The following is a 71,228-nucleotide window of genomic DNA, read 5'->3' as shown; positions in this document are numbered from 1 at the left end:
TTTATCCAAAGGTCTATCTTATTGCCCCTCAGTTGGTATAGACTGGTTTCAACTTGAAGTTGACCTACAGAAGTTTTTTAGAAACATCAAATTGAAGGTGTGGTTTTCTGAAGCTAATAAACAGCTGACTAATAGTGATAATATGCAGTGTTGTGAACTCTCTCTTCACAGTGTTGGTCTACATGTGAAGAGCGACTTCACGCCACAGATAAAAAGTCCAGCTATTGACACGTATATCAATGCAGTGAGGACTGACATTGAAGGGTTAAAAGGTTCTTTGCAAACTAATGGTCTTAGACATCCAAATATGACGTCTGCAGAAATACAGGCCTTGGGTGAACTATGCAACAACGGGTCCCTCACAGTGAAACCAGCTGATAAGGGGGGAGCCGTTGTTGTAATGGACACCAAATGGTACATCTCTGAGATTCAGAGACAACTGGGGGACGTCCTAGTATATAGACGGCTGAACCATGACCCCAAGTTTGAGGTGATTAAAATCATCACCAGGGTATTAGACAGAGCTAAGATGGGAGGTCTGATTAATGAGTCTCTGTATAACTTTCTATTGGTTGCACACCCTAAGACACCATTGATGTACGTGTTACCGAAAATCCATAAGAGCATATAGAACCCCCCGGGGAGACCCATTGTCTCTGGGAGGGAGTCTGTGTTCTCTAATTTAGCGATTTTTTTAGATAAGATCCTCCGGCAGTTTGCTATTTCAGCTAAATCATACATACGGGACACAGGCGATTTTCTGGACAGAATCGCATGTATGGAAGTGACATCGAGCACTATACTGGCATCCTTTGATGTAGTCAGCCTCTACAGCTCTATCAATCACGATAGGGGTGTGGAGGCAGTCAGAAAGTGTCTGGTTTCAACGCAGTACACTAACGAATGTAAAGAGTTCATAATTGACCTGCTCGGTGTAGTGCTCAGATACAACTATTTTGCTTTTCAAAATGGCTACTACCTTCAATTGCGAGGAACCGCAATGGGGTCGAATATGGCGCCAACTTACGCCAACATTTTCATGTCGGGCCTGGAGGCTGAGCACGTCTATGTGTCCCACCACTTCAGCCATGTGCTGGGGTGGTGGAGATACATAGATGATGTTTTCGTCATCTGGGACAGCACTGAGAATGAGTTGGCTAAGTTCCATGAATTTTTGAATACAATGGACCCTGAGATCCAATTTACTCTGACGCACTCCACCGAGCAGGTTCAATTTTTGGACATGATGGTTAAGAAGCAGGATGCCGGACTGGTGACTGACATGTTCACTAAGCCGACAGACTGCAATAAACTATTGAGGTTTGAGAGCTGCCACCCACGGTCCATGGTGAAATCACTGCCACGGAGTCAGTTTCTCCGAGTACAACGGATTGTGAAAGATCCACAATTACGTAGTAAGAGATTAACAGAGATGGCTGAAAAATTCACTAATAGAGGGTACCCCAAAAAATTAGTCTTGAGACATTTGGATGATCTGGAACCTAAGGGCCCCAAGAGAGTTAACAATCAAGTTAGAGTACCGTTTATCTCTACCTACACAGAGGGTAGCTACCAGATAGCAGGTGTCATCAATAAATATTGGCCTATATTGAATAGTAACTATGGCAATGTGAAAGAATTTGTACCTCCCCTAATGTCATATAGGAGAACTGACAGCCTGAGAGACAAATTGGTCAGAGCAGAGGTAGCTGGAGACAGGACCTCTGTCCAGACCTATATAGGTCGCAGGAAGTATGGATGTTATCCATGCTTAAACTGCGTGAATTGTAGTTATATGCTGAAAGGAGAGAAAATTACGCACCCAGTATCAAACACATTGAAATACGACACTTCCTAACATGTGATAGTTCTTTTGTAGTCTATCTTTTATCTTGTCCCTGCAACCTCTTATACGTTGGGGAAACTACCTGTGACGTGAAGACGAGAATGAACTACCATAGATACTCCATCCGCCAAAAAACGAAGGGACCTCCCTGTGCCTAAGCATTTTGTTGAAGCTGGGCACAGAGAAAAGGACCTTAAGTTCAGGGTGATAGATCACATCCCTCCACTTAAAAGGGGAGGTAACAGGGAGAGATTATTGAAGCAGCGTGAGATTATGTGGATACACAAGTTACGTTCACTTAAGCCCGATGGCCTTAATGCAGAATGTAGATGGGAATTATGTGGATAGAGAATGTGTTATTTGCTCGCCAAGCATGGAGGGTGTGAATCGTCCTGTCTGGTGGGGAGGATATACAACAGTGCTATTTGGAACCTATTGTATGTTCAATAATTTTGACACCTTTTTCTGCTTGTTTCAGAGATCTTTTGGACAAGCTTAATGATCCTTTGTCTAAATTCTGGATGGTGCCGCGTGTGGACCCCCTGAGTACGCTAGCAAAGCAGTGACCATCGTATGAAGAACTGGCTGATGCGGCGGGTGTACTTTTGGACGAGTCACATGGTGCATATTATGTTATTTTGACCTGATTTATACTGACATGAAGGTGGTATTAGATGCCATGGTATTGGCCTCGAACCTGGATGCCAGATGGCACTTTTTGGCATACCACATGTTAAGTGCATGTAGATGGGAAGGGTTTGTCCCATTGGAGCAGCACTTGTTTTTCTCTTGGTGCGGTGGGTGGCTTAAGGGGGCGCCACTGGTATGTCTGGTTAATGAACCGGGTGCTGGATGTCGCCGTCCCTTGGCCCCCTCACACACCAAGAAGAAGGTTGACATGACTACTGTGCACGGTGTGGTCGTCTATATGCGCCCCCCCCCCCGTAAGCCGCACTGGGTTATTCACCCTATGTTACCATGGCAACTGACACGCCCCCTTGACGCGGTGCTAGTGCGGCCGTGTCACATGTCCTTTCCCTCCTCCCACCGCCGCTGCGCCTGCGGTGCGCTCCACTGGGTGACGGTGCGTTCCAGGGAGCGTGCGTGGTGACGCGGCCGCGCAGGGAGGTGGGTGAGAGACGCCTGGCCCGGCGCATGCGCATAGCAGATGGGGGGACGCCAGTGCTGGCTGACTCGGCGGGTCCATGGGCGGTAAGTTCCATCAGTTTTTAATGTCTAATATGATGCAGCTGCATCATGAACAAGGAATTTTTAACTCCTAAGGTACAGAGCACGTCTGCACTTTACTTATAAGATGGGATGTTGCACTTAAGGGACACTGTTTGTGCATAGTAAATTGTAATGTACAAATGAATTATATATAGATTGTACGATGTGCACTGATGATTTGTTTTATAGATCATGTATATGGTAAATTGTTTTGACACTAACATGTAGTATACACAGAATGTCATGTGATGATGCGGTTTTGGATGATCATGTGACCCTATTGTTAACATGTGTTTTCACTGATTGCACTGAGTTTGTAATGAATTGTGGGTATATATACCCAATAGTAAGCACTGTTGTATAGCTTGACAAAGGCCTCATTGAGTAGACCTAAACGTTGCTGGGAATAAAGTTTTGGGGTCGTCACCCTGTCACCAAAAGCTGGAAGTGCTGCCTCGTTATTTGTTGAGTACGTATCGTGGAGGAGAAGCCGACCTCTGTGGTCTGACTGTGCTGCTGCAGTATTTGTGATTTTATATATATATATATATATATATATATACAGTACAGACCAAAAGTTTGGACACACCTTCTCATTCAAAGAGTTTTCTCTATTTTCATGACTATTAAAATTGTAGATTCACACTAAAGGCATCAAAACTATGAATTAACACATGTGGAATTATATACATAACAAACAAGTGTGAAACAACTGAAAATATGTCATATTCTAGGTTCTTCAAAGTAGCCACCTTTGATTACTGCTTTGCACACTCTTGGCATTCTCTTGATGAGCTTCAAGAGGTAGTCCCCTGAAATGGTTTTCACTTCACAGGTGTGCCCTGTCAGGTTTAATAAGTGGGATTTCTTGCCTTATAAATGGGGTTGGGACCATCAGTTGCGTTGAGGAGAAGTCAGGTGGATACACAGCTGATAGTCCTACTGAATAGACTGTTAGCTGCTTTTTTCTTGCCATAATACAAATACTAAGTAAAGAAAAACGAGTGGCTATTTTTATTTCAAGAAATGAAGGTCAGTCAGTCAGCCGAAAAATTGGGAAAACTTTGAAAGTAAGGGCTATTTGACCATGAAGGAGAGTGATGGGGTGCTGCGCCAGATGACCTAGCCTCCACAGTCACCGGACCTGAACCCAATCGAGATGGTTTGGGGTAAGCTGGACCGCAGAGTGAAGGCAAAAGGGCCAACAAGTGCTAAGCATCTCTGGGAACTCCTTCAAGACTGTTGGAAGACCATTTCAGGGGACTACCTCTTGAAGCTCATCAAGAGAATGCCAAGAGTGTGCAAAGCAGTAATCAAAGCAAAAGGTGGCTACTTTGAAAAACGTAGAATATGACATATTTTCAGTTGTTTCACACTTGTTTGTTATGTATATAATTCCACATGTGTTAATTCATAGTTTTGATGCCTTCATAGTCATGAAAATAAAGAAAACTCTTTGAATGAGAAGGTGTGTCCAAACTTTTGGTCTGTACTGTATATATATATATATAAGCAATTATTTAATGCTTTGCTAGATTATGAGTCTTGATTCTTCTGCAGGTAGAATGAAGCCTCACAATATCCTAAGACTACATCTCAATATGGAGATGATCAATTAATTTAATTATTTATTTATTCGCCAATCTAGATGGTATAATTTCACCCACACTATCAAATTAGTCTTAATAAAATGAAATATCATTTTCTGTGTCTCTTACCAAGTCCTAGTAGGAATCTCACTTCTGCTCCTAGGAAAGCTGGGTGGTCTATCATAGCGCATCTCATTATGGCTTTCATCTTGATAGACCCCTCTAGAGAGCTTTACTTGTCTCCTCTCTCCTTTTCTCTCTTTTTCTCTTCCTCCCTTTTCTACATTCTGTGTATGGCTTATGATCACAAACTTATCAGTTAGACACACCTTCCTAGTTTGGAACTTTCCAATCATTGTCGGATGGACGTGACCATTGATAAAAAATGTGACATCATAACCTTACCCAGAATGCACTTTTGCTACTGTTGTATTGTCACCTACTGATACCTAGGTGGCACTGCTGTATAAGCTATTTACATCATAGTATAAAGGGTTAACTTATGTAAGTCTGAATATACATTCGACCTTAAAAGCTTTAATTCAAAGCCATAGGGATTAATTCTGACACTTGTAGCAATTAGAGACAGACCTCTAGGCGTCTCTCTGAATGTTTCTCACACTGTTGATTTATTGATATGAATGGCCTTGTTTTCTCACAGAGATATCAGTACCTCCTCTGTCATACCAAAGATGTGATTAATTGTTACAAAACACACATCTTCACAGACGCTCTAATTTGAGACAGATATTCTCCTAATGAGAAATATATACAATATATTGGATACATGTTGTCTTCGTAACATATAACAATATAATATAAACAAATATATATATATATATATATATGTCCTACTGATTGTCTTATGCTAAGGACTAACTAAGGCTCATTAAATGAATACATACATTATATATTTTGCTTCATTAATAAATGCCTAATTGTATAGGTAATTATCACCAGCTGCATAGAGCTTATCTTTATCTCCCGTCATAAATTTAAAAGTAGACAAGGAGGCATCTTCTCAGACTGGTACATTCATGAGAAGCATAACACTGAAGAGTATAAACCTTTAAACATACAAAATTGTAACTATAGTCGAGCATGGGTCTTAAAGCCAATGGAACATCCATCCTGACAATAATGAATTGGATATGAATGTATTTACCTATGAAAAGGCACAACACAGTGAACCAAAAATGATATTGCACTAAGTGCTCAAATACTCCACACAGGACTGGGTCAGAGTCGTATATGGAGTGTGGGGGTGTCATGTACTGTAATCCCTCCACGATACTATGAGACGCCCGCAAATAGACGGGTGGCTTCATCCTGTAATCCCTTCCTAGCACCAAGGCCTTATAATGCTTTACGCTTTGTCACCTTGATGACTGATCAGGTAGCTAAACATACACATCCATAGGGCTGCGCACTAAGCCTTAGGACACACCAAACTAGGAGGAGGAGCCGGTTCTCTCCCATATCTACATGAGGGCTGATCCCTCTAAACACACTTTTGTGGGGTTACCCTTGTGGGGTTACCCTTGACGTTGTTAGATCTGCTTGTGACATATATTAATGTCCTCAGAGGCAGTCCATATGAGCGATGAAGTAAGTTGCTAGCTATCTGGCTAACAATATTATTTTACCAAAGTCCATACAAAAAGCGCATAGATCACATTGCGGTATCCAAAATAGAGTCCATACAATGGGCGAAAGTGCTTGAACGTTGCAGAAATGTTAAAACATTATTGCACAAATAGCGCAAGAATATGACAGTAGAATCACAAAGAGCTCAGGTAAACGTTTGTAATCCACATGAGGTATAGCGCCAACAAGTTCTCACCCTTCAAGTTCAGTGCAAAATGTGGTTCCGATAGTCCAATGGATGGTTTTTCTCATAGCACGAGGTCTCTTACAGGAGGGGCTGGAAGTCTTCCTCCTGGGTCCCATATTCGAGGTTGCAAAAGTCCTTCTTTAAGCGGCGCAACATCCTCATCACTGTCACTGCTAGCTCTGGTGCTCTCTGCAGCTGTAACTCTGGCAGAAACTTCATCTGCAATCTCCTGGTGGCATTCTGTGGCAGGACTTTTAATTAGAGGATCACCCACCTTTGGAGGATCCTCTGTAGTAGGCCTTGGCTTTTTCCTGGTAGGTGATAGATGCTCCGAACAGCAATAAAGGATAGACCCTTGGTCTTTCATAGCAATAATTTCTGCATTCGGTGGTGTTTCTGGAGTGCATGGAGCAGATAGGTCACTTTCAGTGGTTGGAGGATCTGGTACAGGGGCGTAGCTATAGGCTCATTGGCCCTGGTGCAAGAATACAGTTTGGGCCCCCCCTACCCTCAATACCATTTCCTAACACCACCAGACCCCTGCACGCCCACGTGCCCATGCCCATATTGATGATGATGATATAGCTGCCGCTTGTGCTGGAATCAGTCTATGGCCGAATGCACGCGGCCGTGAACGGTCCGTGGTATTCCGGCCTGGATTCCTGCTGACAGCAGGAGCGCACTGACGCCGTGCGCTTCATGCCGCCACTGTACTACAGTAATACACTGGTATAGATCATATGAGTGTATTACTGTAGTGCAGCGGCGGCATGAAGTGCACGGCGTCATAGCAACCAATGACGCCGTGCGCTCCTGCTGTCAGCAGGAATCCAGGCTGGGATACCACGGACCGTTTACATAGTTCTTAATTTTCCTTCACTTATCCTTTCAGTTTGCTTCATCATATGCCAGCAGGGCTATTAACATCGCCGCCAAGCCTGCCATTATTGCTCACACAGGGCTGGTCAGCACTGAAAATATGGGATTGCAACTGCAACCCCTATGGATGCAGTGACTGTCACCATATTGCCGTGAGTGACTGATGATATAGCTGCCGCTTGTGCTGGAATCAGTCACTCACGGAAATATGGTGACAGTCACTGCTCCCATAGGTGTTGCAGTTGCAATCCCATATTTCCAGTGCTGACCAGCCCTGTGTGAGCAATAATGGCGGGCTTGGTGGCGATGTTAATAATCCTGCTGGCATGTCGCCGCGGCCGCCCTCACCTCACTCACTCGGGCGGCACGCATCTTCTCCTCCGCCAGTACTCCCAGACTTCTCCTCCACTTCCGGCCAGTACTGCCAGACGGGACCACTCCCTCTCCACGGCTGCACGCACGGCTCTGCCTCCGCCCCCCCTGTGAAGTTAGCCGCGGGCAAGTACTGTAAATCAGGGGCCAGGGCTTCACTCCGTCTCGTCTGGGGGGACCCGTGGGCCCCCCTGACTTAGGGGCCCGGTCGCAACTGCGACCGCTGCGACCCCTATAGCTACGCCACTGATCTGGTAGTGTCATAGCAGGTGTGCTGTTTTCAGCAGGTGGATGAAAGGAAGTCTTGGCATTTTTGTAGGCTTCATGCAATTCCCTTTCTCTGCGCTCTTTTTCTTCCACTATTTCTGTATATGATTTTATGTGTTTTCTTCTTTCTGATGTCACCCTCTCCGCTAAGCATCCTCTCCATCTTTTTCCTTTCTTCCTCTTTCTTTATCAAGTCCTGTAATGCTCTCCTCCTGCGGGCCTTTCATCGGGCAAGGTCATTCTGCCATGTGTAATCCTCCTCTTTGAGTAGATCACTGACACTGCAGCTGTTCTTGGTGGGCTTTTCCTGAATAACATGGCAGCCAAGGTGCCCCAAAGTAGTATGGCATAGTAAGAGGTATGATTTATGTGGCTGCAGATGCTGCTCATGGATCACTGCAGTCCAAGTGGGTGCTATTTTCGCTGTCAGACATGGCTTTTGATACCCTGTACCAGACTAGAGGGGTCAATGCAAGCTAGATTGCAATTCAAGTGTGCATTGCTATGGGCAACGGCGACAGAATTGGTGCATGGCTCCCTTAAGAGTTGCTGCAACTGCTCAATTTTGGGAAGTATGATGCTCTGGCAGGCAGATAATGGCCCCAAACAGTCTTTAGCAAGGTTATTTTCCCCAGCAGTACTCACTCAGACCTCTGGACATTGCTTCTCAGGATCCAGGGAAGAAAGAACTGTATTTACCCTTTTCCAAGATGGCCACCGCTTCCACTTCCTGTAGTGGGTACAGTTGGTTTCTCTGTCCTCCTGGGAACTTGTACTGATCACTTTAGTTCCTTCTGCTGCAAGAATGGTTCCTCTTTGGAGGCGGGCTGTTTGATTTTGCCACAGTGCTGCAACTGATGTATATTCACACTCTCCAGCAGTAAGTAGATGCTATAACGTCTCTTGTAGGGGGTTTTACAGATAGAGAGGGCCTTTCAGGTGCAAAAGTAGATTGTGTTTCGTGACGCCAAAAGTGACGCAATGGCAACAGCCATGGGTCCCTTAAAGCAAATGTTTTTTGTGACGCCAGTTGCAGTGAAGCAACAAGGGCACAGGGCTGCTTTTAGTGATGTAGTAGATGGTGCCCAGGTGTAGGAATGCCAGAGTGGTGTAGGGTAGCCTAAATGTCCCTTAATGTTGGTGCATGTGTCACGGTGCTCCTACCTGGATACGCTGGATCCCAGGCGTTGTCATCTGAATCAGAGCAGAGCAGGGTGAATAATTGAGGTGTTTGAAGAAATAAATTGAGTCCAGACCTTGTGATGAAGTTCAATAACAGCTTTACTTGAATAAACATTTCTCCAACAGTTTCAGGCTTTGTCTTGGTTCCCAGCAGGCACTAGCATTAACTCTGGCAAGCAAACAAACTCTGCTGTGCTGACAAGCTTACTGTATAACTTTGCTTCTTTCTTTATGCTGCAACTTCTCTCTGTAGTCTGTCTCTAGATTAATACCAAGGAATTATACCTCCCGGCTTCAGAGGCTTCAGACTTTGGCCTCTGTGTCCAACAGAGCTGATGGTGCTCTAGCTGGCTTAGGCAGGACACGTCCAGCAGGGATGTGGACCTGCTTCCTTCCCCAAGCAGGAGGTACTCTCCACTGACCTCTAACTAACTAAATTCCTCCATAGAGGGAGAGAAGAGAATGGAAAGAAGGTTCCATCCTCTGCAAGTGTAGCTCTGCCATGCTTGCTGCCACCTACTGGTGAACCAGGTACATTACATGAACAATAACAGTTGCACAGAAATAGCAATGCACATTGTAGTGGACTGAAATAAATGCATAAGATGACATAGGTTTTACAGCGTGGTGTGGGAGGGGAACTCCACACCAAACACAAAAGGGAGGGAGAAGGTACCAGGCCTGCAAACTAGGGAAAGGAGGAAGGTCACCACCTAACAAATCCCAACCCAAGCCCTGGCTGCTAACAGAATGAACAGACCCCGATGGTAGGACTGTTCATCCTCAGGAACCTAAGCCTGGCTCACCCTAGAAGGGCCTGAAGATAGTGATTGGGCCACAGACGACCTGCTCCTTCTTAGCTGAAGAAACAAGAGTCTGCCTCAGGTCTGGTACCAAGAGACAGGGAACTAAACACAATACAAAAAGGAAAGACACTTAATTCCGGGTAAATGGAAAGCAGGAACTCAGCCGAGATTCAGACGCCAAATGATCCATTAAGCATCAATTAAAAAAGTGCTTTTTTTTCCATTGAAAATATGCTTTTCAATTAAAAAAATAGCAACAAAAAAAAACCATATGTTTGGTATTGCCGCGTCCGTAACGACCAGGACTACATAAAAATAACATATATTAAACGCCTGGAAAAAAAAGACAGAATTGCTAATTTATTCTTAGTTGCCACGAAAAAACGTAATAAAAAGCGATTAAAAAGCGTAGTTTACTCCAAAATGATACTAATGAAAAATACAAGTCGTCCTGCAAAAATCAAGCCCTCACACAACTCCATAGAAAGAAAAATAAAAAAAGCTCTTTGTCTTGGGAAGCGGCAATGCAAAAACATTTTTTTCCTTTTAGAAAAAGGGGTTTTATTGCAAAAAAGTAGTAACACATAAAAAAAACTATATATATTTGGTATCACTGTAATCGTACTGACCCAGAGAATAAAGATATTATTTTATTTATACTGAAAACGCTGTAAAATGTATAACGTAAAAACGCAGTGGCAGAATTGCTGTTTTTCCCATCTCCCTCCTAGAAAGAGTTAAGTTAATCAGAAAGTTATGTGTACCACAAAATGGTGCCATTAAAAAGTCCAACTTTTCCCGCAAAAAATAAGCCCTCATACAGCTATATAGACGGAAAAATAAAAAAGTTATAGCTCTTGGAACACGACGATGAAAAAAGGAAGAAAAACGCTTGGTCAGTAAGGCCAAAAACAGGCTGGTCACTAAGGGGTTAAATACTAAAGGAAAGCCAGCCATTGGCTGGGGAAAAAATTTGTATGTGCACACGCTGGCCCTTTAAGAAGCCAAGAGTGAGCATGTGCGTGCCCTATAGAACAGGCCATGAGGCCTAACAGAAGATGCTCAGACTGAATTTGAGCGTGATACTGTAATAGTACGCTAGCGCTGCAACATGTCTGCTTGTGACATTTCTTCCCTCCTAGTTATTCCTCCATCAACTGTAAGTGGTATTATTGAAAGTGGAAGTGTTTATGAACCACAGCAACTCAGCCATGAAGTGGAGACCACATAAAGTTAGATGGGTCACTGATCGCTGAGGAGCATAGTGTATAAATGCCGCCAATGCTCTGCTGACTCAGAAACTGCAGAGTCCAAACCTCTTCTGGTATCACCATCAGCACAAACACTGTGCACCAGGAGTTCACGGCATGGGTTTTCATGGCCGAGCAACTGTACGCAAACCTTATATCACCAAGCACAGTGCCAAGAGTTGGATAGAGTGGTGTAAAGCATACACCCACTGGACTCTGACATGTTCTGTGGAGTGATGAATGACACTTATCTATCTGGCAGTCTGAAGGATGGGTTGGTTTTGGCAAATGCCAAGAGAACTTTACCTGCTTGACTGCATTGTGTCAACTGTAAAGTTTGCTGAAGGAGGAATAATGTTATGAAGTTGTTTATCAGGGTCGGCTTAGGTGCCTTAGTTCAAGTGAAGGGAAAATTTTATGCTTCACTACACCAGGACATTATGAACAATTGTGTGCTTCCAACTTTCTGGGAACAGCTTGGGGAAGGCCATTTTCTGTGTCAGGATGTCTGTGTCCCAGAGCACAAATTCCATAAAGCATGGTTGGTTGAGTTTGGTGTGGAAGAACTCAAAGGGGTTGTCTGGATTCAGAGGTGAACCTGGGCATAACCCCTTCTTCACCCAGGCAGCTGCTCTGAGATGAACTGCACAGGGCAAGAGCTTTTTCTGCAGATCTGGTGACTTACTTGGTCTCTGCTAGGCGGAGGCTTCCGCCTAGCAGTGTTCCTGGGGACATCACCGGCAGTTATAGGCGGGCTTTAGGGCTGCCCTAGCGCAGGGTTAAATCCCGGCCCTTAGTTCCAGTGACATCACTGACAACCCTGCTAGGTGTAAAAATTTTAACAAAAAAGCCCTTGTCCTGCGCGATACAATGCAGCATGAGAGCATGAAATGCTCCTATGCTCATCTCAGAGGGGCTGCCTGGGTGAAAAAGGGGATATGTCCAGGTTCAGCTCTAGCCTGCACAGAGCCTTGACCTCAACCTCATTGAACATCTTTGGCATAAACTAGAATGAAGATTCTGAGCCAGGCCCTCTCATCCAACACCAGTGTCTGACCTCACGAATACTGTTCTGGATGAATGGACAAAAATTCCCAGAGACACAATCCAAAATCTTGGAGAAAGCCTTCACAGAAGAGTGGAAGCTGTTTTACCTGCAAAGGGGGAACCAACTCCATATTAATGCCTAAAGATTTAGGATAGGATGTCATAAAAGCTGCTGTTGGTGTACTGTGTAGGTGTCCCAATACTTTTCTCTAGATAGATATTAGATACTTCTGACACCTCTCTGTGATTAACTATAATTATATACAGTGGATATAAAAAGTCTACACACCCCTGTTAAAATGTCAGGTTTCTGTGATGTAAAAAAAATGAGACAAAGATTCATCATTTCAGAACTTTTTCCACCTTTAATGTGACCTATAAACTGTACACCTCAATTGAAAAACAAACTGAAATCTTTTAGGTAAAGGGAAGAAAAAATATAAAAATAAAACAATATATTTGCATAAGTGTGCACACCCTTAAACTAATACTTTGTTGAAGCACCTTTTGATTTTATTACAGCACTCAGTCTTTTTGGGTATGAGTCTATCAGCATGGCACATTTTGACTTGGCAAGATTTGCCCACTCTTCTTTGCAAAAACACTCCAAATCTGTCAGATTGCGAGGGCATCTCCTGTGCACAGCCCTTTTCAGATCACCCCACAGATTTTCAATCGGATTTAGGTCTGGGCTCTGGCTGGGCCATTACAAAACTTTAATCTTCTTCTGGAGAAGCCATTCCTTTGTTGATTTGGATGTTTGCTTTGGGTCGTTGTCATGCTGAAAGATGAAGTTCCTCTTCATGTTCAGCTTTCTAGCAGAAGCCTGAAGGTTTTGTGCCAATATTGACTGGTATTTGGAACTGTTCATAATTTCCTCTAGCTTAACTAAGGCCCCAGTTCCAGCTGAAGAAAAACAGCCCCAAAGCATGATGCTGCCACCACCATGCTTCACTGTGGGTATGGTGTTCTTTTGGTGATGTGCAGTGTTGTTTTTGCGCCAAACATATCTTTTGGAATTATGGCCAAAAAGTTCAACCTTGGTTTCATCAGACCATAACACCTTTTCCCACATGCTTTTGGGAGACTTCAGATGTGTTTTTGCAAAATGTAGCCTGGCTTGGATGTTTTTCTTCGTAAGAAAAGGCTTTCGTCTTGCCACTCTACCCCATAGCCCAGACATATGAAGAATACGGGAGATTGTTGTCACATGTACCACACAGCCAGTACTTGCCAGATATTCCTGCAGGTCCTTTAATATTGCTGTAGGCCTCTTGGTAGCCTCCCAGACTAGTTTTCTTCTCGTCTTTTCATCAATTTTGGAGGGACGTCCAGTTCTTGGTAATGTCACTGTTGTGCCATATTTTCTCTACTTGATGATGACTGTCTTCACTGTGTTCCATGGTATATATAATGCCTTGGAAATACTTTTGTACCCTTCTCCTGACTGATGCCTTTTAACAATGAGATCCCTCTGATGTTTCGGAAGCTCTCTGTGGACCATGGCTATTGCTGTGGGATGCGACTATGAAAATTTCAGGAAAGACCAACTAGAGCAGCTAAACTTTATTTGGGGTTAATCAGAGGCACTTTAAATGATGGCAGGTGTATGCTGACTCCTATTTAACATGATTTTTTATGTGATTGCTTAATTCGGAACACAGCTACATAATGCAACCACATTATTAAAAAAAAAATTTCTTCCCTCCACCTAAAAGATTTCAGTTTGTTTTTCAATTGAGTGGTACAGTTTATAGGTCACATTAAAGGTGGAAAAAGTTCTGAAATGATTTAACTTTGTCTCATTTTTTTACAGCACAGAAACCTGACATTTTAACAGGGGTGTGTAGACTTTTTATATCCACTGTACATCTAATACACTGCTCAAAAAAATAAAGGGAACACTTAAACAACACAATGTAACTCCAAGTCAATCACACTTCTGTGAAATCAAACTGTCCACTTAGGAAGCAACACTCAGTGACAATCAATTCCACATGCTGTTGTGCAAATGGGATAGACAACAGGTGGAAATTATAGGCAAATTAGCAAGACACCCCCAATAAAGAAGTGGTTCTGCAGGTGGTGACCACAGACACTTCTCAGTTCCTATGCTTCCTGGCTGATGTTTTGGCCACTTTTGAATGCTGGTGGTGCTTTCACTCTAGTGGTAGCATGAGACGGAGTCTACAACCCACACAAGTGGCTCAGGTAGTGCAGCTTATCCAGGATGGCACATCAATGCGAGCTGTGGCAAGAAGGTTTGCTGTGTCTGTCAGCATAGTGTCCAAAGCATGGAGGCGCTACCAGGAGACAGGCCAGTACATCAGGAGACGTGGAGGAGGCCGTAGGAGGGCAACAACCCGGCAGCAGGACCGCTACCTCTGCCTTTGTGCATGGAGGAACAGGAGGAGCACTGCCAGAGCCCTGCAAAATGACCTCCAGCAGGCCACAAATGTGCATGTGTCTGCTCAAACGGTCAGAAACAGACTCCATGAGGGTGATATGAGGGCCCGACGTCCACAGGTGGGGGTTGTGCTTACAGCCCAACACCGTGCAGGACGTTTGGCATTTGCCAGAGAACACCAAGATTGGCAAATTCGCCACTGGCGCCCTGTGCTCTTCACAGATGAAAGCAGGTTCACACTGAGCACATGTGACAGACGTGACAGAGTCTGGAGACGCCGTGGAGAACGTTCTGCTGCCTGAAACATCCTCCAGCATGACCGGTTTGGCATTGGGTCAGTAATGGTGTGGGGTGGCATTTCTTTGGAGGGCCACACAGCCCTCCATGTGCTTGCCAGAGGTAGCCTGACTGCCATTAGGTACCGAGATGAGATCCTCAGACCCCTTGTGAGACCATATCCTGGTGCGGTTGGCCCTGGGTTCCTCCTAATGCAAGACAATGCTAGACCTCGTGTGGCTGGAGTGTGTCAGCAGTTCCTGCAAGACGAAGGCATTGATGCTATGGACTGGCCCGCCCGTTCCCCAGACCTGAATCCAATTGAGCACATCTGGGACATCATGTCTCGCTCTATCCACCAACGTCACGTTGCACCACAGACTGTCCAGGAGTTGGCAGATGCTTTAGTCCAGGTCTGGGAGGAGATCCCTCAGGAGACCATCCGCCACCTCATCAGGAGCATGCACAGGCGTTGTAGGGAGGTCATACAGGCACGTGGAGGCCACACACACTACTGAGCCTCATTTTGACTTGTTTTAAGGACATTACATCAAAGTTGGATCAGCCTGTAGTGTGTTTTTCCACTTTAATTTTGAGTGTGACTCCAAATCCAGACCTCCATAGGTTGAAAAATTTGATTTCCATTTTTTTATTTTTGTGTGATTTTGTTGTCAGCACATTTAACTATGTAAAGAACAAAGTATTTCAGAAGAATATTTAATTAACTAAGATCTAGGATGTGTTATTTTTGTGTTCCCTTTATTTTTTTGAGCAGTGTATATAAACCTGAGTGTATGTGTATGTCCACTAAACAAATCCATTCCATCGCATTTACAATCACGATATTTGGCTCACAGGTACATCAGGTGTCCGGGAAGGCTTTAGACCAGGTCTCAGCTCTCTAGGACGTACCGTTCCTGCCATATTCCCAAAAATTAATTAGCTAATAGAAGCTTGGTCACATGACCCTTATCAGCCAATAGAAGCTCGCATGTCCTCCAGCTTCCACATACACAGTTTTACTCCAAGTTTCCATAACAACCCAGCCATTTTTCTTCACTGCTGTAGGAGAGCTTTAAAGGAAATCTGTCACCAGGATAATCGCTATTGAAGTAAAGCCATGGCCTAATAGGACTTACTACCTTATTTCCAAATGTGCCTTTGTTCCAGCAATAGATGTTTTTATCCTCTGAAAATCCAGCTTATTTGGTATTCAAATGAGCCAGTAAGGTGCCCAGTGCATCACTCTTGCAGGAAGGAGCCCAGACACGCCCCCTGCCACAATATGTCCACCCTCAAAAGACTTAAAACTCTGCCCCCAGGTCCCGCTAAGCCACACCCAGCTCTGGTTAGGCCACGCCCCATCCCACTCCTGAGCCGACAGGGATTGAAAAATTGAAGGTAAAAATCTACTTTTGTCAGCTACAGGGATGGGAGTGTGACTTTCTCCCTTCAGCTCACACTCAGACAGCACAGTGCTGCTGTATTAGAGTGAGCTGTTCAAAAGGACACACCCCTGATACAGTTAGGCCACACCCCCTCCCACTCCTCAGCCGACTGAGATTGAAAAAATAAAGTTAAAAATCAACTTCTAGGTTGTGCTAAGCCACGCTCTGATCTGGTTAGGCCACGCCCCATCCACTCCTCAGCCGACAGGGATTGAAAGAATTAATGTAAAAATCAACTTTTGTCAGCTGCAGGGGTGGGAGGGAGGGTGACTTTCTCCCTGCAGCTCACACTCAGACAGTACAGTGCTGCTGTCTTAGAGTGAACTGTTCAAAAGCACACGCCCCCGATCCAGTAAAGGCCAATGTTAAGGGGGCGGGCTGCTGTGGAGGTCACTATCAAGGGGGTGGTATGCTGTGAATGTCACTGTTAAAGGGGAAGGCTGCTGTAAAGGTCAATGTTAAGGGGGTGGGCTGCTGTGGAGGTCCAATTTTAAGGGATGGGGCACTGTGGGGGGGGGTCAGTGTTAAGGGGTGGGGGGCTGTGGAGGTCACTGCTTTGGGGGCGGGGTGCTGTAGATGTCACTGTTATAGTGGATAGTGTTGATATCTTTTGACGACACACACAAACATTAAATAAAATAGATTAAATATACCCGAGCAAAGCCGGGTCCTTCAGCTAGTTGTTTATAAAGGTAAAAAGAAGATCACAGCATCAAACACATACTTGAAAAAGTCAGTTTGGGCTGCAGAAAAAAAATGCACTTTGATGTAAGAATGTAAATAAAACGGTGATCTTTACACCAAGCCGTTCATTCCTGGGATGGGCATTCTCCGTCTCCGGTGTTGTTCTGTAGCTCTTTCCACTGTAGGGTGGTGCAGGGCTTTTTACTGCAAGGCATGGAGAAGGTTAATGTGTTGTGGTATGGACACCTTGTTACAGGATTATGGGCAACTGTTTGGTGCTCCCTGTGCCAAGAGCTGTATCCAGGATGTTCTGCCCGGAGCTGGAGCGGCTCGTCTTATCTGTGTGAGAACCAGAGGTGCAGTATTACTGCCAAGAGCTCATTATAATGTCTCCTTGTCTAATAATCCACAGTCCTGGCAACAGTGAGCGCACTCAGCACGACCACTCACACATGACAGTCCAATTTTAAGTCCAGGCCTCAGACTTTTCTCACTAATCCATCCTAATATACCCACCCGGATATTTGCAGAGAGCGTGGATCTGACTTAAAGGAGAAACAGATCTGATACCAGGAGAAAGCTTAAACATATACTAAACAGCAATACCTGCAAACTACTTACATTACCATCTGTGTTGCAAGAAGTCTCCTGTGAAATATTAATTTCACAAATTGCCTCACATTCCTCAGGATGAAGGTTTTCCCTTAAACCACCCCACTGCTGGGTAATGAACTTTAAGAAATGTCAAAAGGATTGTGAAGGGAAGTGACAACTACTGTACTCTGTGAACATTTCAGTCTCAGAAAAGTTGTCAAGAATTGAACTATTGGAACTAGCCCCTTAGTTAAGAATGTAACTATTATAATACTGCTCATATGTAAAAAAAAAATATAACTACTATAATACTGATCCTATGTGCAAGAATATAACTACTATAATGTAATACTACCCTCTATGTATAAGAATATAACTACTATAATGTAATACTACCCTCTATGTATAAGAATATAACTACTATAATGTAATTCTACCCTCTATGTATAAGAATATAACTACTATAATGTAATACTACCCTCTATGTATAAGAATATAACTACTATAGTACTGCCTCTACATGTACAGGAATACAACTACTGTAAATACTACCCTATAAGTATAAGAATGTAACTACTATAATTCTGCCTCCTATACACAGAAATATACTGTAACTACTATAATACTACTTCTATGGGTAAGAATATAATTACTTTAATACTGCGTAGTTTAGTAATCTCTTTTTTCACATGAGCAGCTAGCGGGAGTAAATATTTCAAAGAATCCCTGACTGAGTGCAAAGGGTGTTTTGGCTGACGCCAACTGCGTGAACAGGCAGTGTGTGTATATTGTCTAGCCGTTTATGTGATACCAGTGATTAAAGGGCTTCTGTCACCCCATTAAACCGTTTTTTTTTTTTTCTTTACTAATAATCCCTATAGTGCGATCTCAGCATACATAAGCTAATTAATGATTTTCGTTCAGTAGAAATTGCTAAAAATCGATTTTTGAAATATGCTAATTACCTTGCTACCAGCAAGTAGGGCGGCTACTTGCTGGTAGCAGCCGCATCCTCCGATCGTAATGACGCCCCCTCCGCATTCTGATTGACAGGGCCAGGGAAGGGAATCGTTCTCTGCTGGCGCTGTTAGAATTTGAAATCTCGCGCCTGCGCCGTACCTGTCTTCAATCGGCGGCTCGACCGCTCAATCCTCAATGCGCCTACGTCATTGACGTCATCGCATACACCCGGAAGAGAAGACGCCGGCATCGCTGGAAGGAGGCGGAGAGTCTGGATGACGTCGCTGGATGCTCGAATCAGGTAAGTATGTATGTAATAAGCATGCTGCCACAAAAACCACCAACGAAATGGGAATAAAAAACAATAAATGATTTTTATCAAAAGTACAATTATTAACACTATACCACCAACGAATATGAATAATAAGCCCTACTCAATAAATATACAGATGCTTATATATGACACATATATAAATATCTGTATATATCTGTCAAATAGTGTATATATATATATATATATATATACATATATATATAAATATATATATATATATGCTATTTATATATATATATATACACATATATTTTAGTGTAAGTGATATATATCATTATATATGTTTCTTTGTGTATATATTACTATATATATATAAATATATGTTCACGGACTGGCATATATATACACATAGAAACAGATATAGAGATACACATAAATATATATTTTTATATATATATATATATATATATATAAAAATAGACATAGAGTAATTCCGATATATTATCATAAAGATATATATAGAAAGAGTCTTGATAGACAGGCACAGATGGACAGGCAGAGATGGACAGGCAGAGATGGAGACGCAGAGATGGACAGGCAGACACGGACACGGGGAGATGGAGACGCAGACATTGACACGCAGACATGGACAGGCAGAGATGGAGACGCAGAGATGGACAGGCAGACATGGACACGGGGAGATGGAGACGCAGACATTGACACGCAGACATGGACACGCAGACATGGATGGACAGGCAGAGATGGACAGGCAGAGATGGACAGGCAGACATGGACACGCAGAGATGGAGACGCAGAGATGGACAGGCAGACATGGACACGGGGAGATGGATACGCAGACATGGACAGGCAGAGATGGAGAGGCAGAGATGGACACGCAGAGATGGACAGGCAGAGAGGGACAGGCAGACATGGACAGGCAGACATGGACAGGCAGAGATGGAGACGCAGAGATGGAGACGCAGAGATGGACAGGCAGCCATGGACACGGGGAGATGGACACGCAGACATGGACACGCAGACATGGACACGCAGACATGGACACGCAGACATGGACACGAAGAGAGGGACAGGCAGAGAGGGACAGGCAGACATGGACAGGCAGACATGGACACGCAGAGATGGACAGGCAGACATGGACACGCAGAGATGGGCAGGCAGACATGGACACAGAGAGATGGATACGCAGACATGGATATGCAGAGATGGACACACGGACACGCAGACATGGATACGCAGAGATGGACACGCAGACATGGACAGGCAGACATGGACAGGCAGAGAGGGACAGGCAGACATGGACAGGCAGACATGGACACGCAGAGATGGAGACGCAGACATGGACAGGCATACATGGATACGCAGAGATGGACACGCAGACATGGACAGGCAGACATGGACACGCAGAGAGGGACAGGCAGAGAGGGACAGGCAGACATGGACACGGGGAGATGGAGACGCAGACATTGACACGCAGACATTGACACGCAGACATGGACAGGCAGACATGGACACGCAGAGATGGACAGGCAGACATGGACACGGAGAGATGGACACGCAGAGATGGACAGGCAGACATGGACACAGAGAGATGGATACGCAGACATGGATATAAAATAAAATAATTTTTTTTTTAACTCACCTTAGTCCACTGGATCGCGCAGACCGGCATCTCCTTCTGTCTCCTTAGCTGAACAGGACCAGGGGTGAGCATTCATTACAAGAACAGGACCTGTGATGACGTCACTCCGGTCATCACATGATCCAGCACCATGGTAAAAGATCATGTGATGGATCATGTGATGACCGGAGTTACGTCATCACAGGTCCTGTTCATGTAAAAAATGATCACCACAGGTCATGTTCAGCAAAGGAGATAGGAGATGCCGATCTGCGCTATCAAGTGGACTAAGGTGAGTTAAATGATTTATTATTATTCTTTAACCCCTCAAGCGCTGTTTTAACATGCATTCTGTATTCAGAATGAATTTTTTTTTAGTTCCAACAATGTTGTAACGGAAAAAATAATAATCGGAGCTCCATCCCGATCTTCTCCTAGCAACCGTGCGTGAAAATCGCACCAAATCCGCACTTGCACACGCATCCCCATTCACTTCTATGGGGCCTGTGTTGCGTGAAAAATGCTGAATATAGAGCATGATGCGATTTTCATGCAAAACAAAAGTAACGCTTGAAAATCACCGCTCATGTGAACAGCCCCATATAAATAAATGGGTCAGTATTCAGTACGGGTGCAATGCGTTCAACTCACGGTTCGCATCCGCGCGGAATACTCGCCCGTGTGAAAGGGGCCTTATAGTTTCAGATATTTTGACATAGGCCCTTTAATTTCAAGCTTGAAATACAGGAAAACATACAAGCTATTCATATTATATCACTAATAAATTCTTTTATTTAACAAAATAAATAACATATCTTTTAAATATGACTTTAAAATAGTCAATTATAAATTCAAACATAACTAAATATATATCAAATTGCTTAATTCAAATAAAACATTTTTTAAACGGTATAAATTTAATTCAGCTATTCAAAAGCCATAAATTCTGCAGCATGGTCCCTTCGTGGTTTGAAGCCAAGGTATTGTAAATCTGGATCTGGGAAAGATCTTCTTACACTTGCGACAGCACATGAAGGAATAGGTTTTCTATTTCCTGCACCAAGGTATCCATGTGTCCACCCAGTAAATGATCTGTAGGCAGTTTTCCTTCTACACCTATGTGGATGGAATATCAAAATTAATTAATATGTAGAGAAATTTTTTAATATAATTAAATTAATATATTACCTGTTCATATCCTTTTTGGAAGGTTCTTTTTCTGTGTAAACAAAAGATATTAAGTTTACAGTTACAGTTTCTACTCTGTTACAGAAAATATTAAACAATTCATGTTCGGTTATGCAATTTAGGTTATCCATTAATGGTTCAGCATTTGTGATTTCTTTGCAGCATACAGACTCGATATTTGTTCGCATAGGTATGCAGTTCCCACATTGACACCAATATACACTTCCAACTCTATTCTCATCTTCCGTTTCGTTGAAAACTATGTAATTCTCATTTTCAGATCGTCTTGGATTTTCAGGAAAACAGCCAATCGCCCGTGTATCACAGGTGTATTTTGCTTTCATTTCTGATAATAATGTTTGCAACTATAACAAAAATAAAATGAGATATCAGTATCCAGTACTAGATTGTCCTACACCGTTATTACAAAGTTCAGCTGTTAATAGTATTAAAAAAAAAAAAAAAAAATTATGGAACTATTATATTTATATGTAAGCTCCGGGCTATCCAAATTAAATTATTTATTCAGTCAGTGTAAAGTCATCTCTGTCCCCATTAAAAGCAATGCTATGCACCCATTGTATTTAACACAAAATAGACATAAAACTCGAGATACTATACCTCAAATTAAATTTTAAATATTTTCATTGTTTAGAAAAAACTTTATATAAACTATGAAAACAAAATTTTTTAATTATATAAAATTAATTACAATTAATTGTGTTTTAAAACAAAAAGGAATAGAACGTGATTCAAATATCACACTCCACATAGTATTAAAATTATGGGCTAATGTGTTTGACAATTATAGACGGTGCTATTTTTGATCTATTGTTTATATCAGTCGGAGGCTTTATTTATTGTCCTCAGCCAGACTTTACGGCTGCTTATTTTGAGTTTTAGAGTTCTCAGCATTGGTACCATTACAATAATTTTTTTACTTTTACAGATATTTAATTTAAAATATTGACACAAGCCTGTAAACAAATAATTTTCAAAATTTGTCCTTGGTGTAGTATTCCTTTGTTGAAAAAAATAGAATAATGTAATGAATTTTTTTTACCTCCTCATCCAATGAATTACGTGTGTTATCGACGCGATCCTTCAGATTTGATATTCGCTCGGCAGCAGCAGTATGTTCGGGATCACCACTAAAATCTTGTTCAGCAAATGGCTTTAAAAAAAATAAAAATTTGAATAATTTCTAAATTATTTTTTTAAGATAGCTATATATGGCCCTCTTATGGACCGCATCATACCACAAAGATCACACATTTAGCGTCTTCCACTCTCACACGACCTACTCATATAATTCCCTCTCTGTTGGTGTCCCGCAAGACTCTGTCCTGGGAACCCTCTTATTCTATATTTACAGTTTCAGACTTGGACAGCTGATTGAATACCATGGCCTTCAGTATAACTTATATGCTGATCACAAACAAATCTACCTTTCTGGTCCAGACATTACTACCTTACTATCCATGATCCAACAATGCCTATCTTCCATATCGTAATTCTTCTACTCACAATTTAATGTATAAAACAGAATATATCATCTTTCCACCATCTTGCTAAAGGCCTACAACATACCTATCTATAACGAACAATAGCTGCACACTCTACCGTGTCAAAGAAGTAATCTGCCTTGTAGTGATCTTGGATTATGCCCTCTACTTGAGAAACAATATAAAATCACTTTTCCACCACCTGCCGCCTTCAACTTAAAAATATCTCATTTATCCGTGCATTACTCAACCTAAAGTCTGCAAAAATGGCAGTGCATGCCCTCATTATCTTCCGCCTAGACCAGGGGTCTGCAACCTTTAAGACATAAAGAGCCACTTGGACCCGTTTCCGAAGGGAAAAAAAAACTGGGAGCCGCAAAACCATTGCGACATTTAAAACAAATATAACACTGCATATATTGTTTCTTACCTTAATGCTATATACATGATCGTGCAGTCAGCTGTCAATCTGAAGAAAAAAAGGACTTTTTCACTTAACAATGTAAAATATATTTTTGCAAATTAATAGCTAATTAAAATATTTAATTTACCTTTACCAGACCACCCCCAATCATGTGCCAGTAATACCAGACCCCCCAATCATGTGCCAGTAATACCAGACCCCCCTCCAATCATGTGCCAGTAATACCAGACCCCCCAATCATGTGCCAGTAATACCAGACCCCCCTCCAATCATGTGCCAGTAATACCAGACCCCCCTCCAATCATGTGCCAGTAATACCAGACCCCCCTCCAATCATGTGCCAGTAATACCAGACCCCCCCAATCATGTGCCAGTAATACAAGACCCCCCAATCATGTGCCAGTAATACCAGACCCCCCTCCAATCATGTGCCAGTAATACCAGACCCCCCAATCATGTGCCAGTAATACCAGACTCCCCTCCAATCATGTGCCAGTAATACCAGACCCCCCTCCAATCATGTGCCAGTAATACCAGACCCCCCTCCAATCATGTGTCAGTAATACCAGACCCCCCAATCATGTGCCAGTAATACCAGACCCCCCTCCAATCATGTGCCAGTAATACCAGACCCCCCTCCAATCATGTGCCAGTAATACCAGGGGCCCCCCTAAATTCCCCAATCATGTGCCAGTATAATACCATTATGTGCCAGACTGCCAGTTAAAAAAATAAATAATTAACACTTATACTTACCTCTTTGGAGCGATGCGATGCAGGCCTCTTCCGGCCTGTGTCCCAACTCCAGCACTGTACGGCTCAGGTGGCGCGATGAAGTCATCGCGCCGCCTACGCCGGCAGCTGATAGGCTGCCGGCCTAGTATTGCCGGCAGCCTATCAGAGGAACAGGAAAGGGACACACCTCCCTGCCCTGCTCATCCGCACAGCCTTCTGTTTGTATCGCTGTCCTGAGGACGGCGATGCAAACAGATCACTATGGAGATGAGCGCTTCGCTTCCACAATGGAAGCGCTCATCTCAGTGCCTGCCCAGCCGCCACCGCACAGTGCCTGCCCCGCCGCCGCACACACACTGCTCATGCCGCACACACACTGCTCATGCCCATGCCGGAGCCGCGGCAAAGGTTCAAAAGAGCCGCATGCGGCTCCGGAGCCGCGGGTTGCTGACCACTGGCCTAGACTACTGAAACAGCCTTACATCTAGCAATATCACTCCCCTCCAATCTATACGAAACTCTGCTGCCAGACTAATCCACCTCTCCTCCTGTTACTCCTCTTCCTCTACCCTCTGAAAATCCATTAATTGGCTCCGCAATAACCATTGAAAACAGGTGAAATGACTCACACATTTCATCTTGTGTCATAGGGACATATGCGGTGACATCTTTACTCTACAATTTTCATGATGATATGTTTTTAACCATTTTACATACTAAGTATAAACTAAAAAAAAAAATACTTACAAAAATATATTCTCCCTCATCTTCCACAATACACTGTACAATGTCATAATTGCTTGAAATAATGATTTCCGAATCTTGACCGCTGCTGAATGTGATAACAATTTCTTCTTCTGTATTAATATCCAAGGTAGAATCCTAATAATTTTTTAAAGAAGAATAGATTATTCAATTTTAGGTTTTATTTAATAATAATAACTTTTCATTTTTAATAAGATCATTGACATTACAATGTAGATAGTGATAAGTATCCACCTTAATCTGGATTAGGTGTTCTAGATTTATGTATTGCATGCAGTCTTTGACTGGCCAACCGGGATGCCATTGAAACGCCTGTTGGGCCCCTTGCATGTCTCCGTGCACTACAGCCAGAACAAACTAACCAAGCGGGACAGTTACTATACCGTCAGGTGCCTGGCTGTTTTAAAGGTGCTGTAAAGCAGCATTGGCACAAATATTTTTATTTTGGAAAAGGGACAACACAGTACCTGCAGGGCTTATTCCTTACTCCAAACTAAAAATATAGATACCCAGCATTCGCAAACATTAAACACCCCCCCACCCACTTGTCTCTCTGCAGTCTGAGATTCCCTCATGTGTTATGAGGTTGCGGAGCCAGAGGTGCCCATGCAGGCAGCAGCAGAATATAATGTGGGCTAGGTGGAGTGCATGACAGAATCAAACTAGGACATGTTGTACTTTTATTCATGCATTCTCTTGGCGTGTGCCGCCTTTGCTCTGCTGGAACTCCGCCTGGCCACCATTCGGGACAAAGGACACGGATCAGTAGTCCGAGGGCAAACGTTCACAAGCGGCAAGACGGATCCAACAGTCTGGTTACACGCTGAAACAGCTTGCAGGATGTACGTGCCGCTAGTGTGAAAATACCCTAAATGAGCCTCATAAAGAGGGCCTTTCATTATGATAAAAAATATCAAATAAGTATACTGACATGTAAAATGGCGCCAATGCATCTCCCTTCACTTACTATTAGCCCAGGGAGACGATAGGTTCTCCAGGTATGTCCTCCGGTATCTTCATAAATATATATCAACAGGGAGGAGTCAGCCATTTTAGTCCAGGGAGTATATTTATACCAGGCTGTAGCGCCGGCTGATGGCAGCCCTCAGCTTACCTAGTGTTTTGTGTTTTTTCAAATACTAAGTAATATTACATTTATTGGTAATGCATAGTTCAAATATTATGCATTTCAAAAACTCACCAGAGTACTTTGTGAATTTAGTCTTGAAATTTCTTCATCCGTTAGATCCATATCTTGATCTTTTTGTTGCATATAATCCTACTAACTTTTTAAAAAAAATTAAATTAAAAAAAATTTTAGGCGATGAATTTCATTTATTCATTGCATATTTGTAAAATAGTTTGTTTGTTTCCTATATATATCTGACAAAACATAGATATTAATAAACTTCTAGCTCTAACTATCTCAGTCTATCTGTTTATCGGGGTCTTTCTTTGTCTCTCTATCTCTGTCTATGTATCTTTGTATATGTGTCTCTGTATCTCTCTCTATGAGTCTCTGTATCTTTTTCTCTGTATCTATTTCTCTAAATTTCTCTCTCTGTCTCTGTATCTATGTCTATCTATCTGTGTCTGTCTGTGTCTCTGTATCTCTGCCTCTGTATCTCTGCCTCTGTATCTCTGCCTCTGTTTCTCTGCCTATGTATCTCTGCCTATGTATCTCTGCCTATGTATCGCTGCCTATGTATCGCTGCCTGTCCATCTCTGCCTGTCCATGTCTGCGTGTCCATGTCTGCGTGTCCATCTCTCCGTGTAAATGTCTGCCTGTCCATCTCTGCGTGTCCATCTCTCCGTGTCCATGTCTGCCTGTCCATCTCTGCGTCTCCATCTCTGCCTGTCCATCTCTGCCTGTCCATGTCTGCGTGTCCATGTATGCGTGTCCATGTCTGCGTATCCATCTCTCCGTGTCCATGTCTGCCTGTCCATCTCTGCGTCTCCATCTCTGCCTGTCCATCTCTGCCTGTCCATGTCTGCCTGTCCCTCTATGCCTGTCCCTCTATGCCTGTCCATGTCTGCCTATCCATCTCTGCGTATCCATCTCTGCGTCTCCATCTCTGCGTCTCCATCTCTGCGTCTCCATCTCTGCCTGTCCATGTCTGCGTGTCCATCTCTGCGTATCCATGTCTGCGTATCCATCTCCCCGTGTCCATGTCTGCCTGTCCATCTCTGCGTCTCCATCTCTGCCTGTCCATCTCTGCCTGTCCATGTCTGCCTGTCCCTCTCTGCCTGTCCATCTCTGCCTGTCCATGTCTGCGTGTCCATCTCTGCCTGTCCATGTCTGCGTGTCCATCTCTGCCTGTCCATGTCTGCGTGTCCATGTATGCGTGTCCATGTCTGTGTATCCATCTCCCCGTGTCCATGTCTGCCTGTCCATCTCGGCGTCTCCATCTCTGCGTGTCCATCTCTGCCTGTCCATCTCTGCCTGTCCATGTCTGCCTGTCCATGTCTGCGTGTCAATGTCTGCGTATCCATCTCCCCGTGTCCATGTCTGCCTGTCCATCTCTGCGTATCCATGTCTGCGTGTCCGTGTCTGCGTGTCCATCTCTGCGTATCCATGTCTGCGTATCCATCTCTCCGTGTCCATGTCTGCCTGTCCATCTCTGCCTGTCCATGTCTGCCTGTCCATGTCTGCGTGTCCATGTCTGCGTGTCAATGTCTGCGTCTCCCCGTGTCCATGTCTGCCTGTCCATCTCTGCGTCTCCATCTCTGCGTCTCTATTTCTGCCTGTCCATGTCTGCGTGTCAATGTCTGCGTATCCATCTCCCCGTGTCCATGTCTGCCTGTCCATCTCTGCGTCTCCATCTCTGCCTGTCCATGTCTGCGTGTCCATCTCTGCGTATCCATGTCTGCGTATCCATCTCCCCGTGTCCATGTCTGCCTGTCCATCTCTGCGTCTCCATCTCTGCCTGTCCATGTCTGCCTGTCCCTCTCTGCCTGTCCATCTCTGCCTGTCCATGTCTGCGTGTCCATCTCTGCCTGTCCATGTCTGCGTGTCCATGTATGCGTGTCAATGTCTGCGTCTCCATCTCCCCATGTCCATGTCTGCCTGTCCATCTCTGCCTGTCCATGTCTGCGTGTCCATGTCTGCCTGTCCCTCTCTGCCTGTCCATCTCTGCCTGTTTATGTCTGCCTGTCCATGTCTGCCTGTCCCTCTCTGCCTGTCCATCTCTGCCTGTCCATGTCTGCCTGTCCATGTCTGCGTGTCCATGTCTGCGTGTCAATGTCTGCGTCTCCATCTCCCCGTGTCCATGTCTGCGTGTCAATGTCTGCGTCTCCATCTCCCCGTGTCCATGTCTGCCTGTCCATCTCTGCGTCTCCATCTCTGCCTGTCCATCTCTGCCTGTCCATCTCTGCCTGTCCCTCTCTGCCTGTCCATCTGTGCCTGTCCATCTGTGCCTGTCTATCACGACTCTTTCTATATATATCTTTATGATAATATATCGGAATTACTCTATGTCTATTTATATATATATATATATATATATATATATACATTATATATATATACATTATACACCTTGGTAAGGTGCTTTCACCGCTGGCACCAAAACACTTACTACTAGGAGTGCTGCCTTGAACCTTCATCTCTGTACCACAGGAGCGGGCACCCATCCTTCTACTTTAAGAGCAAGTATCATTTACTTTATGTGCATCTATGGATCCGCTGTTAAATCAGCCTTCACCGGCCACTTTTTCATACACCGAAGCCGACAGGGACAGAATCGTGGGAGCATGTGGAGGCAACGTGGACTTCCTTTCGGTTCCCTCACTGCTTGACATCAAAAAGAGGTACGAACGCGATACTAAAAAATGCCTCACCCTGGAATATCATTCCACCACCTTAGTGGAATATGTTAAAACCAACCGTATACCGAGGGGGATGCGTGTACAACCGAGATCCTCCATGTATTCCAATGATCTTGAATTCCGGTCGAAATATGAACAAATTTCCAACAAATACTCTCTGGATTTAATGCTTTTATTTCTGCCTGTCCATGTCTGCCTGTCCATGTCTGCGTGTCAATGTCTGCGTATCCATCTCCCCGTGTCCATGTCTGCCTGTCCATCTCTGCGTCTCCATCTCTGCCTGTCCATGTCTACGTGTCCATCTCTGCGTATCCATGTCTGCGTATCCATCTCCCCGTGTCCATGTCTGCCTGTCCATCTCTGCGTCTCCATCTCTGCCTGTCCATGTCTGCCTGTCCCTCTCTGCCTGTCCATCTGTAGTGTACAGGAGCTGTAATGCCCGTCACTACAGAAGGGTCACTTGTTGTGTTGTCGTTTCTCCTTATTTAAGGGGAAGTTGGTATAAGTCATCTTTATAAAATGTAATGTAATGTAATGCTATGTACTTCCCTGTTACTGTAAAATGTGCATGTACAGGCCTGCTAGGGGTGTCATTCCAGCTCTTAGTCACTAGAGGGAGCTAGGGAGCCCTAGGTTATATAAGGCCCAGTCAGGGTAAGGAGAGCAGTCTAGAGTTAAAGAGTTGGAGTTGGAGTTGGAGATTAGACTATGTCTGAGTCAAGTCCAGGCCTGAAGCCTGCAGACCAGGAGAGGGTATTGCAGTCCCTGTAACCGGGTTCCAGATCCAAGGAGAAGGTCCCCCTCCTGAGTTCATATATGCAGAAGCAGGAACACCACAGTTAACCAGCCTGAGGAAACTGAGAGAGACAGAGGCAAGTCCAGAAAAGCAAGAGGTACTAAAGACAACAGAGGAGGTACTTGATAATTATAAAACCAAGGATATACGGCAGAGCTAGGGCATCGGGCCTTGGAGAAGAGTTTCTAAGTTCCAGGATCAGTCAGGAATAGAGTGCAAGCCGCCTGTCCAGCAAGTCCTGTGTTTAACACTCTGAAGTCACCTTGCTATATATTGCCTGCATCAAATGTATTGAAACCAACTGTCTTCAAAGGAACTGCGCTTCCATCTATGTCCATGTATGATGACTACTAAAGTTTGAGTTCTGTTTTAACATCACGTGGTTCCTCAGTTATTCCTGCTATCAGCAAACGGCGTGCCACCGTTTAATTGGCACTGGCGTCACGAACATTACTTATCATCACCTGCCCTTGCAGAGAGTCAGCTGTCTCAGGTTAGTGTCACAATTGCACTACAACACCCAGGAACATTTTTAAACCTAACTTGAGTACGCTGCACCTCTCTTTTCGCGTCACGAACAGGATACGCACGCTTTCTAGTGCAAGAAGCGTGAACTTTGTGCCTTATACAGTTGCCCTGTGACCAAAGTGACAAATTGCCTGTTTTATTAAAGTGGACTTTGTGGACTGAAAACCATACTAAAAGTGTCCCTAAAACCTCCAAAAAGCGCTGTGCAGTGTTGCGCTATCAAGAGGAAAGAAATCGCCACATCGGAGTGTGGTTTTATGGACTTTTTACCATCCTGCTTGCTGTCAGTGAATAGACAGCGGTTTTTGCTAAAGATGGCCGCTGAGCTTGCTGAAATTACTGCTGCGTCATCTTCATCCCGAAAAGGCGGGAAAAGTTGGCGCCTTTTTACTGAAAAAGCGGGAAAAGGTTCAAGGTCAGGCGCCACCGCCTGTCTGGACATTTGCATGTCTGCCAGCATGGACTCCGCCTTCCACATACTGGAATACCTGGGGGGCGGCCTCCCAGTGCAATGGGAGGATCTGGCTGAACTTATTGGCGCCACCCTGTCGCTCTCCGGAGAAGGATCGAGCATGTTGGAGAGTGAGGACTGCTTTGCTGCGACGTCCGCGCCTGAGTTACCAAAAATGACTGATATCGGTGTAGAGCCAGAGGACGCTCCACCGGCCTACTCTCTGGGACCGGAGAGACCCGCCTGCCCGCCACCGAGGAAAGAAACAGAGCCCTGCTATGGCTCTTGGAGAGACTTTTTTCAGCCCTCTTTCAAGTGGTCCGCGTTAATGGCAGAGATTCGGGAGGCCGCTATAAAGAGGAATACCAAAACTAAAATATATTATGAAGAGCTAACCAAGACGATTCACGAGCGGCACACGAATACCCAACCCCGCCTGGAAAGGAGGAAGGGGTTGGTGGTGTCCTTTGACAAGACCCGTGGCTACGGGTTCATACAAGACTACCTAACTGGCAGAGACTTATACGTTAACAGGAGATCTGTCAAGAGAGATTACCTCCCTTCATATCAGCATAGCCTCCGCGAGGGAGAGGAGGTGGAGTTCACCCCTGCCGAGAGTCTGCGAGGCCCATATGCAACTGCCGTGACCCGTCCCAAGAGGGAACCGGAGGACTGGGAGGCAGAAGAGGACTATTCTGGCTGCGAGCGGGAACCTGAACGCTCTCCAGAACAACCAGCCCATCACACGTTCCAGGAGCGGGGCTCTTTCATTGGTCCTAATGTATTCTGGCAGCCAACCGTGTTAGAGAAATGGGTGAGTCCCTATCCGTCCCCCGAGCTGCCTCGCCGGGAGAAGACCATCCAAGACCTGGAAAATCTCAAAGGACTCCGCGTTACCCTGGAGAATATCCGGAAGGGTAGGAGACCCGATGCGCCACCGGAGCCTGCAGCGGCCGCGTCTGATGCATCCTACACTGTGCCTGCGCCGGCGGCGCCAGCAGAAGACAGCGACTCTGACACTGAAAGTATAGGTGACCAGATCGTTCGGTTGGAGGAGAAGTTGCGGGAGCTGCGCAAGATTGCCACCGCCAGGATCCAGACGCCGCCTGAGAAGGACGAGGTAAGGGTGCCTGTCACCACCCGTAAACCACCTTCTGCTAACATTGCTCCGTCAAGGTCCCAAAGAAGACCTGCTAATCCTGTGACTTGCTGCACAGAGCCCACCGGACCGCTTGCGGCGGCGGTATCAAGTCCACCGCAACCTACAATCATTATGCCTGGACCGGTACGGTCCACCAGTGTATTTACCCCTAGGCCTATGGGGCCAATTCCTATTAGGGGTCCCTTCACTTTGCAGCTGCCCCCTGACACTGTGATGTGGGCACATCCTCCTGTAGAGGACTACTACAGGCCATATTTGCCAGCAGAGCCGGGTGATTATGACAGGCCCTTTTGAATTAGCCTGCTGGGCCTTTGATTTATTTTGCCAAGAGATGATTTTGAAAATGTAACTCTTCCAGGACAAGAGTCCTATGTTTCTGGTCCTTTGTTGCTGCTGCCAGTTTATCCACGGCTCAGTGGTAGGTGTCACCCACTGAAATAATAAAGTCAGCAAAGCCAAGTTTGTTTCCAGGACCTCCTGCCTGCTTCTGCTATCACACACCAAGTTGTGCCTGTTCCGTTGTTGCACCTTTTACCCTTAACCCCCTTTTCAGGTTGATCAGGGGTATTACAGCACTTGTTTTTAGCTGTCATTTTTATTGTGCAACGGAACTCCAAGTATATGTGCCCAGTGATAGACTCAAAAGTACCTGAGCCTCTGAGATCTTTGTTTTTAAGGAAATGTGCCCAGAGATGGACTCCACCGCACGAGAGCCTCTGTGAATTATACAAAGTAACCTGGGTACGGACTCATATTTGTTCTTTGAGCCTCCAAGAACTTTTATACTGTTTTATCTTTCATGCTGTTCTATTAAGGACAATTTGCACATGTGGACTATCCTGGTAATAATGTTACGCTGTGCCAGGTCAGCGCCCCAGTTCCATTCACTATCCTGAGAGAAGAGAACGACGCCCCTTGTCACCACACTTCACCTTTGCCAATTGGACCTGATATGAATGACATATATGTATGCCTACATGTGTCTTTTTCTGTTTCAGGTAAAAATTCCAGTTGGGCGGGCCCTGATGGAGTACGAGGTCGTACTCAGCTTAAAGCAGCGGGGTGTGTAGTGTACGGGAGCTGTAATGCCCGTCACTACAGAAGGGTCACTTGTTGTGTTGTCGTTTCTCCTTATTTAAGGGGAAGTTGGTATAAGTCATCTTTATAAAATGTAATGTAATGTAATGCTATGTACTTCCCTGTTACTGTAAAATGTGCATGTACAGGCCTGCTAGGGGTGTCATTCCAGCTCTTAGTCACTAGAGGGAGCTAGGGAGCCCTAGGTTATATAAGGCCCAGTCAGGGTAAGGAGAGCAGTCTAGAGTTAAAGAGTTGGAGTTGGAGTTGGAGATTAGACTATGTCTGAGTCAAGTCCAGGCCTGAAGCCTGCAGACCAGGAGAGGGTATTGCAGTCCCTGTAACCGGGTTCCAGATCCAAGGAGAAGGTCCCCCTCCTGAGTTCATATATGCAGAAGCAGGAACACCACAGTTAACCAGCCTGAGGAAACTGAGAGAGACAGAGGCAAGTCCAGAAAAGCAAGAGGTACTAAAGACAACAGAGGAGGTACTTGATAATTATAAAACCAAGGATATACGGCAGAGCTAGGGCATCGGGCCTTGGAGAAGAGTTTCTAAGTTCCAGGATCAGTCAGGAATAGAGTGCAAGCCGCCTGTCCAGCAAGTCCTGTGTTTAACACTCTGAAGTCACCTTGCTATATATTGCCTGCATCAAATGTATTGAAACCAACTGTCTTCAAAGGAACTGCGCTTCCATCTATGTCCATGTATGATGACTACTAAAGTTTGAGTTCTGTTTTAACATCACGTGGTTCCTCAGTTATTCCTGCTATCAGCAAACGGCGTGCCACCGTTTAATTGGCACTGGCGTCACGAACATTACTTATCATCACCTGCCCTTGCAGAGAGTCAGCTGTCTCAGGTTAGTGTCACAATTGCACTACAACACCCAGGAACATTTTTAAACCTAACTTGAGTACGCTGCACCTCTCTGCCTGTCCATGTCTGCGTGTCCATCTCTGCCTGTCCATGTCTGCGTGTCCATGTATGCATGTCAATGTCTGCGTCTCCATCTCCCCGTGTCCATGTCTGCCTGTCCATCTCTGCCTGTCCATGTCTGCCTGTCCATGTCTGCCTGTCCCTCTCTGCCTGTCCATCTCTGCCTGTCCATCTCTGCCTGTCCATGTCTGCCTGTCCCTCTCTGCCTGTCCATCTCTGCCTGTCCATGTCTGCCTGTCCATGTCTGCGTGTCCATGTCTGCGTGTCAATGTCTGCGTCTCCATCTCCCCGTGTCCATGTCTGCGTGTCAATGTCTGCGTCTCCATCTCCCCGTGTCCATGTCTGCCTGTCCATCTCTGCATCTCCATCTCTGCCTGTCCATCTCTGCCTGTCCATCTCTGCCTGTCCATGTCTGCCTGTCCATGTCTGCCTGTCCCTCTCTGCCTGTCCATCTGTGCCTGTCCATCTGTGCCTGTCTATCACGACTCTTTCTATATATATCTTTATGATAATATATCGGAATTACTCTATGTCTATTTATATATATATATATATATATATATATACATTATATATATATATACATTATATATATACATTATACACCTTGGTAAGGTGCTTTCACCGCTGGCACCAAAACACTTACTACTAGGAGTGCTGCCTTGAACCTTCATCTCTGTACCACAGGAGCGGGCACCCATCCTTCTACTTTGAGAGCAAGTATCATTTACTTTATGTGCATCTATGGATCCGCTGTTAAATCAGCCTTCACCGGCCACTTTTTCATACACCGAAGCCGACAGGGACAGAATCGTGGGAGCATGTGGAGGCAACGTGGACTTCCTTTCGGTTCCCTCACTGCTTGACATCAAAAAGAGGTACGAACGCGATACTAAAAAATGCCTCACCCTGGAATTACATTCCACCACCTTAGTGGAATATGTTAAAACCAACCGTATACCGAGGGGGATGCGTGTACAACCGAGATCCTCCATGTATTCCAATGATCTTGAATTCCGGTCGAAATATGAACAAATTTCCAACAAATACTCTCTGGATTTAATGCTTTTAAACATCGAATTTATGCGCAAAGATTTATTTTCCACAGCAGCAAATAAGACCGAAGATGAGGCTTCATTAAGGGCAACTTTGTCCCCACAGGACTTTGATGATTATTATAACAAGCTTCAACCCCATCTCAATAAACTCAAAAGTGAAATTCAAGAAACCAAGCGAGGAAAATGGCAAAGGGACACATTGGATTACACCACGGGTCACGTTTACAACTGGAATGAAAGCAACCGACCAAATCCAAATCTGAGTCAGAAAAGAACGAAAAAGCGGGATGATTCCAATACCGGCAATCCAGCAATTTTTTTAGGGCCTCCACCAGCTCACGGAAAAAAGCCACAAGAAGGGGCGGTCGAAACAGAAACTGACACTGTAAAAACAAGAAGCCAAAAGATGTTGAAAAAGACCAGTGCCTGACCGAACGCACGGTGGTAAATATATCTTCTCACATATTGACACCGGTACAAATACAGTTACTTGAAAAGGGTCTAATATTTTGTCCAGCTAGTGTGATTTATTGGTATGAGTTGGAAGCTGATTTATTGTATTTTTTTAGATTAATTAAACTTAAGATCCATTTTCAGGATGTACACAGCTCTGCCACTCAGCCTATGCATGAATTACGCTTATCTGATTGGGGATTGAGGGTTAAGAGGGATTTTTCCCCCCAAATATCTTCTAAGGCTTTTGATGTGTTCTCAGATGCGGTGCTGGGTCATATACAAGAGCTAAAACAATCTGGGCTCTTGGATCACATCCAGCACCCTAATATTTCCAAACAGGAATTACAGGCACTCGAACAGTTAATCCATGACCACTCCCTCACCATCAAGTCTGCTGACAAGGGTGGTGCGGTGGTGGTCATGGATACTGCTATGTATTTGACAGAGGCTGTCCGTCAGTTATCTGACTCTGCGGTTTATGTTAAACTCCAAAGGGATCCCAGATTTGACATACAACGTGAATTTAAGTCATTGGTTAACACCTACACACAAATCGGCCTCATTGATGAGCAACTGAGCGAATTCCTGCAGATAGAACATCCAGTCACCCCTTTATTTTATCTTTTGCCAAAAATTTATAAAAACTTACAGTGCCCGCCCGACCGACCTATAGTTTCTGGCCGTGGCTCCTTACTCAGAAATGCTTCAATTTTTTTAGACAAAATTTTGCAGACGTATGTGGTTAACTCGAGATCTTATCTGAGTGATACCACCGATTTTTTGTCTAAGTTAGCAGACGTGACGATGCCGGAGGACGCCATCTTGGCCTCCTTCGACATCGTCAGTCTGTATGCTTCTATACAGCATGACATAGGGATGGCAGTTGTGGAATCCGCCTTAGTTAACTCTGACTATACCATTGAGGCGCAAACTTTCTTTTTGGCTTTATTACGCATGATTTTACATAATAATTATTTCCTTTTTGGAGATGATTATTATATGCAAATCAGAGGGACGGCCATGGGGACGAATGTGGCCCCCACTTACGCCAACATGGTCGTCTCCCATTTGGAGGAACAGCACGTCTATGTGTCCCACCACTTCAGCCATGTGCTGAGGTGGTGGAGATACATAGACGATATTTTTGTCATTTGGACGGGTACTGCCTCTGAGCTACACCTTTTCACAATTATTTAAACAGCCTGATTCCTCACATACAATTTACCTTGGAATTTTCCACCAACACGTTACACTTTCTAGATGTTAATGTACGATGCACTGGCGGTGCATTGAGCACTGAGGTTTATACTAAACCCACTGACCGCAACACCGTCCTGAGGTTTGACAGTGCTCATCCCCGGACGATGGTGCGGTCATTACCTTATAGCCAGTTTATCAGAGCTAAACGTATAGTCAGTGACACCTCAGTGCTTAATGCAACTTTGGAAACCATGACACAAAGTTTTAGACAAAGACAGTACCCAGCTTCTATATTGCAGCAACAACTAAAACGCATTAATCAAAAAGAAAGAAGCGAATTATTTCAAGGTACCCAACGGAAGCAATTTCAGAGAATACCCTTTGTTTCCACTTTCTGTGAAGCAAGTCCACATGTCAATAAAATCCTTAATAAACACTGGTCAATTCTCAAAACTGAACACAAAAACATCCCTGAATTCTGTAGTAGACCGCTCATTTCCTATAAGAGAGCTCGTAACATAAAAGACAAATTAGTCAAAAATGATATAGGCTCACAAAAAAGTACACGCCAATTACTTCTGGCCCCGAAAAAGAATGGCAGTTACCCGTGCCTTCACTGTGTAAACTGTAAATACATGGTGAAGGGACGGGAATTTATCCATCCACAAACTGGGATCTCTTACCCCCTTAAATTTTATTTGACTTGTGACTCGTGCTTTGTGATTTATGTTTTATGGTGCCCCTGTAAATTATTATACGTGGGCGAAACCACATGTTTAATCAACACCGGTTTTCCATACGGAAGAAACGTAAGGACCTGTCTGTTTCACACCACTTCGCGGATATGGATCATGTTGAAGGAGATCTCAAGTTCATGATCCTTGATCATGTTCCGTTACCGCGGACTGGTGGTGATCGCATAAAAATGCTCAAAAAACGCGAGTCCGAATGGATTTTCAGGCTACAAACCATTCGACCGATGGGCTTGAACGTAGAATATAGGCCATGGCTTTTCATATGATTTCCCTCGGTTCTGTTCCTGCCGGTGTACGTGTTGAAAAAATTGTTCTTTTGTTTTTAATGAATATATTTGGATAATATATTTCTTTTATTGTTTCACTTTCAGGACCTTCTGTTGGAAGGGCTTTGCTCAACGGGAGGCGAGATGCTCATTTTGGACATGTGCGGATTATCCCTTGATTACTGCGTATCAAAATACACACACTTATTACTGTTACAAGCGTATCTGCATAGCTACTGAGGAGGATTTTCACCCGATAAGGGGTTAAATTGTGACGAGCATAGTGGGAGGGTGATGGCTGCCGCTGTCCCCTCCCCCTTTTTTTGCTCGCAGACGCCGGACGACAGTGCATCGTAAGATGGCACGTCACCCGACACTATACCCTGGGTGCTCTATCCTTGAATTACTTTATTATCTTCAGAATTTTCTGTTAGGACGCTTGTACCCACACTTTTTCTCATGACAGCGCTGTGTTATGCTGCTTGTCATGTGACGTTTCACTGAAAGATCACGTGAGTCTTTTACAGTGACGTCACGGACATGCGCAGTTGCAGTTCCGGGACGCCGTATCCATGCGGTGCAACACGCAACAGTGTATCCTCCCACCATTGAGCATGCCTGACTCCACGCTCGGTCCTGTTATCCTTACACATTTACAGGTGATAATGATTCACTGTTAATTGTCACTTTCGCATTTTACTGTAATATTATAAATATGTATACCTGGAAGCTTTGCATATACCGATTAATGCTTTGATTTTAGCTATCTTCCGGGCTTGTCACACTTTTATTTTTATAACATGTATTAGACACTTTGTTTTTTGTATGTTTTGCTAATTGTCACTTATGTATGTTAATCGATCATGACTGCATAAATACTCACAGTCTTCACAATGTTGTATTGCTTGAAAATGGTCCCAGTAAGCGGACCGAAACGTCGCATAGGTGAATAAAGGGTCCCACTTTTTCTTCACCAAACGGATGTGCCGCGGTGTCATTCTTTTTTCTATATATATATATAGAAATATATTTATGTGTATCTCTATATCTGTTTCTATGTGTATATATATGCCAGTCCGTGAACATATATTTATATATATATATAGTAATATATACAAAAAAGAAACATATATAATGATATTTGTGGTCAGGGCGACGGCCCTTGAACGTACAACACGGAGCTTACCGAAGGCTGGTTAATGCCGGGAGCCCGGAGCGAGGGTAGGCCTAAAAGGGGGCCTACCCCAATAGAACTGAAGAGAAAAAGGGACGGGTGGGAGGAGTAACTGGCTGAACGTCCCGTCTGTAACTCCCGCCGAGGTTATAAGGGCAGAGGGGGCGTGGCCTCTGCCCCTTCCACAAATACAGGCTGCCCGGCAGCCTTAACCACTTGTGGTCAGGGAGACGGCCCTTGAACGTACAACACGGAGCTTACCGAAGGCTGGTTAATGCCGGGAGCCCGGAGCGAGGGTAGGCCTAAAAGGGGGCCAAAAATGGAGACATAATCATACTGTTAAACACTTTATTGTAGCATTACAGGGCAAGTGAACAGAACGCATCACGAATCTCGGATTGAGGGTTCGGTACATATCTGGAGAAACACGACGATCTCCACCGCCCCATACTCCTGATGACATGCGGTGGTATTTTGTGCCTCGAAGCAGCTGAGGCCGCCCCAATGCGAAAGGAGTGGCCCGAGATGGCCTTGGGATCCTGACCCAACCCTGCAACCAAGGAGCGGACATGGGACATGAACTGAGACGTGGACAACGAACCCCCCTTAAAGGGAAGTAGAGGACTATCTGGGGCAGCCGCCTGAAGCCCTGCAGACAACTGCTGTAGCGCATTGACCGGGCACCAGTCGTTGTGCGAGGGGTAAAACCTCACCAGCGTTGGAGGTCCTGTTTGAGCGGTCTTGGTAGACAGGATACTCAGGATAAAATGGTCGTGATGCCAGGTCAAGTGCTGCTTCTGGAGATGAAGGCTGTGCCGGACGGCAGTGGTGAATTCTCCCGGCCGGAGGAACCCGTAAAACCCCAGGTATAGGGCGGCTTTAATGACTGTGCTAACCAAAGGCCCAAAAGGATTACCATCCAGAGCCAAGGACAACTGCCTAAACAAAGAGCCGGACATAGGTTGACGGACCACTGGCCTACTTGTACCAGCTTTCTCAATGCCCCGGAGCGTGGCCTTGATGGCCTGCGATGTGAAAAAAGATACTCGGGCAGGGTTGTTCAATGTGAATTGATGCTGAATTCCTGCCAAATAAAGGCGGATGGTGTTGTGCGCAAGACCGAGGTTGGCATGACAATGCGCGATAAATGCCATTATGAATGACACGTCATCCACGCTGCCTTGTGGATGATTCTTTGCAAACTCCTTATAAAGGTTCCAGCCCGTGCGATAAATTCTGACAGTGTTCCCAGAAAGGCTCTGGTGCAAGAGATCTTTGGCTGTCCCGATCAAAGCCGTTAATCCCACACCAGGTCGCTGTAAGCTGGAATGCCCGCCCCGGTTGCGTCTGCATGCGGCATAACCTGAAAAAAGACATTAGCGTTAAACCGGGACAACGCATCCGCAGCCGTATTCATGGAACCCTGAATGTGGGAGCACTCAAAGCAAAAATTATGCACCATGGACAGCCACACCAACCTGCGCATGAGAGTCATGATCTTAGGGGATTTAGCTCTGCCACTACGGATGATGTCAACCAAGTCCTGACTATCAGTGATAAACAACACCCTCGAGTCTGACCAGTCGTGGCCCCATACATGGGCTGCTACTACCAAAGGATATAACTCCAACAGGGGGGATGACCGAAGAGCCTCCCTGTCCACCGTGATCTAGGACGGCCAGGCACCGGCCAGCCAGTGATTGCCAAATATGGCTGCAAAGCCCTTGGATGCGGCTGCATCTGAATAAACCGTGGGAGAGGATGGGTTCCGTGGGGGAATGAACAACCTTACCCCATTCCATGAAGACATAAATGAATTCCACATGGACAGGTCCGCCATGGCCTGTTGGTCCAACCGAATAATACTGTCTTGCTCTGGGGCTGATGGCAGGAGCAGCAAGAGCCGGGAAACAAAGGTACGTCCCTGGGGCATGACCCTCATGGCGAAGTTCAGCCGGCCCAGCAACGATTGGAGGTTCGTCTTGGTCAGTACGCATGCCTTGGATGCCTCCAGGATGGCTAACCGTATCTGCTGCAACTTCTCCTCGGGGAGCCTTGCTTCCAACCTCACTGAGTCCAGGATGACCCCCAGGAAGGTGATCGTCTTGGAAGGACCTACCGTCTTCCCCGAGGCGACCGGAACCTGGAGCGCCGAGAATAATTCCAGCAGGGAGGATAAGTTGGAGGGCTGCTGGGCCGGGTGTTCCACCAGCAGGAAGTCGTCCAGGTAATGGATGCACATGGGCGCCTGCCCATGTTCGACCAGGATCCAATGCAGGGCCTGGGCCAGACGGTCAAACAGCCATGGGCTGCTTTTAGAGCCAAACGTTAGACGATTGGCAAAGTAGTACCTGCCTGCCCACTTGATGCCGTAGTATTGCCACAGTTGCGGATGGATCGGAAGCAGTTTGAAGGCGTCCGCAATATCCGTCTTGGACAACCAGGCCCCCCTGCCCGCCTTGAGAATAAACTGAATCGCCTCATCGATAGAGGAGTACTTCATACTAAACTCCTCCGATGGTATGAGAGAGTTGATACTGGGTATGTGAGAGGAATGAGGAGCCGAGAGATCATAGATAAGTCTTTTTTTATTAGAGTCCTTCTTAGCCACCACTCCAATGGGGTTAACCCTCCACACCTCAAAGGGGATAGAATTAAATGGACCGATGAGGAACCCTTTTTCCAGCTCCAAGGAAATCGCCGCTTGCACAGCCTCTGGATCCTGTCTGGCAGAGAGGAGATTCTCACACTCCCAGTTGGCATGTGGAAGGGCCACCAACCCCGTATGGAACCCCTGTGACAGACCCGTAAGCAGATGCATCACAAACTGTTGATAACCATGCCCTTCTAGGAGTGCCCCCAGGAGATCAACGTTGATGTCGGTCAGTCATGCCTGTTTAGATGCCTTTTTAGGACAGGTGGACCTCGGATGTGCACGAAAGCAGACTGTGCATACGTGGAGGGCCCTGCACCCACTGAACATGCAGTGACCGAAGTAAAAATTATTACATATCTGGCTTTTGCCCAGATACACAATCGGCCTACCAAACTTGTCCATGAGGGCCGGACCCCTGGTGACTCCTGAAGTACCTGGAAGGGCTCTATCTGGACGGGAGGCCGCCTCGTTGGGGCACCATACCGTGTCATGAAAAATGGATTGGCATGAACCACAAGTGGGGGCTCAGAGCCCTGCAAAGTGCCTGCAGAAAAGCTCCATGTCTAGCACAGCCCAATTGGTTATGAATTGAAACTGTGCTAGGGAGGCTGCGGCTTTAGCCGCGAAGGACCGATGGTAGTCATAGAACGCCGAGCCCCCATACTTGTGGCCCAAATCGGTGACCTGATATAGATAGGCGTCCAGCTCCTCCCTCCTATTGGGCTGTGCCGAGCAGATGACGTCCCTGAACAAACTAAACGCGAGCACAAACTCGGGTATGGATAGTTTGCGATTCAGTCGGGCATCTTTGGACTTCATCACTACTGACACCTCCCCGCAATCGATGGTTCTGTGCTCGCTAGCATCATGGGATGCTATAAGAATAGATGCCAGGTTGACCTCTTTGCCTGCCAGTATATCCCTCCTGATATTTTCCGCCACAAAATGAGCTGGGACAATGGCCGGCGGAGTAGCTGACATACCTGGGGAACCTGCCACTGGCCCTGACACCGCCGTCCCGGGCGACACTGACTGCGACGAGGTGGAGGCCCTGGACTCCAGCTCCATGACCCTGTGCTGGATGTCTGCTACTGAGGCAGCCAGACTCCCCATAGTGGCATTCAACTGAGCCAGCGATGCCTGGACAGTAGGTACTGCCAGCTGCTCGCTGGATGGGCCCGGGCTAGATACCAGCAGCCTATAAAGTTCGGCTTTCCTGGCTGAAGCCGGGTGACTGATGCCCCTTCTATTCAATTCGGCCACCAGTTTCGGAATTGTCCAATTGCTCAGGGATCCATGACCAGCCAGACCGGAAACCACGGACCCGGAGATGGACGAGGCATCGTCGATGTCTGAAGCCTGAGACATGTTGACCACGGTGCAATACTCTACGCCATGGATATCACCTGAGGACAAAACTTTTGTTACTAGTACCGACCCAGGCGTGTCTTGGACATCCCGATGGCCCCTCCCCCTTTTTTTTTTTGCCTCTACCAAAACAAAAACCGCCCCTAGATTTATGGACGGCCTGATGGACCTGAATTGATACTCACCTGGTAACGGAATTTGACGAAAATGGTAACGATACCGTACTGGAGGCCCTTGCCACCGACCGAGGTGGAGGCTTGATAATGGGAAACTGAAGGCACCGAGACCCCAACATGCTGCCGTATAAACAAGAACAAGAATGACAATCTAAATGCACTGGGAATAACCCACCTGGTTGCGTCAGGCCGTACAACCTGCCGCTAAGGGTAACGAGAAACATGGCCTAAATGTTTTAAGGCCACCAAGATGAGGACAGAAGGGCCAATAACCAGGATGCCGTGCCCCCCCCCCTGGGCGTGCTGCTGAGTCATGCATGCTGCTATGGGCAAAATGTGTGCAAGATTGGTGAAAAAGACCCCTTGGACGTACTTAGACAGGACACCATGCCGCCGGGGCGGCTGACGCGACATTGCCTGAACGCTTCAGACAGACGTGCAACAAAACGAGTAAGACAACCTGGAAGTACCAGGTAGGATCCCGTGCCACCGGGGTGGCGGACATACTTAGCCTGAACGTTTCAAGCAGACGTGTAACAGGAGATGACGTGACAACCTGGACGTACCAGGCAGGACCCCATGCCACCGGCGTGGCAGACATACTTTGCCTGAACGTTTCAAGCATACGTGCAACAGGCGACGAGTATGGCAACCTGGACGCTCCAGGCAGGACCACCTGTCACAGGAGTGACCAATCTAATGCTTAAACGCTTTAAGCGGACGTACCACATGAAATGACAAGACACCCTGGACATCCAGGCAGGACACCGTGCCACAAGTAGCGGACGTGACATTGCCTGTACGCTTCAGGCAGACATACCACAACGAGGAAAAAGACAACCTGGAGTTTCAGGTAGGACCACATGCCACCGAAGCAGCGGACGCCACAATGCCTGAACGCTTCAAGCAGACGTACCACAATAAACAAAGCGACAACCTGGGGTTCCAGGCAGGATTACATGCCACCGGAGTGGCGGACGCAACAATGCCTGAACGCTTCAAGCCGACGTACCAAAATAGACAAGTGACAACCTGGACGTTCCAGGCAGAATCCCGTGCTACCGGGGAGGGCGACAGAATTGCGCCTGAACGTTTCCAAGCCGACGAGCCACGATGGAGAGACACGGGAATGACAACATGACGTACCCAGAGGAACCACATGCCACGGATATACATATGGAACGTGAAAAGTGCCCGCGGCCAAACCCCCGTGACACATATCATACCCATATGACAACAGGACATACCACCTACTGCAAGTAAGGAATCCTTGGAACGGAATGGTGCGTCAGATACTTGACCAGAAGAAAACTCTGCAATATGATGATGCATGACAGAAATGTAAATGCACAATAAATTAAATATTTTCCTTTTTTTTTTTTTTTTTTAAACATAACAGACATTGGCGCTGCTGCTCCCGCACGGAGAGCCCAAAACACCGCTCTAGAGCCGGGCAGCAGAAGATACCTAAGGTTAGGATAATCCTACATGACACCCAGTCAGGCAGTAAATAGCGATCCATGTGGAAAGGTGTACCACCACCATCCCAACTGCAGGTAGACCGTGAATTACGTTTGGGCTACTGTCTATGCCCGCCAAACCTAGACATAATAGTTCCTTATTATAATTGCTTGCACCCCACAAATTCTCGCACAGTTTACAACAAGTTAGCTGTTGCCACATCACAGACCTAAGTATGAAGTCCCCAAGTGCATGCCCTCAGTGGTGGCATCTGTGTTCTGTGAAATTGATCCGTAAGAAGTAACCCATTTCAGTAGATCTATATATTTGCTCCACACCGCAAGGCTACATGAGTTACTACACTGCCATCGTGCACGGCCTGTTACGTGGCGTGCAGGCAGTTATTTGCAGCACCTAAAACAAACATAACCTTGAACCTGGCATTTGCCTTGAGGTGTGGGTGGCATAGCTAACTTGGTTATTCCTCCAACGTTCCCCTTCTGGCACTCAAGCCCCAACTACCGTAATTGCCTAATATTCCTAACCAGCGTTTGCAGCCTGTATTACTCATGCCTCAGCGCAGCAGGCTTAAAAACCGTTCCCATGGAAACCAGCCACGTGCGTAGTAACAGCACGCGCTGGCCGACATGCGCCTCTGCCATTAATCATGACCCCCGGCCGACGGCGGTGACCAACAAAGAGGCGTAACCAGGGGCGGCGCCGCCGGCGTGCCTAGCAACCGGCACCCGCGGCCGCCCCCGGAACACACACACCCGCCCTCGGTCTGCCAGTGCCAGCCGGCCTGGCCCAGGAGGTGAGCGGAGCTCCGGCCCCCAGCTCCCCCCCGTGGATGCGCCGTCCCCGTGGTGAGGAGACGCCTTGCGCCGCCGTAAGCCGCCCCCCGCACCGAGGTACGAATCAGACCAGACCGGCATCGGAGATAGCTTACCTGGGCGACCGAGACGAGGAGAAGCCGATCCAATACTTACCCGGATCGAGGCTTGAAGGCGCGGGACGTGCAGGAACCAGACGTGACCGGACGATCCAGGTAACTGGCTGCACGTCCCGTCTGTAACTCCCGCCGAGGTTATAAGGGCAGAGGGGGCGTGGCCTCTGCCCCTCCCACAAATACAGGCTGCCCGGCAGCCTTAACCACATATCACTTACACTAAAATATATGTGTATATATATATATATAAATAGCATATATATATATTTATATATATATATATATACACTATTTGACAGATATATACAGATATTTATATATGTGTCATATATAAGCATCTGTATATTTATTGAGTAGGGCTTATTATTCATATTCGTTGGTGGTATAGTGTTAATAATTGTACTTTTGATAAAAATCATTTATTGTTTTTTATTCCCATTTCGTTGGTGGTTTTTGTGGCAGCATGCTTATTACGTACATACTTACCTGATTCGAGCATCCAGCGACGTCATCCAGACTCTCCGCCTCCTTCCAGCGATGCCGGCGTCTTCTCTTCCGGGTGTATGCGATGACGTCATTGACGCAGGCGCATTGAGGATTGAGCGGTCGAGCGAGCGGCCGCCTCTCAGTGCGCCTGCGCCGATTGAAGACAGGTACGGCGCAGGCGCGAGATTTCAATTTCTACTGAACGAAAATCATTAACTAGCTTATGTATGCTGAGATCGCACTATAGGGATTATTAGTAAAGAAAAAAAAAAACGGTTTAATGGGGTGACAGAAGCCCTTTAAGTATCACTGTGGATACATTGTTGCCAGTCAGGTGAATGTGGACAGGTAAAGCGTTCAGCTTGTTTTTGTTCCCTATACCAAGTTGATGCTGTGCCACAAGTAGCGGACGTGACATTGCCTGTACGCTTTAGGCAGACATACCACAACGAGGAAAAAGACAACCTGGAGTTTCAGGTAGGACCACATGCCACCGAAGCAGCGGACGCCACAATGCCTGAACGCTTCAAGCAGACGTACCACAATAAACAAAGCGACAACCTGGGGTTCCAGGCAGGATTACATGCCACCGGAGTGGCGGACGCAACAATGCCTGAACGCTTCAAGCCGACGTACCAAAATAGACAAGTGACAACCTGGACGTTCCAGGCAGAATCCCGTGCTACCGGGGAGGGCGACAGAATTGCGCCTGAACGTTTCCAAGCCGACGAGCCACGATGGAGAGACACGGGAATGACAACATGACGTACCCAGAGGAACCACATGCCACGGATATACATATGGAACGTGAAAAGTGCCCGCGGCCAAACCCCCGTGACACATATCATACCCATATGACAACAGGACATACCACCTACTGCAAGTAAGGAATCCTTGGAACGGAATGGTGCGTCAGATACTTGACCAGAAGAAAACTCTGCAATATGATGATGCATGACAGAAATGTAAATGCACAATAAATTAAATATTTTCCTTTTTTTTTTTTTTTTTTAAACATAACAGACATTGGCGCTGCTGCTCCCGCATGGAGAGCCCAAAACACCGCTCTAGAGCCGGGCAGCAGAAGATACCTAAGGTTAGGATAATCCTACATGACACCCAGTCAGGCAGTAAATAGTGATCCATGTGGAAAGGTGTACCACCACCATCCCAACTGCAGGTAGACCGTGAATTACGTTTGGGCTACTGTCTATGCCCGCCAAACCTAGACATAATAGTTCCTTATTATAATTGCTTGCACCCCACAAATTCTCGCACAGTTTACAACAAGTTAGCTGTTGCCACATCACAGACCTAAGTATGAAGTCCCCAAGTGCATGCCCTCAGTGGTGGCATCTGTGTTCTGTGAAATTGATCCGTAAGAAGTAACCCATTTCAGTAGATCTATATATTTGCTCCACACCGCAAGGCTACATGAGTTACTACACTGCCATCGTGCACGGCCTGTTACGTGGCGTGCAGGCAGTTATTTGCAGCACCTAAAACAAACATAACCTTGAACCTGGCATTTGCCTTGAGGTGTGGGTGGCATAGCTAACTTGGTTATTCCTCCAACGTTCCCCTTCTGGCACTCAAGCCCCAACTACCGTAATTGCCTAATATTCCTAACCAGCGTTTGCAGCCTGTATTACTCATGCCTCAGCGCAGCAGGCTTAAAAAACCGTTCCCATGGAAACCAGCCACGTGCGTAGTAACAGCACGCGCTGGCCGACATGCGCCTCTGCCATTAATCATGACCCCCGGCCGACGGCGGTGACCAACAAAGAGGCGTAACCAGGGGCGGCGCCGCCGGCGTGCCTAGCAACCGGCACCCGCGGCCGCCCCCGGAACACACACACCCGCCCTCGGTCTGCCAGTGCCAGCCGGCCTGGCCCAGGAGGTGAGCGGAGCTCCGGCCCCCAGCTCCCCCCCGTGGATGCGCCGTCCCCGTGGTGAGGAGACGCCTTGCGCCGCCGTAAGCCGCCCCCCGCACCGAGGTACGAATCAGACCAGACCGGCATCGGAGATAGCTTACCTGGGCGACCGAGACGAGGAGAAGCCGATCCAATACTTACCCGGATCGAGGCTTGAAGGCGCGGGACGTGCAGGAACCAGACGTGACCGGACGATCCAGGTAACTGGCTGCACGTCCCGTCTGTAACTCCCGCCGAGGTTATAAGGGCAGAGGGGGCGTGGCCTCTGCCCCTCCCACAAATACAGGCTGCCCGGCAGCCTTAACCACATATCACTTACACTAAAATATATGTGTATATATATATATATATAAATAGCATATATATATATTTATATATATATATATATACACTATTTGACAGATATATACAGATATTTATATATGTGTCATATATAAGCATCTGTATATTTATTGAGTAGGGCTTATTATTCATATTCGTTGGTGGTATAGTGTTAATAATTGTACTTTTGATAAAAATCATTTATTGTTTTTTATTCCCATTTCGTTGGTGGTTTTTGTGGCAGCATGCTTATTACGTACATACTTACCTGATTCGAGCATCCAGCGACGTCATCCAGACTCTCCGCCTCCTTCCAGCGATGCCGGCGTCTTCTCTTCCGGGTGTATGCGATGACGTCATTGACGCAGGCGCATTGAGGATTGAGCGGTCGAGCGAGCGGCCGCCTCTCAGTGCGCCTGCGCCGATTGAAGACAGGTACGGCGCAGGCGCGAGATTTCAATTTCTACTGAACGAAAATCATTAACTAGCTTATGTATGCTGAGATCGCACTATAGGGATTATTAGTAAAGAAAAAAAAAAACGGTTTAATGGGGTGACAGAAGCCCTTTAAGTATCACTGTGGATACATTGTTGCCAGTCAGGTGAATGTGGACAGGTAAAGCGTTCAGCTTGTTTTTGTTCCCTATACCAAGTTGATGCTGTGGCTAAGGATTAATGGTTCAGATTAGAATAGCCTCTGTTTGTGGGCGCAATCAGCCAGTTTAATTGAGCTGTTTCTTTTTGGCTCCACATCTGTACCTTATTCCTGCACCATCGATTGGTATATGAAGAACTGTTTAGTATATCCCCTTCCAATTTCATTTTTAAAGTTAACTAATAAATATTTTTTTGTTTTCATTTTAGTCTCCCCAGTTTGCTGTAAAAATTACTTTAATAATGCCCCTAAATACAGAATTATAACTACTATAATACTGCCCCCTATGTACAAGACTAGAACTACTATAATACTGCTCTCTATGTACAATAATATAACTGCTATATAGCTGCCTATTGTGTACAGAAATATAACTACTACACTGCTTCTATGGATAAGAATAAGATTACTATCATACTGCCCCTACATACAAGAATATAACTACTATAATACTGCGGCCTATGTACAAGAATATAACTACTATAATACTGCCCCTACATACAAGAATATAACTACTATAATACTGCGGCCTATGTACAAGACTATAACTACTATAATACTGCTCTCTATGTACAATAATATAACTACTATAAGGCCCCTTTCACACAAGCGAGTTTTCCAGGCGGGTGAAATGCGTGACATGAACGCATAGCACCCGCACTGAATCCTGACCCATTCATTTCAATGGGTCTGTGTAGATGAGCGTTTTTTTCACACATCAGTTCTGCGTTGCGTGAAAAATGCAGCATATTCTATATTCTGTGTTTTTCACGCAGCCCTGGCCCAATAGAAGTGAATGGGGCTTCAGTGAAAAACGCATTGCATCCGGAAGCAAGTGCGAATGCAATGCGTTTTTCAATGATGCAAAAAGTAAGAGGATCCAGCTTCTGGTAAAATGATATCCTTTATTTGATGCAGTAAAATCCATACAGTGCAAGACAAGTGCAAAATCAACGCGTTTTGGATCCCAAGTTAACGATCCTTTCATTGATGGTTGCTAAGAGATGTTGTTTGTGAAAAACACATCAAAACACATTACACCCGTGAGGAAAAAACGCAATCGCAGACAAAACTGACTGAACTTGCTTGCAAAATGACGCGAGTTTCACTGAACGCACCCTGAATGCATCTGAAGCCAATCCGTCACGCTTGTGTGAAAGAGGCCTAATACTGTACAAGAATATAATTACTATAATACTGCCCCCTATGTACAAGAATATAACTAATATAATACCGCCCTCTATGTACAAGAATATAACTATTATAATACTGCCCCTATGTACAAGAATACACTGCGTGCAGAATTATTAGGCAAATTAGTATTTTGACCACATCATCCTCTTTATGCATGTTGTCTTACTCCAAGCTGTATAGGCTCGAAAGCCTACTACCAATTAAGCATATTAGGTGATGTGCATCTCTGTAATGAGAAGGGGTGTGGTCTAATGACATCAACACCCTATATCAGGTGTGCATAATTATTAGGCAACTTCCTTTCCTTTGGCAAAATGGGTCAAAAGAAGGACTTGACAGGCTCAGAAAAGTCAAAAATAGTGAGATATCTTGCAGAGGGATGCAGCACTCTTAAAATTGCAAAGCTTCTGAAGCGTGATCATCGAACAATCAAGCGTTTCATTCAAAATAGTCAACAGGGTCGCAAGAAGCGTGTGGAAAAACCAAGGCGCAAAATAACTGCCCATGAACTGAGAAAAGTCAAGCGTGCAGCTGCCAAGATGCCACTTGCCACCAGTTTGGCCATATTTCAGAGCTGCAACATCACTGGAGTGCCCAAAAGCACAAGGTGTGCAATACTCACAGACATGGCCAAGGTAAGAAAGGCTGAAAGACGACCACCACTAAACAAGACACACAAGCTGAAACGTCAAGACTGGGCCAAGAAATATCTCAAGACTGATTTTTCTAAGGTTTTATGGACTGATGAAATGAGAGTGAGTTTTGATGGGCCAGATGGATGGGCCCGTGGCTGGATTGGTAAAGGGCAGAGAGCTCCAGTCCGACTCAGACGCCAGCAAGGTGGAGGTGGAGTACTGGTTTGGGCTGGTATCATCAAAGATGAGCTTGTGGGGCCTTTTCGGGTTGAGGATGGAGTCAAGCTCAACTCCCAGTCCTACTGCCAGTTTCTGGAAGACACCTTCTTCAAGCAGTGGTACAGGAAGAAGTCTGCATCCTTCAAGAAAAACATGATTTTCATGCAGGACAATGCTCCATCACACGCGTCCAAGTACTCCACAGCGTGGCTGGCAAGAAAGGGTATAAAAGAAGAAAATCTAATGACATGGCCTCCTTGTTCACCTGATCTGAACCCCATTGAGAACCTGTGGTCCATCATCAAATGTGAGATTTACAAGGAGGGAAAACAGTACACCTCTCTGAACAGTGTCTGGGAGGCTGTGGTTGCTGCTGCACGCAATGTTGATGGTGAACAGATCAAAACACTGACAGAATCCATGGATGGCAGGCTTTTGAGTGTCCTTGCAAAGAAAGATGGCTATATTGGTCACTGATTTGTTTTTGTTTTGTTTTTTAATGTCAGAAATGTATATTTGTGAATGTTGAGATGTTATATTGGTTTCACTGGTAAAAATAAATAATTGAAATGGGTATATATTTGTTTTTTGTTAAGTTGCCTAATAATAATGCACAGTAATAGTCACCTGCACACACAGATATCCCCCTAAAATAGCTAAAACTAAAAACAAACTAAAAACTACTTCCAAAAATATTCAGCTTTGATATTAATGAGTTTTTTGGGTTCATTGAGAACATGGTTGTTGTTCAATAATAAAATTAATCCTCAAAAATACAACTTGCCTAATAATTCTGCACTCCCTGTATAACTACTATAATACTGCCTCTATGTATAAAAATATAACTACTATAATACTGCCTCCTATACAGAGAAATATAACTACTGTAATACTACTATGGATAACAATATAATTACTATACTACTACCCGTACATAAAGGAATAACTTCTCCTATGTTACATCAGGATCCTCAATTGTCTAAAGTCCTGACATCTGGTTATAAATGGGTAGCTAAACAGGCCTCCAACTTGGGAAAATTTTGTCCCCAAGCTTATTTCAGTCACAAAATACAATGGCCAGATCTTGGTTATCACAAAAAGATGCATATAAGGCCTCCTGCACACGAACGTAGGTGTCCCGTTGCCATATTGCGGACCGCATATTGACTTGAATGGGTCCGCAAATCCAGAGATGCAAATGCTGAACGGAAGCACGGAACGGAGCACTACAGAAGCACTACGGAGTGCTTCTGTGGGGTCCCGTTCCGTACTTCCGTCCCGCAAAAAGATAGAACTTGCTCTATCTTTTTTGCGGAACGGACGGATGCCGACCCATTCAAGTTGAATAGGTCTGGATCTGTCTCTGCGGCCGCACGGAGGTTGCCCGTGCATTGGGGACCGCAAATTGCGGTCCCCAATGCACGGAACGGAATAAATACGTTTGTGAGCAGGAGGCCTAAGTGTGGCCACATCAAGTGTACATGTTGTGGTGTTGTTCAGACTGAGGTTTTTTCCTCTTGTACAACATCACAACAATATGATATGCAACAATTTGCCAATTCTCGTGTACAAAATGTAGGATGTGCCATCTTAGGGGGCTAGAACCTGGACCGTCTTTCTTTTGGTTGTGCGCCTAAGGTTCAGGGCGAGGTCCGGGCTCCTGGCTTCCTGTGGATGAGAGCGACATTTTCCAGTGTTGCTCCAAAATCTGTGGATGATGCACTGTTATGGGGGCATCTGTGTGGAATCTGACACAGATGCGGAGGAGATCTGTGGATGACACTGTTATGGGGGGCTGGGGGGGATCTGTGGACGACACGTATATAGCAGCAGCTTGTGCTATATATGTGTCATCATCCACAGATTCCCCCCCCCCCATAACAGTGTCCCTGACAGTGAGTGACCGCCAACAGGGGGTGGAGGCCGGCAACTATTGTTAGACCCCGCCGCGTTCCTTATGTAAAGTGTTGTAATTAAACTTGTACCAAGTTGTACTACTATCTCTATTACTAACTTACTAGGACTCCAGCTAGTATTCACACTTTTTCTTTTTCACAGACACAATCACTGGGCACCTTGGGCGTGCGGGCGGGCGGGTTGGCAGGCTCTCAAACATTCAAACCAGGCCGGCGGCAGCGTAATGTGACGTCACCCACTCCGTCACGCCGCGCGCTCCTGCTCCTCCCACTTTATTAATGAAGCAGGCGGAGCAGGCGCGTGACGTCGGAGTGAATGACGTTATGCGACCGGCCGCCGGGCCACGGAGCACAGGAGCAGTCGTACTCGTCAGTCGAGCAGATGTGAGAATCTGAGATGTCATTGAAGCTGTGCGGCCGGGGCTCAAGAGGCTAGGCAGCTGCGGCAATGAAACCATTGTGTGAACAATTTAGAGGGCAGAGTCGGCAGCTTCCCTGTTTTAAAATGAGTCTCCTGCAGGAGCGCAATTGAGACATCATCTCTTTGGAGTAGAGATAACACTTGAGATCTCTTACAAGCGAGATCTCAATTGATCAAAATATCCCAGCTTCACTGAAAAATACTTGAGGCTTTATTTAAACCCGTGCAGATAAAAACCAACATACAGCAATGCAGAAAATCGACCGGTTTCGGATCACTATAGATGTGGATCCTTAGTCATGATGTGCATCAGTAGGAGGTGAAGTCGAGACTAAATAGTGAACCACTGAAAACAGGTGATCACAATCAGGTACAAGACACACCTCCTGATGACATCCTCCACAGATAAAGTGCATAACAATTACAACATGCCAAAAAACATAGAAAATAATGTAAAATTCACAAATTGCAATGATAAAAAAGAAGTAAAAATATTAGTAATGTAGAATAGTATCATGACGCTTGTTCAATCCTGATGGTATCCGTGAGCCTAATTTAAAGATCCAAAAGCACTCACGATTGAGCAGCTTTTTCTTGTGATCACCGCCTCTACTTGGTCTGTTAACCCTTTCCACTCCTTGTACTGACATCCTATCTGTATTACCATTATGAACCGCAGCAAAGTGCAGACTTGCGGCAGAAACCTTTTTGTTTTAGCATGGGGTACATCAGAAATATGACGGCAAATTCGATGTGCACCCGACGTACTGTAGATTACACAAGGAACATGTTATGCAATATACCACATATGTGGTGTTGCAATTAATGTATTGCTGAATAGTGTGGGTGGTGTGATTACTTGTAGACAAAATATGCGAGCCCATCCTCATATGTGAACAACATGTACATCTTTTATGTCCACATTTAAAATTGCCTATGTGTCTCAGCCAGGTAGGCTGGGACCCAGGTTTATCCTGGTATAGAGAGGGGCTCACCATATTTGCTAAAGTAACAGCACGTCGGGCAACACATTTAACAGTGTGTCATCCACAGGTCCCCCATAACAGTGTGTCATCCACAGGTCCCCCATAACAGTGTGTCATCCACAGATGCCCCCATAACAGTGTCATCCACAGATCCCCCATAACAGTGTCATCCACAGATCCCCCATAACAGTGTCATCCACAGATCCCCCATAACAGTGTCATCCACAGATCCCCCATAACAGTGTCATCCACAGATCCCCCATAACAGTGTCATCCACAGATCCCCCATAACAGTGTCATCCACAGATCCCCCATAACAGTGTGTCATCCACAGGTCCCCCATAACAGTGTGTCATCCACAGGTCCCCCATAACAGTGTGTCATCCACAGATGCCCCCATAACAGTGTCATCCACAGATCCCCCATAACAGTGTCATCCACAGATCCCCCATAACAGTGTCATCCACTGATCCCCCATAACAGTGTCATCCACAGATCCCCCATAACAGTGTCATCCACAGATCCCCCATAACAGTGTCATCCACAGATCCCCCATAACAGTGTCATCCACAGATCCCCCATAACAGTGTCATCCACAGTTCCCCCATAACAGTGCGTCATCCACAGGTCCCCCATAACAGTGCGTCATCCACAGATCCCCCATAACAGTGCGTCATCCACAGATCCCCCATAACAGTGTGTCATCCACAGATCCCCCATAACAGTGTGTCATCCACAGATCCCCCATAACAGTGTGTCATCCACAGATCTCCCATAACAGTGTGTCATCCACAGATCCCCCATAACAGTGTGTCATCCACAGATCCCCCATAACAGTGTGTCATCCACAGATCCCCCATAACAGTGTGTCATCCACAGATCCCCCATAACAGTGTGTCATCCACAGATCCCCATAACAGTGTGTCATCCACAGATCCCCCATAACAGTGTCCTCCACAGATCCCCCATAACAGTGTGTCACCCACAGATCCCCATAACAGAGCGCCTGCGCACTGAGGAGAGACTGAAAGGAGGGGATGATCCACAGAAGCAAGCAGAGGACGGCACAGCAGGCGACTGAATAGCTTCTTTTGTAAGTAAATTATTTTATTATAGTGCTGAAACTGCTAAACTCTAAAGAAAAGTTTTGGAGAGTGTTTCTCTCTTTCTCAGGTCTGAAGCAAAACCGAGGAAGAAAGGAAAACTCTTGAAAGCTTGTCTTTTATGTATTAGGTTAGTACAATAAAAAGGTATCCCTGCATACCGCAATACTCTCGTATTTTGTAATCTTCTTTATATATACTTATTTCGCTTTTTTCAGTAGTATGATTAAGTGGTGAAAATTATTAGTACCCCCCCATTTTTGACTGTGATATCTTATGTGCCCCCCTATATATTGTTCCTAGAGTCGCCACTGCGCAGAGGCGGAGTCACGGCAACACTAGGGTGAGGCCCGGCCTGTGTGTATGTATATAATATATATATATATATATATATATATACACATACATACACATGTGCGCGGGCGTGTGTGTTGTGCTTTAGGGTGCACACCCTAATGCAATTGGCTGCGCACGCCTATGAGCGTGGCAATCCATAAACATCTACCCTTTAAGCACTCCGCAGTGTCCTCGGACCCGGGGTGTCGCTTTTTATTCGTGAAGGGATCCATCGCTGACACACCTGTCACCCTGGTCAACCTCTATGCTCCCAATAGGGGACAGATCCCTTGGCTTGTTCAGTCTCTGGCACAATTAGCTGCTTTTAGAGAGGGTATGGTCATATTAGGTGGGGACTTTAATGTGACTTTAGAACCAGCCCTTGACTCATCCTCCCAGAAGTCAGAAACTTCTCATAGGCTTCTTCGCCGCTTGCAAGCTGCGTTGAAGAAATTACAGGTTATTGATGTTTGGCGTACTATGCATCCCTCTAGCCGGGATTATACCTTCTATTCTAACGCTAAGGCTTCCTTTCACAGGTTGGATTACATATTTTTATCATTCCCCCCAGGTTCCCCTGGTGCTAGATACCAAAATAGGTAACATTACGTGGGTAGACCACGCCCCTGTTTTTCTACACATATCTCTATCTTCTCTATCCAGAAGAGAACGGATTTGGCGTTTCAATGAGACTCTGATCTCAGACCCTGTATATACAACAAAAATATCTCGACTTATGTCGGAATTCTTCTCCCTTAACTCATTAGGAGATCCTCCCCCTTCATCCACAGTTTTGTGGGAAACACATAAGGCAGTGATTAGAGGTGAACTAATAGCCCTGGGTTCCCATATCAAAAAGAGACGTTCCCAAGCAGTGAATGATCTGCTGTCCCGTATAGCACGTCTGGAACTGACCCATAAACAATCACAGGCTAAAACTGTGGCTGCGGAATTGGTAGAGGCTAGGACGGAACTGAAAAACATGCTTAATACCAAATCTGCTAAACTTATATTCCGCTCTAAATTTAAGGCATATGCTCATGGGAAGAAAGGGAATAAGCTGCTGTCCGCCATGGCCAAACAGCGCCACGCGGACTCCTTTATCCCGGCAATTAGAGATGTAAATGGCAATAAGCACAAATCAACCCACGACATAGCTAAGGCCTTTTGTGCTTATTATGCTGCTCTCTATAATCTTCCCACACCTAACCATTCTAGTCCCAAGACAATTGAGCATGCCACAGACAAATTCCTCTCCACTCTCAAGCTGCCTTCGGTAAATCCTCTCCAGGCTTCCCAATTAGTAGCCCCTGTCTCAGAATTAGAGATTACTAAAGTTCAGTCCTCAATAACCTCCGGCAAAAGTCCAGGCCCGGATGGCCTCCCAATCTCCTACTAAGACCTTTAAGGAAGTTCTGATCCCGCATTTCCAATCACTATGTAACTCTCATGTCTGGAGGCTCACTGCCCCCTCAGTCATTGGAAGCACATATAACCATAATCCACAAAGAGAATAAAGACCCGCTGCAATGTGGCAGTTATCGCCCTATTTCCCTGCTGAATGCGGATGTTAAGTGGTGGGCAAAAATATTGGCTCAGCGTATCCAGCTGATCCTGCCGGATCTTATTGATAGTGAACAAGTGGGATTTGTTCCGAGGCAGACAGGGCTGTGAGAATACGATACGCTTGCTTCATATTATGGAGTGGGCTAAGAAGAAGTCCATACCCCTGGCCTTGCTGAGCACAGATGCGGAGAAGGCCTTCGACAGGGTTGGTTGGCATTTTATGTCACAGGCCCTGTCGAGGTTTGGTTTTCCAGCTTCGTTCATCGCTGCTATCTTTACTCTGTATTCAGCCCTGTCTGCTAAGCTCAAAATGAATGGCACTCTCTCCCAATCTTTTGCCATTTATAATGGTACGAGACAGGGATGCCCCCTATCACCATCTCTCTTTGTTTTAGTTATGGAAACTTTGCTCTGTAGGATCTGGCAGGACCCGGCTGTTGTAGGCCTCACCATTCACTCTCAGACCCACTTGACAGCCGCATTCGCAGACGATTTATTAATGATGACGACCAACCCGGAGACGTCCTTCCCCAGGTTATTGTCCATCTTTGAAGAATTTGGCTTTGTTTCCAATTTCAAAATTACGGTAACTATGGTAAATCTATGGCCCTCAATGTCACTTGCCCCAGCTCGGTGAAAGCTTCCCTACAGCAGTCTACCCCCTTTCAGTGGGCGACAAGAGACATTGGGCCAGATTTATCATTAGCTCAAGTCAGAATAATGGAGTGAAAAAGTCGCAGATTTTTGCGCAATTGCTAAAACTGCGCAAAAATTAGCGACTTTTTTCTGCTCTGCGCTATGCTCGCCAGTTTTCTGAAAATGGGTGTGTTTTCTTATGTAAATCAATCTCTAGACAGATTTACTATTGTGACTATTTAAAAAGTCGCAAAAAAGTCGCAAAAAAATGCGCAATTTCACTCCAATGTGGACCATGCTTATCTTATCAGACTTTTTAATAGAACATGCGACTTTTTTGTAAAGACGTGCGACTTTTGTAAAGCTGCTTACTGACGGATAAACTGCTACCGTCAAACAACATTTATTACAGTCTAAAAGGGCCGATCATAAATTTGACTTGGCTAAAACTGACTTTAGCCATATGTGAAAGTGGACTGAGCTGTCAGAGTAATTATAAATCTGGTCCATTGTGTTTCTAGAAGTACATATATCTGCACAGGCGAAAGACCTACTCACTCTTAACTACACCCCCCTACTAACCTCTGTTAAGAAACATTTGCAGTCCCTTAAGCTCCCGTTTCTATCATGGTGTTGAAGGAAGAGTTACCTTAAGACCTTCATTACCCCGAAATTTCTGTACCTCTTTCAGGCGTTGCCTATATGGCTACCACTTTCCTTTTTTACTGAAATCCGCCGTGTCTTCTCACTTTTCTTGTGTGGTAGTCGCCCCTAAAGGATTGCAGATTCAGTATTGGTCAGGGAGAAGAGATTTGGCGGTTTTGGCCTACCCGATCTGCGTCTATATTATACAGCTTTCCAATTATTTAGTGGGATATCCCTTCTCAATGATCAATATGATGCACCTTATGTGCGCTTAGAACGCTCCTTGATTACTGCCAAAGAGAGTCGGATCCTTTGGGGTATTTCCCCATGTGCAACAGGTGGCTCTTCCTTCTCACCCATATGGAAAGGTATGCTAATTGAGTGGGCTAGACAATATAAGTCCAAAGTGATTAAATTCCCAAACTCACGTATGCCACTCCCCCCCCTTACAGTTCTACATACATCCAGAGTCACGGGAACCCTCGCTTGAGTGATATACAGACCCCAGACGGTAACCTTGACTGGAATATGATCTGGAATAACTCCAGGGTCAAGAAGGCCTCTTTCCTCCAGGTATTTGCCTTAAAAAAAGATATCAAAATACTCAAACTACCAACTTCAGATAATTCCGACCCTCTCTCCTGGTTAGATAATCGGATTGCGGAAATGCATACACTTACTAAACTGCTTTCCACAATATACAAGGAGTTACTCTCATCCTCCACCCCTGAACTGCACTTCCTTAAAGCTTGGGAGGTTGAACTCTCCACCCGCCTCTCGGATCCAGAAAAAGCATTCATACTCTCTCACTCACATGGTTTTAGCCATTGTATTAGAATCCAGGAAAATTTGTATAAGCTGCTTACCAGATGGTACAAGTCCCCCGAATTTATGCATAGGCTCAACCCTGAGATTTCGAGCTTGTGTTGGAGATGTGGAAGAGATGTGGGCTCGCTCACACACATCTGGTGGCATTGTGAGAAAATCAATCTGTTCTGGTCACACATTGAAAAAGTGATAAATGAGGGCTGTGATACTCGGGTCAAATTGGACCCTAAATTAATCCCTCTCTGGTGTCCCAATGAGTCGCTTACTCCCTCTAAATCTGACCTCCCCACTATGCTTATCACAGCAGAAAGATTGCTTATCCCGTTGCTCTGGAAGAACACTGAGCCTCCTTCAGTACTGATGTGGAGAGACAAGGTTGATCAGATTTACAGATTTGAAGAGCTGGCTCACTGGGAAACTTACACACGCCCCCACTTTCTCAAGATTTGGTCATCTTGGAAAAACTATAGAAGGTTTAAGTAAAGAGTAAAGAGTAGAAGGGTACCTTTCCTCCCCCCCACCCCCCCCCCCCCCCCATATTATTTTCTCTTTTTATTGGCTTTTATCTCGCCTATCTCTTCTGTTTAGATATTAGTCCTACGCATGTGGCCCGCTTTATATACTAGCAGGTCAGGCTGATGGAATGGCTTATGTTGTCCTGCGGACTTGACCGGCACCTAAAGAGAGTTCCGCAACCTTTCAACATTGGACGCCTGGTCAGGATAGTAACTTGTTGTTGTTCCATATATACAAGAAAACTGCGGTTAGACCCATGTATGCTTAGTCTAGGGGCCTTACGTATCAGATGCCTTGATGTCCAGCGTGAGGATTGCCTCTGTGCCATTAGCCATGTTACGCGTATATCTTATGTTTTAATCAATACTTGTATTGTAGTACAACCTGTCATCCCATTATGTACCGCATATGCCTTTATACTTTGTGCCTTTGTACTTTGTACCATGTATATTTGTGTTGTGCACATTATTTTTCATATTGTGCAGATTCTAAAAGGAGTTGGATCCTTTTTGCACTTATTTCTTCTGCTCAATAAAAATAAATTTGACAAAGAATATAACTATTATAATACTGCCTCCAATGTACAAGAATATAAGTATTATGCTCACTCTCCTCCCCTCACCGATGTACAAGAATAGAAGTAATATACTACTACTCCCCCCTTCCCCCCCCATACAATAATATAACTGCTATAACACTGCTGTGAGGCAGCCAGGGAGACAGACGCAGTCTCACCAGAAGCATGTCACCACGTGAAGACGTGTCTCTCATTCTCCCAAGTGGTCTCCAGCCCTCCGGCCAGACATCCCTCACCCCTTGCTAGCCATGAAGGGCAGGGTGTTGCCCCCAGAGGGTAGAGCTAGTAAAGGTTCACGATTTACGCATGCTTGTCACTCTGCGAGATCCACTCTGGATCTTGGTACTGCTGGGAGACGGGACGCCATCATTCCCAGCGCTGATGCTGGTCAGGGGTCACGGAATGGCGGAACCCCTAGCGTCTGCTGTTTCCAGGGTACCTCTGTTGTCATGTCTCCTGACTTAGATATGTGGTGGGAGGTTCCTTCCTCTGCACTCTCTCAGCCCTCACCTGTGCTTCCCTGGTCTGAGGGTGGAGATTGGGTGTGACCTCAGCGGTGTCAGGTGATCTGTGGAGGGACATTTAAACCTGGTCTTTTCCCCCACCCACTGCTGATTATTCAGTTGCTTCCCTGGTTCTGGATCTGGATCTGAAGCTATCTGGTGACTGGTTTCTCTGGTTATTGACTCTGGCTTTGGTTTTGGTTGTCTTCTGGTTCTTGTGCCCTGGCTTACGTTTAGTGACCATTCTCCTGTTTACCTATTGACCATCGCATAATGTCACGGTAATTACTTTGGGGTTTTGCCTAACTGCGGCCGATGTGCCCAGCCACCAGCTGCCCTGCTACTGACACCTGGGAAGGGCTCTGCCAAAGTCCCCCTTCCTGCTGGAGGCGGGTGAAGAGTACCTTGGCCCTTATGGATGTTCAAAGTGTGACGGCTTGCGCAAAGTGTGTCTGGTACACAGCGTTTGCTGGCCGTCAGTTTGACTTTATCATTTTACAACTGCAAAGGAAGTCAAAGTACATCCAACCAGATAAAAGACATGGATTATTTTCATTTTATCTTCACAGGCTCCAAACAGGAATAAGGACACACAGTGACACTCAGTCTTACATTTCAAGTTACATTTCAAGCGGAACCCCCACTCAGTTGCAGCATAATAGTAAGCAAAGTTCAAGCATCTAATATCACAACAAGGGGAGGACATTAAAGGTGTTATCGTGATGCAAATGGAGCAGGTCACTACTGCAGCAGTCACGTGTCCACCAGTCGACGGATGTTGAGCGTGTCAGGGAGAGAGATAATCGGCCCAGGAGTGTTAGAGACCAGGTAAGTATGATCTCCACTGTGAGTCGGCCACTCTGGGAGCTCTGTCTTAGGGCTCATGCACACGAACGTATATTCTTTCCGTGTTCGTTCCAGTTTTTATGCGGACCGTATACGGAAGCATTCATTTCAATGGGTCTGCAAAAAAAACTGAGGTTACTCCGTGTGCATTCTGTTTCCATATGTCCGTATTTCTGTTCCGCAAAAAAACAGAACATGTCCTATTATTGTCCGCATTACAGACAAGGATTGCACTGTTCTATTAGGGGCCAGCTATGGAATGCACATGGATGTCATCCGTATTTTTTGCGGATCCGTTTTTTGCGGACCGCAAAATACATACGGTCGTGTGCATGAGGCCTTACCTTTGGATAACCTCTTCATGGAACAAGAAGCATCTGAATGTTTAACTCCACATGTGTTATACTAGAGCAACAGACATATAATTATTATTATTTATTATTAAAGTGCTGTACATATGATAAAAGGGTATACAGTTGCAAGAAAAAGTATGTAAACCCTTTGGAATGATATGGATTTCTGCACAAATTGGTCATAAAATGTGATCTGATCTTCATCTAAGTCACAACAATAGACAATCACAGTCTGCTTAAACTAATAACACACAAAGAATTAAATGTTACCATGTTTTTATAGAACACACCACGTAAACATTCACAGTGCAGGTAGAAAAAGTATTTGAACCCTTGGATTTAATAACTGATTGAACCTCCTTTGGCAGCAATAACTTCAACCAAACGTTTCCTGTAGTTGCAGATCAGACGTGCACAACGGTCAGGAGTAATTCTTGACCATTCCTCTTTACAGAACTGTTTCAGTTCAGCAATATTCTTGGGATGTCTGGTGTGAATCGCTTTCTTGAGGTCATGCCACAGCATCTCAATCGGGTTAAGGTCAGGACTCTGACTGGACCAATCCAGAAGGCATATTTGCTTCTCTTTAAGCCATTCTGTTGTTGATTTACTTCTATACTTTGGGTCGTTGTCCTGTTGCAACACTCATCTTCTGTTGAGCTTCAGCTGGTGGACAGATGGCCTTAAGTTCTCCTGCAAAATGTCTTGATAAACTTGGGAATTCATTTTTCCTTCGATGATAGCAATCCGTCCAGACCCTGACGCAGCAAAGCAGCCCCAAACCATGATGCCCCCACCACCATACTTCACAGTTGGGATGAGGTTTTGATGTTGGTGTGCTGTGCTTCTTTTTCTCCACACATAGTGTTGTGGGTTTCTTCCAAACAACTCAACTTTGGTTTCATCTGTCCACAAAATATTTTGCCACTAATGCTGTGGAACATCCAGGTGCTCTTGTGCAAACTGTAAACGTGCAGCAATGTTTTTTTTGGAAAGCAGTGGCTTCCTCTGTGGTATCCTCCCATGAAATCCATTCTTGTTTAATGTTTTACGTATCGTAGATTCGCTAACAGGGATGTTAGCATATGCCAGAGACTTTTGTAAGTCTTTAGCTGACACTCTAGGATTCTTCTTCACCTCATTGAGAAGTATGCGCTGTGCTCTTGCAGTCATCTTTACAGGACGGCCACTCCTAGGGAGAGTAGTAGCAGTGCTAAACTTTCTCCATTTATAGACCATTTGTCTTACAGTGGACTGATGAACAGCAAGGCTTTTGGAGATACTTTTATAACCCTTTCTAGCTTCATGCAAGTCAACAATTCTTAATCCTAGGTCTTCTGAGAGCTCTTTTGTGCGAGGCATCATTCACATCAGGCAATGCTTCTTGTGAAAAGCAAACCCAGAACTGGTGTGTGTTTTTTATAGGGCAGGGCAGCTGTAACAAACACCTCCAATCTCATCTCATTGATTGTAATCCAGTTGGCTGACACCTCACTTCAATTTGCTCTTGGAGATGTCATTAGTCTAGGGGTTCACATACTTTTTCCACCTGCACTGTGAATGTTTACATGGTGTGTTCAATAAAAACATAGTAACATTTAATTCTTTGTGTGTTATTAGTTTAAGAAGACTGTGATTGTCTATTGTTGTGACTTAGATGAAGATCAGATCACATTTTATGACCAATTTGTGCAGAAATCCATATAATTCCAAAGGGTTCACATACTTTTTATTGCAACTGTAAGTCACAACAATAGACAATCACTGTCTGTATAAACTAATAACACACAAAGAATTAAATGTTACCATGTTTTTATTGAACACACCATGTAAACATTCACAGTGCAGGTGGAAAAAGTATGTGAATGTGACTAATGAAATCTCCAAGAGATAATTAGAGTGAGGTGTCAGCCAATTGGAGTCCAATCAATGAGATGAGATTGGAGGTGTTGGTTACAGCTGCCCTGCCCTATAAAAAACACACACCAGTTCTGGGTTTGCTTTTCACAAGAAGCATATCACCGCCAGATCTCTGAGAAGTTCTGACAGACGTTCTTCAGTACCTCTTGCATGATGTTCTTTTGTTTTGGTTTTGTTTTGTCATCTCTCCTCCCTCTCCCAGCTGTCATCTATTAGCAGTGATCGCCTCCCTTTATATCCCCCCCCCCATACTGCTTCACTTTGCGGTTTATACCACTTCCTGGATTGTGCTCACTGCTAGATGCTGCAACTGCTGGTTCCTCAGATAAGTCTATTCCTTTTTTTGTGTTTTCCTGTTGGCTTGATTCTAGGTGACCCTGACTCCTCCGTATTGAGTGCAGGGAGCCGGTGGTCGTGTCCCCTCACTATTATAGGGTTTTCAGGTGTTACTCAGTCTAGGTACGGGGGCATGCAACTTTCTATCATTAAGATCTTTGCATGGGCTGAGCAGTCAGGGAGAGCTCTAGGGCTTTTGTAGGGCTCACCCATATGTTCCTTAGTTTGGGATCAAGTCAGTTGGATCTTTATTTGTGACACCATCCGTGACATTATAAACCGCCATAACCGTTTTAAAGCATGGATCCGGTTTCAGCCTTGATTGATCGCGTACAGGGTCTTTCACTGGAGGTAGCAGATCTCCGTAAAACTGTCTCTCAGTTTCAGGTGACCGGTTCTGCTTGCGTTTATGGAGTTTGTTCTGAGCCTAAGATCTCGCTTCCGGATACGTTCTCCGGGGGTAGTGAGAATTTTGTTCGTTTTAGAGAGGCTTGCAAACTGCATTTTCGCCTACTTCCCCATTCCTCTGGTGATGAGGAGCAGAGGGTGGGGATCATCATCTCGCTGCTCAGGGATAACGCTCAGTCTTGGGCTTTTTTCGCTACTGGTGGGGGCATGGCCCCTCCGATCGGTGGATGAATTTTTTGTAGCCCTGGGTCAGATATATGATGATCCGGATCGTATTGCTCTGGCTGAGTCTAAACTGCGTCTTTTATGCCAGGGTAAACAGTCCGCAGAGATATACTGTTCAGAATTTCGGAGATGGGCAGCTGATTCTGGTTGGAATGATGCTGCACTCCAAAGTCAATTTTGCCATGGTCTTTCGGAGGGATTGAAAGATGCATTTGCCTTTCATGAGAGACTTGCCTCCTTGGAGTCTGCCATGTCTCGGGCTGTTCGTATTGACAGGCATCTTAGAGAGAGACTAGAGATCACTGCCTCCTGTCATATTCAGTCCAAGGACAGTGGGGCGGTCTCATTCAGTGCGCAGGCGCCTCAGTCTCTCTCAATCCCCTCTGAGCCATGCAGCTGGGTTTGCTTGCCTCTAATAATAAAGGTTTCAGCTCTCAGAGGAGGGTTTGTTTTTGTTGTGGAGGTATAAATCATTTGGCAAATGTTTGCCCCTCTAGGAGATTCAGGGAGTTTTTTTTAGAGTAATAAAGAAACAAAAAGAAAAAACTCCTAGAAATATTCCATCTGTTACTATTGGCAAGGTTGATGCAGAAATTGAAGGTTTTCCGTTTGCTTGTAGTTCCCGTTTTGTCCTACGAATGGAAGACGGCTTTCAATACCCCTGAGGGCCATTTAGATAATTTGGTTATGCCTTTTGGTTTGATGAATGCTCCTGCCGTCTTCCAACATTTTGTGAACAGCATTTTTTATCATTTAATGGGGAAATTTGTACTAGTGTATCTAGATGACATTTAGATTTTTTCTCCTGATTTCAAAACTCATAGGGACCACCTATGTCAGGTCTTGCTCATTCTGCGGGGAATAAATTATACGCTAAACTGCAAAAATGTGTGTTTGCGGTTCCAGAAATTCAATTTCTGGGTTTTCTTCTCTCCGCTTCTGGTTTTCGCATGGACCCTGAGAAGGTCCGCGCTGTGCTTGATTGGGAGCTTCCTGAAAATCAGAAGGCGCTGATAAGTTTTTTGGGTTTTGCCAATTATTACAGGAAGTTCATTTTGAATTATTCCTCTGTTGTTAAGCCACTCACTGACATGACTAAAAAGGGGGTAGATTTTTCCTCCTTGTCGGTAGATGCGCGTAAGGCCTTTTCTAGTATCAAAGAGAGTTTTGCTTCCGCTCCCATCTTGGTACAAACTGATGTCTCTCTGCCCTTCATAGTTGAGGTGGACGCTTCTGAGGTGGGTGTGGGTGCGGTCTTGTCTCAGGGTCCCTCTCCTGCCAAATGGTGACCGTGTGCCTTTTTCTCAAAGAAACTCTCCTCCGCAGAGAGAAATTACGATGTGGGAGATAGGGAGTTGTTGGCCATCAAGTTAGCTTTTGAGGAATGGCGCCATTGGCTAGAGGGAGCCAGACACCCTATTACCGTGTTTACCGACCATAAGAATCTGGCCTACTTGGAATCAGCCAAGCGTCTGAACCCGAGACAGGCCAGATGGTCTTTGTTCTTTTCAAGGTTTAATTTTGTTGTCACGTTCCGCCCTGGGGTTAAGAATGTGAAGGCTGATGCCCTGTCACGTTGTTTTCCGGGAGGGGGGAACTTTGAAGACCCGGGTCCAATTTTGGCTGAACGGGTGGTCGTCTCTGCTCTTTATCCTGAATTGGAGGCAGAGGTTCAGGCAGCCCAGGCAGAGGCTCCTGATCTTTGTCCTCCTGGGAGGTTGTTTGTGCCTCTCGCTTTATGACACAAGGTTTTTAAGGAGCACCACGATACTGTCCTTGCTGGGCACCCCAGGGGTAGAGCCACAGTGGATCTCATTGCTCGGAGATTCTGGTGGCCGGCTCTTCGTAAGAAGGTTGAGGCTTTTTTCGCTGCCTGCGAGACCTGCGCTTGTGCCAAGGTCCCTCATTCACGGCCATCGGGTCCTCTCCTCCCTTTACCAATTCCTTCCCGTCCTTGGACACATTTGTCCATGGACTTCATTACGGACCTGCCTCGTTCCTCGGGGAAGACTGTGATTCTGGTGGTGGTGGACCGTTTTAGCAAAATGGCACATTTCATTCCTTTTCCTGGGTTACCCAGTGCTAAAACGCTGGCGCAAGCATTTGTTGACCACATTGTCAAATTGCATGGCATTCCTTCAGACATAGTCTCTGATAGGGGCACGCAGTTTGTTTCCAGATTCTGGAAGGCTTTCTGTTCTCGCTTGGGGGTTCGGTTGTCATTCTCTTCTGCTTTTCACCCGCAGTTGAATGGCCAGACCGAGCGCGTCAATCAGAATCTGGAGACATATCTGCACTGTTTTGTGACAGAGAATCAGGAGGATTGGTGTTCTTTTTTGTCCCTTGCTGAGTTTGCTTTAAATAACCGTCGCCAGGAGTCCTCTGATAAGTCGCCATTTTTTGGTGCATATGAGTTTCATCCGCAGTTTGGGACATTCTCTGGAGAAGGGGTCTCCTGGTTTACCTGATGAGGAGAGATTTTCCTCGTCTTTGTCATCTATTTGGCAAAAGATTCAGGGTAATCTAAAGGGCATGAGTGAGAGATATAAGCGTGTGGCGGATAAGAGACGTGTGCCTGGTCCGGACCTGAATGTGGGTGATCTGATGTGGTTGTCTACTAAGAATATCAAATTGAAGGTTCCCTCCTGGAAGTTGGGTCCTAAGTTTATTGGGCCTTACAAGATCTTGTCCGTCATCAATCCCGTTGCTTTCCGTCTTGATCTTCCTCAGACTTGGAAGATCCATAATGTTTTTCACAAGTCCCTATTAAAACCTTATGTCCAACCCACTGTAATCTCCTCTTTGCCTCCTCCTCCGATTTTGGTTGATGGTAATCTTGAATTTCAGGTCTCTAGGATTGTGGATTCTCGTTTTATCCGCGGTTCTCTCCAGTACCTCGTTCATTGGGAGGGTTATGGTCCTGAGGAGAGGATGTGGGTCCCAGTGGCGGACATTGAGCACTCGTCTTATCAGGGCTTTCCATAGGTCCCATCCTGAGAAGGTGGGCTCTGAGTGTCCGGAGTCCACTCGTAGAGGGAGGGGTACTGTCACCGCCAGATCTCTGAGAAGTTCTGACAGACATTCTTCAGTACCTCTTGCACCTCTTTTATTTTGGTTTCGTTTTGTCATCTCTCCTCCCTCTCCCAGCTGTCATCTATTAGCAGTGATCGCCTCCCTTTATATCCCCTCCCATACTGCTTCACTTTGCGGTTTATACCACTTCCTGGATTGTGCTCACTGCTAGATGCTGCAACTGCTGGTTCCTCAGATAAGTCTATTCCTTTATTTGTGTTTTCCTGTTGGCTTGATTCTAGGTGACCCTGACTCCCTCCGTATTGAGTGCAGGGAGCCGGTGGTCGTGTCCCCTCACTATTATAGGGTTTTCAGGTGTTACTCAGTCTAGGTACGGGGGCATGCAACTTTCTATCATTAAGATCTTTGCATGGGCTGAGCAGTCAGGGAGAGCTCTAGGGCTTTTGTAGGGCTCACCCATATGTTCCTTAATTTGGGATCAAGTCAGTTGGATCTTTATTTGTGACTTCTAGTTTTCTGCAACACCATCCGTGACAAAGCATTTCCCGATGTGAATGATGTCTTGCACAAAAGAGCTCTCAGTAGACCTATGATTAAGAATTGTTGACTTGCATAAAGCTGGAAAGGGTTATAAAAGTATCTCCAAAAGCCTGGCTGTTCATCAGTCCACGGTAAGACAAATTGTCTATAAATGGAGAAAGTTTAGCACTGCTGCTACTCTCCCTAGGAGTGGCCGTCCTGTAAAGATGACTTCAAGAGCACAGCGCAGACTGCTCAATGAGGTTAAGAAGAATCCTAGAGTGTCAGCTAAAGACTTACAAAAGTCTCTGGCATATGCTAACATCCCTGTTAGCGAATCTACGATACTTAAAACACTAAACAAGAATGGATTTCATGGGAGGATACCACGGAGGAAGCCACTGCTATCCAAAAAAAACATTGCTGCATGTTTACAGTTTGCACAAGAGCACCTGGATGCTCCACAGCAGTACTGGCAAAATATTCTGTGGACAGATGAAACCAAAGTTGAGTTGTTTGGAAGAAACACACAACACTATGTGTGGAGAAAAAGAGGAACAGCACACCAACATCAAAACCTCATCCCAACTGTGAAGTATGGTGGTGGGGGCATCATGGTTTGGGGCTGCTTTGCTGCATCAGGGTCTGGACGGATTGCTATCATCGAAGGAAAAAGGAATTCCCAAGTTTATCAAGACATTTTGCAGGAGAACTTAAGGCCATCTGTCCACCAGCTGAAGCTCAACAGAAGATGGATGTTGCAACAGGACAACGACCCAAAGCATAAAAGTAAATCAACAACAGATTGGCTTAAACAGAAGAAAATACACCTTCTGGAGTGGCCAGTCAGAGTCCTGACCTCAACCCAATTGAGATGCTGTGGCATGACCTCAAGAAAGCGATTCACACCAGACATCCCAAGAATATTGCTGAACTGAAACAGTTCTGTAAAGAGGAATGGTCAAGAATTACTCCTGACCATTGTGCACGTCTGATCTGCAACTACAGGAAACGTTTAGTTGAAGTTATTGCTGCCAAAGGAGGTTCAACCAGTTATTATATCCAAGGGTTCACATACTTTTTCCACCTGCACTGTGAATGTTTACATGGTGTGTTCAATAAAAACATGGTAACATTTAATTCTTTGTGTTATTAGTTTAACCACCTGCCATCTGGGCCATTTGCCCCCTTCCTGACCAGGCCAAATTTTGCAAAACGGACATATCTCACTTTATGTGGTAAAAACTTTGGAACGCCTTTATTTATCCAAGTCATTCAGAGATTGTTTTCTCGTGACACATTGTACTTCATGATAGTCATAAATTTGAGTCAAAATATTTCACCTTTATTTATGAAAAAATCCCAAATTTACCCACAAATTTGAAAAATTCGCAATTTTCTAAATTTCAATTTCTCTGCTTTTAAAACAGAAAGTGATACCTCATAAAATATTTATTATTTAACATTCCCCATATGTCTACTTTATGTTGGCATCATTTTGGAAATGTCATTTTATTTTTTTAGGACGTTAGAAGGCTTAGAAGTTTAGAAGCAATTCTTCAAATTTTGAAGAAAATTGCCAAAACCCACTTTTTAAGGACAGTTCAGGTCTGAAGCCACTTTGTGGGGCCTACATAGTGGATACCCCCATAAATGACCCCATTGTAGAAACTACACCCCTCAAGGTATTCAAAACCGATTTTACAAACTTTGTTAACCCTTTAGGCATTCCACAAGAATTAAATGAAAATGGAGATCAAATTTTTAAATTTCACTTTTTTGGCAGATTTTCCATTTTAATAAATTTTTTTCTTTAACACATCGATGGTTAACAGCCAAACAAAACTCAATATTTATTACTCAGATTCTGCGGTTTACAGAAACACCCCACATGTGGTCATAAACTTCTGTATGGGCACACGGCAGGGCGCAGAAGAAAAGGAACTCCACATGGTTTTTAGATGCCATGTCCCATTTGAAGCCCCCTGATGCACCCTTACAGTAGAAACTCCCAAGAAGTGACCCCATTTTGGAAACTAGGGGATAAGGTGCCAGTTTTATTAGTACTATTTTTGGGTACATATGATTTTTTGATAATTCATTATAACACTTTATGGGGCAAGGTGACCAAAAAATTGGTTGTTTTAGCACAGTTTCTATTTATTTATTTTTACAGCGTTCACCTGAGGGGTTCAGTCAAGTGACATTTTTATAGAGCAGATTGTTACGGACGTGGCGATACCTAATATGTATACTTTTTCTCATTTATTAAAGTTTTACACAATAATAGCATTTTTGAAATAAAAAAATTATGTTTTAATGTGTCCATGTTCTGAGAGCTATAGTTTTTTTATTTTTTGAGAGATTTTCTTATGTAGGGGCTAATTTTTTGCGGGGTGAGGTGACGGTTTTATTGGTACTATTTTGTGGGACATACGCGTTTTTGATCACTTGGTGTTGCACCTTTTGTGATGCAAGGTGAAAAAAATTGCTTGTTTTGACACATTTTTTTTTTTTTTTTACGGTGTTCACCCAAGGGGTTAGGTCATGTGATATTTTTATAGAGCTGGTTTTTACAGACGCGGCAATACCTAATATGTATACTTTTTT

General features: G+C 45.2%; 1 protein-coding gene and 1 long non-coding RNA gene across 2 annotated transcripts; both read right to left on the bottom strand.

Moving 5' to 3' along the window:
- Positions 1 to 17,242: 17,242 nt before the first annotated feature.
- On the bottom strand, positions 17,243 to 26,735 carry LOC120997715. The gene is made up of 5 exons (XM_040427998.1): positions 26,403 to 26,735; positions 25,184 to 25,318; positions 22,836 to 22,946; positions 21,773 to 22,137; positions 17,243 to 17,321 (listed from the first exon to the last, which is right to left on the bottom strand). The coding sequence occupies exons 1-5, from the start codon at positions 26,472 to 26,474 to the stop codon at positions 17,243 to 17,245; spliced, it is 762 nt and encodes a 253-aa protein (XP_040283932.1). The 5' UTR covers positions 26,475 to 26,735.
- A 25,015-nt stretch (positions 26,736 to 51,750) lies between these two features.
- On the bottom strand, positions 51,751 to 60,535 carry LOC121000898. The gene is made up of 3 exons (XR_005778934.1): positions 60,447 to 60,535; positions 53,918 to 53,925; positions 51,751 to 51,805 (listed from the first exon to the last, which is right to left on the bottom strand). It is a non-coding gene; the product is annotated as an uncharacterized LOC121000898 (long non-coding RNA).
- Between the last annotated feature and the right edge of the window lie 10,693 nt (positions 60,536 to 71,228).

This window comes from Bufo bufo, chromosome 1, assembly GCF_905171765.1.
Source record: "Bufo bufo chromosome 1, aBufBuf1.1, whole genome shotgun sequence".
Lineage (NCBI taxonomy): Eukaryota > Metazoa > Chordata > Amphibia > Anura > Bufonidae > Bufo > Bufo bufo.
This window is presented reverse-complemented; position numbering and strand designations above follow the sequence as displayed.

Bases quoted from the DNA above. Each gene is read 5' to 3' on its own strand.
- LOC120997715 (XM_040427998.1), bottom strand. From the start codon at position 26,474: ATGCAACAAAAAGATCAAGATATGGATCTAACGGATGAAGAAATTTCA. The intron at 25,319-26,402 runs GTGAGTTTTTGA...AAAAATTATTAG, and splicing joins TAAATTCACAAAGTACTCTG to GATTCTACCTTGGATATTAA. The intron at 22,138-22,835 runs GTAAAAAAAATT...TTTTTGTTATAG, and splicing joins GTAATTCATTGGATGAGGAG to TTGCAAACATTATTATCAGA.